Source organism: Bombina bombina, chromosome 4 (genome assembly GCF_027579735.1).
Source record: "Bombina bombina isolate aBomBom1 chromosome 4, aBomBom1.pri, whole genome shotgun sequence".
In the NCBI taxonomy this organism is placed as follows: Eukaryota; Metazoa; Chordata; class Amphibia; order Anura; family Bombinatoridae; genus Bombina; species Bombina bombina.
Genome location: NC_069502.1, coordinates 604,865,848 through 604,937,936, shown reverse-complemented (window position 1 = coordinate 604,937,936; position 72,089 = coordinate 604,865,848).

The following is a 72,089-nucleotide window of genomic DNA, read 5'->3' as shown; positions in this document are numbered from 1 at the left end:
GCCAAGCTATTGCCATGTGCTGTTTTAGATGTGCACTGTGCAGCACTGAACGCAAAGCCCTAACTCGGCATTCAGCCATTTCCACTGCATCAGAAAAGGTCCTACTGGGGTTACCACTGTTAACAGGTCACTGCTCTGGTGGTGGGGATTTTTTCTGGGTAGGGCTGACTGTAGGCGCATGCAGCAGAAAGCTGGAGCGGCAAGGATGTGAGGATTTGAGCATCTGTGCAGCTGCATACACTGCTCTCTTCAGTCTTGAGGCTGTGTGACTCATCTCATACTGTATCCATGCAGCCTTGGACAGACAGCATCCAGTCTGCTGGTCCCCTTAGCCCTGCTCTTTCTGCTGTTGCCCTAAGATCAACTAACTGAAGTTTGTTAGGGGAACAGTGCTTTGTAGAAAGGTGTCAGTGGGAAGAATAAGTGAGTGCACACACACCCCTCCCCATGCAGCATTGTCTAGTGCAGGGTGAGAGGGAACTTGTTCCTAGCAAAGAAGTGACATGTACTGCTGTGGCTGATGTATAGTGTCATGCTGATAGTTCACACATTAATGTAAGGTTTATTTTTATAGTTTTTGTTTTCTCTCTGTCTCAGATTTTACAGCTTTCCATAGTAGTTCTGCTGTTCCAGTCACTAAACTTATATTTGTCTGCACCTCTATGCTTCCTCCTCAGTCTTTACCTTGCTTTGCTCCTGTTGGCTGCCCTAAATCTCTTTAAACCAACTAACCTCACACCAGATTCACATTCAAAAGAATATTAAATTAATCCACAGTGGAGGAATTTATATATTTATTTACTTATTTGTACTGCTTAGGTCCAGTTTCACATATTTCAATTTATTTCATTTTTTAAAAATGATTAGCCCAGCAGTGGATGATCCACTGCTGGGCTAATAATAATAATAATTTTTTTTGATTTAGTTGTTTTTTGGGATGTTGGGGTGGAGAGCAAAATTACATGGGGGGGGGGGGGAGGGCAAGAACATTTTTGCCCAGGGTCCAGTCAATATTAAAGACGGCCCTGAGCCCCCCAGATTGCAAAGTCTGCACTACACTAAGTAGTAACCCACTACCATCTAAACCATTTAACCTAACACCCCCTAAGTTAACCAAAACTAGACTAACCCAACTAACTACCTAAAAAAAAAAAAAAACTAACGCTACTGTTTAAAAAACAAAACACCTTACTATTACCCAAAAAATAAATAATAATTAAAGGGCCAGTCAACACTAAAATTGTTATTGTTTAAAAAGATAGATAATGCCTTTACTACCCATTCCCCAGCTTTGCACAACCAACATTGTTATATTAATATACTTTTATAGAATTAAAATTTCTGCCTGTTTCTAAGACATTATAGACTGCCACTTAATCACATGCTTTTTTATTTGCTTTTTACAACAGGAGACTGCTAGTTCATGTGGGCCATATAGATAACTCACGTCCATTGAGTTATTTAAGAGTCAGCACAACACAGCACTAATTGGCTAAAATGCAAGTCAATAGATAATATATAAAAAGTCATGTGATCAGGGGGCTGTCAGAAGATGCTTAGATACAAGGTAATCACAGAGGTAAAAAGCATATTAATATAACCGTGTTGGTTATGCAAAACTGGGGAATGGGTAATAAAAGGGATTCTCTATATTTTAAAACAATAAATTTTTTTGTGTAGACTGTCCCTTTAAAAAACAAACAAAAAAAAACTAAGATTACAAAAAATAACAAACCCTAACATAACAAAAAACAAACACTAACATTACAACAAATAAATTACCAAAAAAAAGAAAAAAAGAATTATGTCTATTCTACAAAACAAAATATAAAAACCCACCATAAAATAAAAAAAACACTATTTAAAAACTAAACTACAAATGACATAATACTCATATGCTAAATCACTTAAAACTGATGCAGTATAACTGTAAAAAACTGACAGGAAAATATCACCTGAGCATCTCTATGTAAAAAAGGAAAATATTTTACCTCACAATCAGCTCAGCAGAGTAAGTTCTGTGTAAAAAGTTATACTTCAGTTACTGTCCAGCTGGAGGTAAAAAAAAAAGGGATCTTTTCCAGATAAGCCCCGCCAAAAAGTTAACCCCCGCCACCCAAAATGACATATAAATCACCACCAAATTATCATTTATCGCTGTCTTCTGACTGTGAAGTATATCTCGTTAGTAAGACTGTGCAGACCGTACAACTTATCCATAACAGGATGATGGAATACCTCATTAGTATGAGCACGGAGTACACCATCTGTAGCGAGCCCAGCCCTGGGTACATGTCTGACCAGGAGCCCCGCACATCCTGCCTTACATGTGTGTAACAGGAGACTTGCCCGGGTACACACAGCATTCTTTAGCTTTCCGTAACTGATGGAGTACACCATCTGCAGCGAGTTCAGCCCTGGGTACATGTCTGACCAGGAGCCCCGCACATCCTGCCTTACATGTGTGTAACAGGAGACTTGCCCGGGTACACACAGCATTCTTTAGCTTTCCGTTACCGATATATAAATTACAGAGCTCTCGCCGGCGCCAATACCAGGATCGCGACCAGAACAGGCAGCTTCTCAAAGTGATTCTCGCACATAATTCCCGCAATACGTGTCTCCCGGTGTCCGTGCCCCCAGCTGATGGCGGATCAGGGTATCCGTTCCCCCCACCGCGGGTGTATCCGTGTCATGGAAAAGCCTTTTTTTTTTTTTAAACTTTTATTCATCCAAGAAAATATAAAAAGGGACAGTAAACTTGAAATGTTAAAATAAAATGTTTAGTTACAGGTAAAAGATCCTTATGTCCTAACGTAGTGCGTGGGGACAGTAAACTTGAAATGTTAAAATAAAATGTTTAGTTACAGGTAAAAGATCCTTGCGCGTGCACTTTTTAAATTAGTGGCGGGGCTTATCTGGAAAAGATCCAAAAAAAGAAGGAATAAATGAACAGCAGCCAATCAGCATCAGCAGTGCTAAAGGTCATGAACCCTTTTATTCTGATGTCATGAGACTTCACTTAATTCTCATGAGATTTCATAGTAAACTTCCTTAAACTGAATAAGGAAATAAGAGGAGTGTGCACAATGCTTAATCCCTTGCCTGTCCCGGGACAGGCATACTGATTTGCTGCTTAAAGTCCTTTGCAATGGGATGTGAATACTTAGGACATTTTGATTAAAATATCTTTCTTTTTTACATAGAGATTTTCAGCTGATATTTCCCTGTCAGCTTTTTACAGCTATGCTGCATCACTTTCAAGTGTTTTAACATTTGGGTATCATGGCCCTTTAAGAGGGCCTTTTGTAGGGCATTGCCTTTTTGAATGTGAGGTACCCCTTTTTATAGGCATACCCTTGCATTCCTATTGGCTGATTTGCATGTTCAAATTCAAATCAGCCAATAGAAAGAAAGCTGCCTATCCAAATGCCCTTTTCAGGGCACTTTTTTAGATTATGTTTTTTTCATTTTGTTTTTTTGGGCGTGGTTAATGTTAGAGGGGTTTTTTTTTCATAAAAAGAGCTTGATCACTTTAGGGCTCTTTAACCTCTTAAGGACATATGACGGAATTTTTCCGTCATAAAACAATTGAGCAAACTGAAAGCTGTGTCCTTAAAGGGTTAAGGATTTATGTAGTTTAGTTTTAGAATAGGCATAATATTTTAATGTAATGTTAGTGCTTGTTTTTTGTAATGTTAGGTATTTTATTTTTTGAGTAATTTCATTTTTAGTTTTTTTTGTTAATGGTAGTTTTTTTTTTTTATTAACAGAAATAATAGTTTTTTTGTTTTTAAAGATAAGTTTTTGCTGTTTTTTTTAAAGGTGTTAGCTTAGGAGGTTTAGATGTTAGTGGGATACTTTGCTTGGGGGGGGGGGGGCTGGCAGTTTAGGGGTTAATAGTGTAGGTTACTTTGCGACGTGGGGGCTGATGGTTTTGGGGTTATTTATGTACATATAGTATCCCCCAAAAGTGAGTAAACCCCTCACATTTTTGTAAATATTTTATTATATCTTTTCATGTGACAACACTGAAGAAATTACACTTTGCTACAATATAAAGTAGTGAGTGTACAGCCTGTATAACAGTGTAAATTTGCTGTCCCCTCAACATAACAACACACAGCCATTAATGTCTAAACCGTTGGCAACAAAAGTGGAAATGTCTAAATTGGGCCCAAAGTGTCAATATTTTGTGTGGCCATAATTTTCCAGCACTGCCTTAACCCTCTTGGGCATGGAGTTCACCAGAGCTTCACAGGTTGCCACTGGAGTCCTCTTCCACTCCTACATGACGACATCACAGAGCTGGTGGATGTTAGAGACCTTGCGCTCCCCTTCTGTTTGAGGATGCCCCACAGATGGGTTTAGGTCTGGAGACATGCTTAGCCAGTCCATCACCTTTACCCTCAGCTTATTTAGCAAGGCAGTGGTCGTCTTGGAGGTGTGTTTGGGGTCGTTATCATGTTGGATTACTGCCCAGCGGCCCAGTCTCCAAAGGGAGGGGGATCATGCTCTGCTTCAGTATGTCACAGTACATGTTGGCATTCATGATTCCCTCAATGAACTGTAGCTCCCCAGTGCCGACAGCACTCATTCAGGCCCAGACCATGACACTCCCACCACCATGGTTGACTGTAGGCAAGGCACACTTGTCTTTATACTCCTCACCTGGTTGACACCATCTGAACCAAATAAGTTTATCTTGGTCTCATCGGACCACAGGACATGGTTCCAGTAATCCTGCTGGTCTTCATCAAACTGTTTGTGGGCTTTCTTGTGCATCATCTTTAGAAGAGGCTTCCTTCTGGGACGACAGCCATGCAGACCAATTTGATGCAGTGTGTGGTGTATGGTCTGAGCACTGACAGGTTGAAACCCCACCCCTTCAAACTCTGCAGCAATGCTGGCAGCACTCATATGTCTATTTCCCAAAGACAACCTCTGGATATGACACTGAGCACGTGCACTCAACTTCTTTGGTGAACCATGGCAAGGCCTGTTCTGAGTGGAACCTATCCTGTGAAACCGCTGTATGGTCTTGCCCACCGTGCTGCAGCTCAGTTTCAGGTCCCGGCAATCTTCTTATAGCCTAGGCCATCTTTATGTAGAGCAACAATTCTTTTTTTCAGATCCTCAGAATTCTTTTCCATGAGATGCCATGTTAAACTTCCAGTGACCAGTATGAGAGAGTGTGAGAGCGATAACATCAAATTTAACACACCTGCTCCCCATTCACACCCAAGACCTTGTAACACTAACGATTCACATGACACCGGTAACGGAAAATGGCTAATTGGCCCCAATTTGGACATTTCCACTTAGGGGTGTACTCACTTTTGTTGCCAACGGTTTAGACATTAATGTCAGTGTGTTAAGTTATTTTGAGGGGACAGGAAATTTACACTGTTATACAGGCTGTACACTCACTACTTTACATTGTAGCAAAGTGCCATTTCTTCAGTGTTGTCACATGAAAAGATATAATAAAATATTTATAAAAATGTAAGGGGTGTACTCACTTTTGTGGGATACTGTAGGTAGTTTGTGATGTGGGGCGCTGGTGGTTTAGGGGTTAATAGTGTAGTGCAGACTTTGCAGTGGGCTATGCGGCAGTTTAGGGGTTAATACAGTAGGTGTCTTATGGAGATTCGGGTTAGGACTTGGGCCTGCAATAGACCTAAATGCCCTTTAAAGGGCAATGCCCATCCAAATGCCCTTTTCAGGGCAATGGGGAGCTTAGTTTTTTTTAGTTAGTTTTTTATTTGGGGGGTTGGTTGTGTGGGTGGTGGGTTTTACTGCTGGGGGGTTGTTTGTATTTTTATTTACAGGTAAAAGAGCTGATTACTTTGGGGCAATGCCCCGCAAAAGGCCCGTTTAAGGGCTATTTGTAGTTTATTGTAGGCTAGGTTTTTTTTATTTTTTTGGGAGGGGGGGGGCTTTTTTTATTTTCATAGGGTCCTTATATTAGGTGTAATTAGTTTAAAGCTTTGATAATTTCTTTTTTATTTTTTGTAACAGTGTTTATTTTTTTGTGTACCTTAGTGTTTGTTATTTTTTGTAACTTAGTTGTTAGTTTTTTGTAACTTTGTAATTTTTTAGGGTAGATTTAAATTATTTGAGTAGGGTTAGGTGTTTAAATATATAATATAGTTAATTTAATTTGTAGTTTAATGTAATTTTAGTATAATAGTTAGGCTAGATTAATTATTAGTTTAATATAGTTTAATGTAATTTTAGTAGAATAGTTAGGGTAGGTTAATTAATAGTTTAATATAATTTTATTATAATAACAAGGGTAGGTTAATTATTAGTTTAATATAGTTTAATTTAAATCTAAAGGTAAGTTTAAATTTATTATAAGATAGGAATGGGTTAATATTTAATATAAAGTTAGCGGGTTGTTAGGTTTAGGGGTTAATATCTTAATTTAGTTTATGGCGATATGGGGGGGCTGGTGGTTTAGGGGTTAATACATTTATTTAGTTGCGGTGGGCTCCGGGAGCGGCGGGATAGGGGTTAATACTTTTGTGTAGGGGGCGGCAGATTAGGGGTTAATACTTTTATTTAGGTGGAGGCGGGACGGAAGAATAGGGGTTAATAAGTATAATGTAGGTGGCGGCGATGTAGGGGGCGGCAGATTAGGGGTGTTTAGACTCGGGGTACATGTTAGGGTGTTAGGTGTAAACGGAACATTTATTCTCCCATAGGAATCAATGGGATATCGGGCAGCATCGAATATGAGCTTTCGCTGCTTTCAGACTCCCATTGATTCCTATGGCATCCACCACCTCCAGGGCGGCGGATTGAAAGCCAGGTACGCTGGGCCGGAATAGTGGCGAGTGTACCTGCTAGTTATTTGTTAACTAGCAAAAGTAGTCAGATAGTGCCGAATTTGCATTCGGAACATCTGTAGTGACGTAACCATCGATCTGTGTCGGACTGAGACCGGCAGATCGTATGTTACGTCACAAAATTCTACTTTTGCTGGTCTGTAGCCTTTAATAAATAAGGCGAATCAGGCTCGCCGCAACTACGCTGCGGAATTCCAGCGTATTTGCGGTTGACGGCTTGATAAATAGGCCCCATTGTCTCTTAGTGCCTGAGCTGGGGTCATCAGATAGGGAACTGCAAAACAAAGTAGCTTTTACCAACAACATGACAGTAGCTAGCCTTGTCTATTACAGTAACAAGCCCAGATTGGGTCTACTTAATAAGAAAATAAACACAATTTTCACAAAACTTTAAAATCACTAATAAACCACTCATGCTGATGTCTAAAATGGATCAAACAGTTTGATTCTAGCTCAGAACTTCCCAAAATATAGTATTTCTACTTCAGGTCATTCAAATAAAGGTATATAAAATGTTCATTACCATGATGCTAATGACTGCTTTATACACAAACATTAAAGGACAGTGTACTTTAAAATTGTTTTTCCCTTAATGTTTCCAATTACTTTTTTTTTACCAGCTGCAGAGTATAAAATGTATGAGATTTGCTTTTTAAGGTTTATTTGTGTATATGAATTAGCTGATTTTGTGTTTTGAAGCCACAACCTAATAAAATAGGTCGAGCTTGTAGGTATAATCAGATCTCATTACTTTATCATATTGTGTACATATACCTGCTTCTTTATCTTATATCATTCCATAAACCATTTACCAATACTTGGAGAGAACAATGTAAAATGAAAATTTTATTACCTTATCTCTTCTATACCCCACTGGGAGTGTAATTTCTTCTGCTGGTTGTGTTAACACAGTTTGGCCTTAAAGGGACAGTATACACCAATTTTCATATAGCTGCATATAATAGACACTACTATAAAGAATAAGATGCACAGGTACTGATATAAAAAATCAGTATAAAACCGTTTAAAAACTTACTTAGAAGCTTCCAGTTTAGCTCTGTTTAACCCCTTAAGGACCAGGCATTTCAGACAAAAACTTCCCCAATAGACCAGAGCATTTTTAGCATTTTTGCCATAACTACATTTAAACAGAAATAGAGCCTTTTTTATTTTTAACTATCAAAACTATATATTTTTTTTAGAAGACAATCCAAAGTATTGATCTAGTCCCATTTTGGTAGATTTCTTGCCACCATTTCACCGCCAAATGCGATCAAATTAAAAAAAACAAAAAACTTTTTCACAATTTTAGGTTTCTCACTGAAACTATTTACAAACAGCTTGTGCAATCATGGCACAAATGGTTGCAAAAGCTTCTCTGGGATACCCTTTGTTAAAACATAGCACACATATATGCTATGGCATTGCTTTTTCGTAATTAGAAGGCCGCTAAATGTCGCAGCGTAACACACTTGTCTTATGTCCAGCAGTGAAGGGGTTAATTAGGTAGCTTGTAGGGTTAATTTTAGCTTTAGTGTAGAGATCAGTCTCCCACCTGACACATCCCACCCCCTGATCCCTCCCTGACCCCTCTCAAACAGCTCTCTTTCCTTCCCACCCCCCAAAGGTCACCCCCATCTTAAAGGGACAGTTCACCCAAAAACTTTCTCCCCTTTAAATTATTCCCAATGATCCTTTTTACCTGCTAGAGTGTATTAAATTGGTTGCAAGTAGCTCCTTTACTCATATTTCAGCATTTGAAATAGCTGATTTAGCTTGTGGTTTCCCAACCTATACTGAAAGTTTTGATACTGGCGTATATGCTATTGACAAGCCTAAGTAAACACATCCAGCAGAAGAGATTACACCCTCAGTGGGTGCAGGATAGTTAAGTAATAAAATGATAATTTTCCATTGTTCTCTCTATGTATTGAGCTTTGGTGTTCCAGACAAATATAAGATAAGGAAGCAAGTCTGTGTACATGAAAGTGATAACATAATGAGATCTGATATTACCTGAAGCTCAACCCATTGTAATAGGCTGTGGTTTCAAAGCACAAAACCAGCTACTTCAGATACACAAATAAACCCGAAAATGCAATTTCTCAAATATTTTAAACTCTGCAGTTGGTATAACAAGTCATTTAAAATACATTTATGGAAAAACAATTTTACAGTGTACTGTCCCTTTAAGTACTGGCACTGGCAGAAAGTCTGCCAGTATAAAAATGTTTTTTTGTTTTTTTTTAAAATATACATTTTCTGCAGGGTAGTATCCCCCCTTACCTCCCAACCTCCCTGACCCCCCCCCCAAACAGCTCTCTAACCCTCCCCCTCTACCTATTTGCCGCCATCTTAGGTACTGGCAGCTGTCTGCCAGTATCCAGTTTGCTGCAAATTAGGCAATTTTTTTGTAACCCATTTTTCCTGTAGTGTAGCTGCCCCCCCCCCTTAATACCCTACCCCCTCCAAGATCCCTTTCCGTCAACGGATCCCACATAGGATCCCCCTCATTGCCTCAGGTTATTTTTTTCCCATTCCCTGTAGCGTGGCGTAGCGGCCCCGCCCTCTTTCCACCCCCTACAGCAATGGGCCGCCCACCCACCTCCCTCCTTAACCTCCCACCCACCAACGATCGGCACCACCATTGTCTGATGCAGTGAGGGCCACAGAGTGGCCCTCTCTGCAAATCTATTTCTACAGTGCCCCACTCATGGGGCATGCAGAAATAGCTCAATCTCGCTATTTTTAGCGAGATCGTGGCAGAGAGAAGCCCAGGACTGCAGTGACGTACAGGTTACATTGCTGGTCCTTAAGGGCATAACGACCAGCATCGTACAGGGTACGGCGCTGGTCGTTAGGGGGTTAAAAGGTTACTGGAACACCCACTGCAAGTGGGAAATAGCAGACAATCCCCCCTCCTTTGCATATGAAAAGACCCTTTACACAAAGCAAGCTGGGGTAGGTATACGTTGGTATTCTCCTAAAACTTTAGGGCTTGGTTAGGAGTCTGAAAATCAGAGCAATGTTATTTAAAAATAAGCAAAACTATCCATTTTTAAAAAAAAAACAAAAACCCAACAACAACAAAAAAAAAAAAACTGTATGAGTTATTTAAATGGATCATCTACAAAACATTTATGCAAAGAAAAATCTAGTGTATAAATGTCCCTTTAAATTAAGACCAAAAACTTTCAGATTAGGTGGGGATACTACATGCTAAATCAACTATTTCAAATGCCAATATAAGGGTAATGGAAATAATTGTAAACTATTTAATACACTCTAGCAGGTAAAGTGGATCATTGGGGACAAATTAGAGGAAAGACACTTTTTGAGTAAACTGTCCCTTTAACACAGCAAAGGGTGGAGTTAAAAAGCAGCAACTGAGGACAGTGTTTTAGACTTACTAGGACTACTCAGTACTAAGGAGGTTAGGATATGAATATGTATTAAATATGCCAGAGACCTTTATACAGTTATGGTGATCATGTGTGATGGAAGCCAATACAATTACAGTAATAGACAAAAGCAATCATGTGTCTACCATCTCTAAATGCAGATAAAGAATCCTGCTTATAACACAAACTCCCACAGCATATTGTATTCTGTTGCATTTTAAAAGGGACAGTTTACCCCACATTTTTCTCCCTGTTAATTTATTCTCAATTATCCATTTTTCCTGCTGGAGTGTATTAAAGTAGCTCGTTTAACCTTATTTCAGCATTTGAAATAGCTGATTTAACCTGTGGTATCCCCACCTGTACTGAAAGTTTCTGGACTTAATTCCAGGTTATTGACAGACCATGTAAACACAGCCAGCAAAAGAAATTACACTCCTGGTGGGGTGTAGAAGAGATAACTAATAAAATGTTAATTTTTCCATTGTTCTCTCTAAGTATTGAGCTTTGGTTTACAAACAGATATTATTATTATTATCATTTATTTGTAAAGCGCCGCCAAATTACGTAGCGCTAAGATAAGGAAGCAACTGTGTATATACAAAGTGATAAAATAAGGAGGTCTCATTTTACCTGCAATCTCAACCCACTGTAATAGGCTGTGGTCTTAAAGCACAAAACCAGCTATTACATATATATATATATATATATATATATATATATATATATATATATATATATATATATATATATATATATATATATATATATATATATATATATATATATATATATATAAATAAACCTGAAAATGCAATTTCTCATAGATTTTATACTCCGCAGCTGGTACAAGTCATTGTAAATACATAAAGGGAAAATAATTTTACAGTGTACTGCCCCTTTGAGGAACAGAGGACACAACTATATACCGTGTTAAGGGGTGAAACTACAGGGGGGGCAGAGTCCGCAATTGCGACTTGGCCCCTAAGGGTGGGGGCCCAGCTTAAAAAAAAATAATATATATATATATATATATATATATATATATATATATATATATATATATATTTTACAATAAAAAACTCTAACCTGCCACTTCCTTCACTGATATCATGTGAGTGTGACATGATGCCTCACTAGTGTCTCTGACTACAGGGGTTAGTGTTTCTGTTTTACCCATTGGTGTTTATGTGTGTATGTATGTGACTATGTGTGTATGTATGTGACTGTGTGTGTGTGTGTGTGTGTATGTATGTGTATGTATGTGACTGTGTGTGTGTATGTTTGTGGAACCAGCAAATTACAGACCTTGTTACTACAGCAGGGGGGGGGGTGGGCTGGGGATAAACAGTGTCAGTCTATACAGTATACCACTATATAGAGTACGGGGGGGCTGGACCATGTCACAGACTACTGTGGTCACTTTATAAAGTACTGGGGCGGGTAGGGTCAGGCCAGCCATCTCACCAGCAGATTACAGACTGTGTCACTGACTCACTATATACAGTACTGGTGGGTTAAACAGTGTCACTATATACAGTAATGGGGGGGGGTCAGACCATCTCACAGACTGTGGGCACAGGGTACCTCCTTTTGTAGACATGTAATCTGATTCACATTTTTTTCTGTGTTAAATGTAAAAAAATTATATATATATATAAAAAAAAAGATATGTATCAAATTCACTTTCTTTTTGGGGGGTGGGGTGGGGGGGGCCTTCTTAGATTCTTGCACCTGGGCCCTGTGGCTTCTAGTTACGCCTCTGCCCATGTTTAACACAGTGCAGGTTATACACAACGTCAACTGTTGGCAGCTTGGTTCATGTTTTTTGATACTCCTCAAGGTTCTCTTCAAACCAAAAGTAATGTTGTTTGTACAAGATATTTGCAGGTAACATTTCCATCCACTGTAGGGAAAACAAAAGTAATATAGGATTGTTAACCCTTGGATATCAGTGATGGCGGCAATGAACAGCATCATAGCACTGTCTGGCATTCCATGGGTTTATCCAATTATTATATTATAGATATAAATATTATACATAACTATATGTTTAACCCTTTAACTGCTGAGCAATTTTCACCCCTGTTCTAAGCTGTTTTGGAGTTTTTAGATGCTGATTATATTTAACCCTACTGTAGACAATTTTTTAAGTGAAAAACCCACATATTGTATACTGTTTTTCAACAGATCTAGCAGATTTATACTATACCATATTATATATAAATATATATCATGCATGTAGTAAGAACTCTACATCAAAATGTGTGGAAAAAAATGTTTATGTTCATTAAAATTTTAATAAACAAGGTTGTAAACAACTGTGTATGACAAAAGAAGAAGTGGTTATCCTCATATAAATAAGGCCCTTGGGTTATAGTCATATATCTTTGATGTGCACATAGGGGCTCTCATGAGTCGCTACCCAAAAAAAAAAAGGCACATACATTCATGACAGGTAATCACAATACCCACAGTGATAACCTGGCTATTAAAACCTGTATAGGGACTTTATTTTAAATAGGGGCTTCTTCACTTTAAAACAAGGGGTCTTGGGGTTCTCTAGGCCTTTTTGGTGGCCTATTATAAGCGCCTTAAGACCCTCTTATTAAAAAAAAAAAGTATATATATATATATTCATAAAAAAATAAAATAAAAAAAGGTTACAAACAATGGTTCCTGTGTTTTTGTTTAATTGCAAGAAGGGGTTATCCTCATTTAAACTAGTAAATTTGGGTATATATATATATATATATATATATATATATATATATATATATATATATATATATCTATCTATCTATATCAATGTGATGTGCACGTAGGGGCTCCCATAAGCCTCTATTTAAAAATGAATGTACATTTATTCATGCCAGGCATAGACGTTCACAAGTGAAGTGATAGGAAAACAGGTTAATGTGTATATATGTTGCTTATTTTAGCAGATTACATGTTTTCAAGACCTATGAGCATGGGCTATACTTTACTTGTATGTGTAATACATAAACACTTGTTAGCATGGATATTTGCTTGTGCTCACAGGAATCTTTAACCTTTTAATGCTGTTATGCCGTTCTATTTCATCATAATTACACTGGGCTTTAGTGTCGTTACGACAAAATAGAACGTTATAACCGTTGGCTCTCCTAAAGCCAACTGCGCTATGATGATGTGCTCGCTGTCTGGAGGACGTGCCTAGCATCACAGGGACGCCCCCTGACCCGATCCCATCATTGAAATCTCACGATCTGTAGGTGAATCATTCAAATATTGTCAAAACTTAACTCCAAGCCTCCCAATATTTCCTGCTGCACCAATACAAATTCCCTTCCATTTTTATTTCAGTTTGTGCGTTTCATTGTGTGCCAGTATGTGTGAGTGACAGTGTGTGTGTCAATGTGTATGACTGACAGTATGTGTATATGACAATGTATCTAAGTGCATGAAAGTGTATTAAAGTTTAGTGTATAGTGGACTAGTAGTATTTTGGGATAATTTTCAATATATCATTATATAAATATATATATGCAATTCTGCTGTGTTTTATGGTCCTTTAAGCCCTAAAATACCCAAGACTCACCATTTAAATTGGCAATTGCCTGCTCTTTAAAACGGTGTGTCATGTGCATGTAAAGTTAACACACAATTAATAAAAGCTAACAACATATACATTAAAATATATTTACACATAATAGACCTTCAAAAAGGCTTAAAGACCCACCATGACCCCTTGTTATAAAGCCCATAAGCCCCACTTAAAAACAATGCCCCATATAAGTTTTAACTGCCTGGTGATAACGGTGGTAATAGTGATCACCTGGCATCCAGGGGAGGCAAAAAAGTGAAAAATTATATATATATATATATATATATATATATATATATATATATATATATATATATATATATATATATATATATATATATATATATATATATATATATATATATATATATAGTAAATCCTAGAGTAAAACCCGTGTAAAGCGGACATTACCCAAGTGGCTGTGGGTAAAGCACGATTTAAGATCATAAATCCCCTCAGAGTGCGGAGTCACCATATCAAGCATTTAGCATGCACTGTAATTCCCCCATCTTCACTTTATTTTTTGCCTCCGTCCGGGGGGTTCAAGGTTCACTTATATAAAAAGACTGGGCACAATTTGATAAAGGATGCACATTGGAAAGTTTCTTAAAACTGTACACTGTCTTAATCATGAAATTTTAATTTTGACTTTAGTGTCCCTTTAAGGGAGCTGAGTTTGAGGGGTTTGAATACTTAACCCTCCCATCCCTTAAAGGGATAGTAAACCCAAATATTTTCCTTTCATGATTCAGATAAAGCATGAAATTTTAAGCAACTTTCTAATTTACTCCTATTATCAATTTTCTTTTTTCTCTTGCCATCTTGATTTGAGAAAGCAGAATTAAAAGCTTTGGAGCCGGTGTTCTGGTAAGAGGCCGAACTTTTGAAAAGAGCGAACCATGTAACTTCCTGTGAAGTTACATCAGCTGTTTTACACATGTTGGCCCTAATGCGCATCCGTGCCAGCGTCATCACATACCTGGCTGCATACGTCACTGGTAAACTATTTAGACCTGTGAAATTCAGAAGCCTTTCTATAGCACATGCGTGGGATTTTCTATCACAAATGGGGGATTTATGGAAATCGGTTTATTCGTCCCCTCAGCAATATTCGGAACTCAGAAACCCTTTCTATAGCGCATGCGTGGGATTTTGTATCACAAATGGGGGTTTATGGAAAGCTGTTTATTCGTCTCCTCGGCAATATTCGGAAGTCCGCCCCCCCCACTGCAACTACTCCCATTAAGCTGAGTCTCCGTGCGTGCATGAAAAACAGCCACTCGGCTATCACCACTGCTTCTTCTGCTGATCCAATGCAGCTTTTCACAGGCTCCCTTCAATGTCATTGTTTAAACATTTGTTGCAGCAGTAAGCATTGGATCAGCAGAAGCAGCAGTGGTGATAGCCGAGTGGTTGTTTGTCATGCACGCACAGAGACTCAGCTTAATGGGAGTAGTTGCAGTGGGGGGGCGGACTTCCGAATGTTGCCGAGGAGACGAATAAACAGCTTTCCATAAACCCCCATTTGTGATACAAAATCCCACGCATGCGCTATAGAAAGGCTTCTGAATTTCACAGGTCTAAGTAGTTTACCAGTGACGTATGCGGCCAGGTATGTGATGACGCTGGCACGCATGCACATTAGGGCCAAAATGTGTAAAACAGTTGATGTAACGTCACAGGAAGTGACATGGTTCGCTCTTTTCAAAAGTTCGACCTCTTACCAGAACACCGGCCCATTTTAGGTTAAGAACCTGGGTTACACTTGCTGATTGGATGGGTAAATGAAGCTACCAATCAGCAAGCCCTATCTAGGGTACTGAGCCAAAAATAGGCCAGCTCCAAAGCTTTCATTCCTGCTTTTCAAATAAAGATACCAAGAGAACGAAGAAAAAATAATAATAGGATTAAATTAAAAAGTTGCTTAAAATTGCATACTCTATCTGAATATTTGGGTTTACTATCCCTTTAAGCTTCTAACTGTAGCCCAGCACTTCTGAGTCTCTGAAGAGGGCCACTTAGCCACCTCATATGTGGGGGTAAGTGAGGAGGGATGCAATTAGCACTGAAAGTGCCATCCCCCAATTGACAACACTTGGTCATCATCCACACTAAAAACATAGTGTGGATGGCAACCACGTATCATCATCTGCAATTTAAGGGGTTAAATACATAGGTAAAGTCTGCTTCAGAGCAGTGATGCACTTCTCTGAGCTAGCTAAACAGATCAGGGGCCTGGTTCTAAAAAAATGTGCTGGGTCATATGTGAAAAACCTCGCTGACACAGGAAATTCTATATCTACCTATATAAACAAGAAGGCTGTCCCTGCAAGTCCCATAGAAAGTAATAGAGCTCACTAGAAAAGAAAACTTGGCTAAGGAGAGTAAAGTTAGAAGCAAGCATGGGCCGCACTTTAGAAATGAAATCCTATAGCCAATATAAATCAGATTATTCTGCTTGCAGAGTATAGTATTTTACAATCTCAGTGGGAAATGCTTACAGAATACACCAGACATTGAGGAGAAGTTGCAGCTACACCCAGTTCAGCCCACTAGCAGAGGTGGGGAAACTCATTTACAATAGGGAAAATAATACACTTTGAATATTGTATAATAAATATGAATTTAACAGTGTTTCTTTGCATGTGCAAAGTAGTTTTAAATAAAATGTCTACAGTGCACCTTAAATCTCTTCTTTCCTGCAGAATTTCAACATCAATTTATTTATTTTTTTATAAAATTTTATTTTTGAAGAACAATTTCATTCAGATTTTTAATGTGATTAAATACAATTTTTACTGCTTAGTTTTATTTCATTTTTTTTATTTATTTGTTTTATATAGTTTTCAAGTTAGATTTTTTTGTGAGTCCTATTATAATGTATGCATCGTCTTCACATGCTTAAAGGCAAAGAACCCCCCTTTGTGATACACACTGTTATTACAGGAAAATCTGCTTTTTACAATTAGGACATTGGTTTCATAGTACTGGCAAGATTTCTTACAGAATCTCACGAGCCCAAAGAGCTTTTTACAATCAGGCCCTTGATAAGCTAATGACAAGAGGCAGATTTATGTAGCCTCTGGTCACCAGCTAGTTCCCAGCAGTGCATTGATGCTCGCTCCCAAGCCTATCTAGGTATGCTTTTTAAACAAATGCTACCAAGAGAACCACGTAAGTTTTCTTACAGAACCAAACTGAAAAGTATCTTAAAATTACATGATCTGAACAATAAAAGATTCATTTTTACTGTCATGTCCCTTTAAATTTAAAAACATTGCATGTTACATTTCATCACATCACAATGGGGTTGTTGCTTTCAGTACACTACGTTTTTTCTCCAGTCTTGGATAGTTTCAAGATCCGGATAATTAACTCCAAGACTGTGGGGCCTCAAAATGATCCGGCCCTACAGTTAACTTTAGCCTCTTTCCTGCAAAATGGGCAATACTATGCCAGTAAAACCAATAATTAGCACTAAGCTATTTGCCTGAAGCTGTGCAAAGTTTGGAAATCTCTGACACTTTGTAACCACAGGTTTAAAGTCCTGCTGTATATGAATGATTATGTAGTATGAGAAGCAGGAGATATCAAATAAAAAACACGAACATACAGGTCAGGTACATTACATATTGTTAATATAGAATTTTGCAACACAGTTCCCCTTTCTAGAGTTCACAATAGCAATGTTTTAAAAGAAAACTAGAAAACTCTAGATTTCAACAAAACTTTGCAGAGTGATCACATTTGCAGATATAAGTAAAACCACAGAGTCAGTCACCATTTTGCTAGACAATTCTTTATCACGCATGCCCTGCAATTTTCTTATACTGCAGAAAAAAGTTCAACATTAAAAATCCACCACAAAAAAATAAATCTTTCTTTGAAATCTTGTCAGTAAATTATTTGTCAATTTTATCTTGAATATCTTGTCAACTGTGCTGTTATCATATTTTACCTGCCTATAACAAGTGTAGGAAAAGTCAGCCCTTAATTGCCTTTAATAAGCTAAAGCAAACTAACTCATGTATGCTTGATCACAGACTGTTGATCAGAGAATCTGCTATTTTGTGCAAATCTCTAAAAGACTGTCATTTCCTTGTCCTGCCCATTTAAGAATACATCTAGCATAGGTTGGCCTTAGATGGAGAGTGGATATGATAGACTACAACTGATATCACAGAAGTGGTCATAATATGGGACATTATGAAACCATATCAAAATGTAGTTAGCTTAACCCTTTGTCAGTCAGCACAGAAAGTCATACATTTCAGTGTGTCTTAATCAAAATTATTTTAGACAATAAAACTCTGATAAGTGTGATTATAATTAACTGGTACAGCAGGAAAACAGAGATTCAGAATCTGACCTTCATGTTCCATCTGGCCTTTCATTAAGTGTCCACTGAGGTGATCCCTGGCCAAATACAAGTCAATTCAGCTCCTGACAAGATGAATTAAGGAGTGCTGCCACAAATTTACAGCTACCAAGGCCTTTCCTGATTAAATTCTCAAGACCTGAAAGTAATTTCAACAGCACCACTGCTGCTAATTTAACCTAAGATCAGCATCAGTACAAATAAAGGAAGGGACAACACTTTTTCCTTCAAATTATCACAGCTTGATTGTACCTCCTTCTCATCCGGAGGGAATAGAGGGGGAAAATGCTTTTCAGAATACACACACTATTTACAAGAAATATCATAAAATTGTACATATGAAAAAAAAGAAAAGAAAAAATGTATGTTATAAGGAAATGTAATGTACTATAAAAATAAATAAATGTCTTTTAACAGAACCAGCATATTATTTCACAGCTCAAAACAACTAAAGGGTAAACAAATATAACATATAACATGTAAAACATATTCTTTTATAATGCATGAGAGAAATGTTGGGTTTTTACACCAACAAAAAATATTTAGTAGCTGTTATAAAGGTGTACATAGTGTGAAACTTACTATATACGAGTTGCAGTTTGTTAAAGGTTAATTAATAATGTAGAATGGAAGTCTTCTTGCAATATATAAGGAAAATATTAGAGAATGTACTTAAAGGGACACTGAAATCAATTTTTTTCTTTCCTAATTCAGATAGAGCGTGTCATTTTAAGCAACTTTCTAATTTACTCCTATTATCAATTTTTTTTCTTTCTCTTGCTATCTTTATTTGAAAAAGAAGGCACCTAAGCTATTTTTTAGTTCAGAACCATGGATAGCCCTTGTTTATTGGTCGGTTAAATGAATTCACCAATCAGCAAGAACAACCCAGGTTGTTTACCAAAAATGGGCCGGCATCTAAACGTACAGTCTTGCTTTTCAAATAAAGACACCAAGAGAATGAAGAAAATCTGATAATAGGAGTAAATTAGAAAGTTGCTTAAAATTGCATGATCTATCTGAACCCAGAAAGAAAAAAATTGGGTTCAGTGTCCCTTTAACAAAATAGCCTCATCTCTTGTTTAAACAGATTGTGAAATCAAGTTCAAATTCTTAAAGGGACAGTAAAGTCAAAATTAAACTTTTACGATAGAGCATTTGATTTTAAACAACTATCCAATTTACTTCTAATATCAAATTTGCCTGTCTCTTGATATCCTAGAAAAGCTAGGTAGGCTTATAGGAGCTAAGGATGTCTTTAGCATTCTATTTCAGCAGTGTTTGCAACTATTTATAACATTGTTGCAAACACTGCTGTCAGATTGCTAAACACATGTGCGCACTCCTGAGCTCACCTAGAATTACTCTTCAATAAAGTATATCAAGAGAACTAAGCAAATTTCGTAATAGAATTAAACTTGAAAGTTGTTTAAAATGTCATTCTCTACAAAGTTTATTTAAAGGGACATTAAACTGCTGAGCAACTACAATAGTATGATTACTACTTACTATACTATTATTTCCCCTCCTATACCTGCATATCTCTTATTTTAACTCATTACAGAATCCATTTGGTAAAGCTCTGCATTTTGTGCTGGTAGCCGCCATCTTGTAGCTCACGTATAGTTGTATCCTGTGACAGAAGCAATGCAGTTTCACAGGTCTGTGATGTCAACGGCTAATTGACAACTGTACCTTGCACTTCAGTTTAACTCATATAAAAGAGAGCAAAAGTGTTACAGTTTTGCAGTTTTTTGCACCGTTTACATAACACATATAAGCTCCAAGATGGCGGCGCCAAGTGTGAAGATACAGAGCTTTACTAATGCTTATAATGAGTTAAAATAAGAGTACGACTTTGAAGAGAGCTGCAGGTACAGGAGAGAAAACACTAGCATGATGAGTGGTAAGCATTCTGTTTAGTTGTACTTAGACATGTGCGTTTCGAATGCATTTGTAACAAATAAATCAGAATTAGTTTGTATTTATTTGTTACATTCAAATGGCCATGGACTAATCACATATATCAGTATAAAAATTAAATTTAGTGAGATAGAACAGTGAAATAATTCAGTTTGTGGAACCATCTGAATCAACATAACACATACGTAACTTCCGAATTTACGAATTGAATCCGAAACGAATACATCCAAATTTATTCGAATCCAAATTAATCCAAAATAAATACAGTACATTCAAATGTATCCAAATTCAAATCGATTTGAAACAAAATTCTAAAAAATCTGAATCATTTCGAAACGAACCGAAACAATTTTTTCTGCTGTGCACATGTCTAGTTGTACTCAGCTGTTAATGTCTCTTTAAGTTTAATTTTGACTTTACTGTCTTTTTAAACTTGCTAGATGCTGAAGGGAATTCATGAGAAAAACAGCAAATGTTGTTTAGTTTAATACAGAAGAGAAATGTATTAGCAATAATAACAAAAAAATGTTTTAAACAGCAATGTTTATGTGACGAAATGCAATATTTTCCCAGATTTTACTAACAGGAAATGCATTTCACTCATTTTTGGTTGTGAAATGTACTTCAGTATTTTAATGTGAATAAGATGCCTTTGAGCTATATGTGCTCAAAAAAAATGTAGGTTTCTTTACTAATTTTAGAGCGATTTCTAAACTACAGATGTATATGTTGCAATAGACTGGCAATGAATGACTCACACTGCTAAAGGCTTACAGTGCAGACGGGGAAGGAATGGGATATTTTCACCACTCATCGCTGTTCCTCTATTGCACTACACACCAAACTTTTAGAATAACGAGCCATAATGGAATTTTCTTTTTTTTTTTAAAGGGATTCTAAACCCACATTTTTTCTTTCATAATTCAAATAGAGCATGCAATTTTAAGCAACTTTCTAATTTACTCCTATTATGATTTTTTCTTTGTTCTCTTGCTATCTTTATTTGAAAAGCAGGAATTTTAAGCTTAGGAGCCGGCCCATTGTTAGTTCAGCACCCTTTTAGCCACCAACCAGCAAGCGCTACCCAGGTGCTGAACCAAAAATATTTTACTTGTGTTTTGTTATACTTTTATTGTAGCCCTAATACTTTACTTCAAGTTGTGATAACTTGTTTCAGCACATCATATCATTTTCAGCTTGTAATGTGAGTGATATTTAGCGGGCCACAACATCAATTGAAAGTACTGGGCGTGCTAAAGGGATATTGGCCTCGCTAAACATTCTCTGGTTATTTCTTTTTATCATGGACTTGTAATAGCAGATTGCACACTAATCCTAGTGTGGTCCAGCGATATTGATAGCGATATATATATATATATATATATATAGCTAGATTACAAGTAAAGCTGTATTTTGCGCTTCCGCTAGAGTGTTTACTGCGCCAGAAGAAGACTTTTTGCACACGTCGGGTTGCATTTGTATTATGAGTTGAAAGTAAACAGTTATTGCTAACCTGATGAGCGCAAACAGCTTACTTCTAGCGCAATTAAAGTGTTGCGAAAACGATAACCTATTCCCCCATAGAAGTCAATGCGCGCAAACATGATCTCATATTCACATATGCGCATACCTGATTGCATATTATAATGTGTGCATGCCAGATCGCATACTCTAATATGCGCAAATCCAATATGAAAATATGAATATTGCATAAATATGCTTTTACATGGTCTCAAATGGCAAATGTCTCCAATGCACTTCTATATATGCCTTTTTTTCTAATACCTGAGATCTCATATTTTAGCCCTTATAACTTTTTTATGCAAACATTTTTTAAATATTTTTTATTAGATGGTGTTATTATGAGTGTAACTGTACTTTGTAGTGTATTTTTTATGTGTTTTGTGACACGTTTTAGTTTTGCTAAACAGATAACCACAGCTCTAAGTTTGCGGTAATGATTCTAAAGTGAATCGCAATTGCACTTACGTGATCGCGTTCAACTTGTCATATGAGCACAATTTAACCTGCGTGCAAACGATCACAAAAACCCTCATGCAAACATTGTTGATTTGCGCCACATGTAATCCATAAAGGGACAGTCTACAACAGAATTTTTATTGTTTTAAAAGATAGATAATCCAATTATTACCCATACACTAGTTTTGCATAACCAACACAGTTATATAAATACACTTTTTAGTGATAAGTGATTATCTTGTATCTAAGCCTCTGCAAACTGCCCCCTTATTTCAGTTCTTTTGACAGACATCCATTTTAGCCAATTAAAACTGGCTCACTGGAACTTCACGTGCGTGAGCATAGTGTTATCTATATGAAACACATGAACTAACACCCTCTAGTGGTGAAAAACTGTCAAAATGCCCTGAGTGAAGAGGCGGGCTTCAAGGGCTTAGAAATTAGCATATGAACCTCCTAGGTTTAGCTTTCAACTAAGAATACCAAGAAAACAAAGCAAAATTGGTTATAAAAGTAAATTGGAATTGTTTTTTAAAATTACATTCTCTATCTGAATCATGAAAGTTTATTTTGGACTAGACTGTCCCTTAATGTTACTTTTGAGCTTTGGGAGTTTTTCCTTCAGCAAATAAATATGACAGCATTTCGGTGGAATTTGTAGTTCTATTTCTATAAACTTGTTTTATGCAAAATGAATTGCTGCTCTTTCAAATCAATTATATGAATATGCACAAAAACAATGTCCCCTTTTACTCAATATTAACAACTTTAGTATCTGATATAAATTATCAGCTCACTATGGCTAGAACACCCTATCTGTACACGATATGCTATTTAACTGTCTAATTCTAAAAGCTGCAATAACCTCACCTTGTGCAACAGCCAGTCAAAGTGTATTAAGCTCACTTGCGTGCTATGTTTTGTCTGCTCCTGAGAACCTTTATCAACTTAGAAAGTAAAGCATGAGCTGGGAAGACATCACTTAAGCAGGATACCTGGAAGCCATTTCAATCCTTTTACCAGACGCATAAATACAATCTGTTTTTCCCTTCTAAAAATACTAGTGTTTGTGAAGTAGCTGGGAAGAGCTTAGGAAGAGGAGAAATCAGTACAGCAGGTCACCTTTCAGTCACCTACGGCATCATCAGCCTGCTGCCCTGATTCCTTTATTAATACTGAGGAGTTAGAAACAGTAGTCCAGCCATTAAGCACCTCACAGTCTAAGATAAGAAAGCTCTAAGAAGATAATAATCATTGCATTTAGCTGGATTTCAACCATTCAGCTCCTTAATCATTTCTTCTCCGCTACAGGCTACCCAATCAACGATGGGGGGGGTTCTTGCTTGGTTTACTTGAAAAGGAGAAAAAAAAAAAATGCAGCAAGAAAGAAGACTGGAGAAAGAAAAAAAAAAAAGAAAGAGACAGGGATTTGACTGGCAATCTTCACCATGTGAAATGAAAACAGTACTTAATTGCCATTAGGGAAATAGGTTAAATACCAGTCGCGTAAGCTGCTAAATACTGGCAAACAGATTAAGGAAGGAAAGACAGTTGAAGCGCACACACACTTCTACTGCTTGATGTGATGTGTCCTAATTTGTCCTCTGACTGGAAATAGAAAAAGTATCTCATTACAATCTCAAAATAAAAAAAATAAAAAAAGTTACTAACATTTACTTTGTGGACATAAAAATAAAAAAAGCCAGTTAAAAGCTGCATTAAATTAAATAAATCATTTATACTGTATAACTTTAGACTAAGCTAAATTAAACTTTGTATTTATTATATTACCAGTAACTTAAAGGGACAGTTTACCCAAAAGTATGCTCCATTTTTATTTGTTCCAATGATCAATTTTACCTGCAAGTGTATTAAATTGTTAGCAAGTAGCTTCTTTACCTTTAATTCAGCATTTTAAATAGCTGATTTAGCCTGCAATATCCCACCTATACTGAAAGTTTCTTGTAGGCTATTGACAGAGCATGTAAATACAGCCATCAGAACAAAATTACACTCCCGGTGGGGTGTAGATGAGATAACTAATAAACTGATAACTTTCCATTGTTCTCTCTAAGGGATCCACCGCTATGTTGAGTGAATCTGTCCGAATATTCCAAGCTCCTGACATAGCGGCATCGCCGAGAGGCGTTTACTATACACACCATTGGTCAAAGATGCTGACTTAGGCAACACGCAGCATTGCCAACCATATTGGCGATGTATAGCAAAGGGATCCCTTGAATATAACTGCCATGCCTAAACGCTAATCCTAATACCATTAAACTGAAGTACCCCACAATCTAAAACTAACACTAAACTAATAAATATCTAAACCGCCACATACCCACCGCAAGTCGCTAACTATTAACCTCTAAACAGCCACATACCCACCGCATCTATCTATTAACCCCCTTATGCCGCCACGTACCCACCACAAGTCATAACTATTAACCCCCTATGCTGTCACATACCCACCTCAATTCCTATTACCCCCCATTTTGCCACATACCCACCACAATTCTTATCTAGCTCCTATGTCGCTAAATACCCACCTCATCTATCTATGAACCCCCTATGCCGCCACATACCCACCGCAATTCCTATTAACCCCCTATATCGCCACATACCCAATGCAATTCTTAACTATTAACCCCTATGCTGCCACATACCCACTGTATCTATCTATTAACCCCTATGCCACCACATACCCACCGCAAGTCATAACTATTAACCCCCTATGCTACCACATACCCACCGCAAGTCCTAACTATTAACCCCCAATTCTGCCACATACCCACCACAATTCCTAACTATTAACCCCTATGCTGCCACATAACCACCGCAAGTCATAACTATTAACCCCTATGCCCCAACATACCCACTACATCTATCTATTAACTCCCTATGCCACCAAATACCCACCCCAAGTCCTAACTATTAACCCCCTATTCTGCCACATACCCACTGCAATTCCTAACTATTAACCCCCTATGCTGCCACATACCCACCGCAAGTTATAACTATTAACCCCTATGCCCCAACATACCCACCACATCTATCTATTAACCTACTATGCTGCCACATACCCCCCGCAAGTTCTAACTATTAACTCCCTATGCCATCACATACCCACCACAAGTCCTAAATATAAACCTCCTATGCCACAACATACCCACGACAGCTATCTATTAACCCCCTATGCCACCACATACCCACCACAAGTTCTAACTATTAATTTTCTTTGCCGTCACATACTCACGCAAGTCCTAACTACTAACCCCCTATGCCGCCACATACACACCGCAAGTCCTAACTATTAATTCCCTATGCTGCCACATACCCATCATATCTATCTATCCCTATGCTGCCATATACCCACCGCAAGTCCTAACTATTAACCCCTATCCTGCCACATACCTACCGCAAGTCCTATTAACCCCCTATGCTGCTATAAACCACAAAAGCAAACTAACCTAACACCTAACCCCTCTAAACTAAAACCCCTTAGTTTAAATATTTATAAAAAAATCTAACTATAATAATTTTTAAAATCCTAAAATTAAAAAATAAATAAAATAACTCTACTCTAAAATAACCCTACTCTACCTAACGCCACTAAGTTACAAAATTTTAAAAAATAAATCTGTTACCAAAAAAAGCTGTTACCAAAAATAATAAACAACATTATCCAATTTTTTTTTTATAGCTAACACTAAAGTACATGCCCCATAAAAAAAAGGTTACAACCCCCCAAAATAAAAAAAAATCTAACTATAAAAACGTAGCCTAAGAAATAAAATTAAAAATAACAAAGCCTATTCTTAAAAATGAAAAACCCACCCCCCCAAAAAAAAACCCTATCTAACCCCAAAAGTGTTACTCACATCTGATGGGGACTTCTGGGTTTTCAGTGTGTGGCAGAGATCACATGAAGAGGAGGGCTCCCCAAAGAGAGGTGATGAAAAGAAGATGCGGAGCGGAGGTGGTGGAAGAGGCCGCAGAAGTCCGCCACCGCAAAGATGGATGAAGATGTGCCCGGCATCAGATCAAGAGGAACCAGAGACCCCATCAACTGTGAGTAATACTTTTGGAGTTAGTTAGATAGGGTTTTTTTGGGGTGTTTTTTTATTTTGAAGAATAGGCTTTGATATTTTTATTTTAGGCTTGGTTTTTATAATTGCATTTTTTGGGAGGTGAGAGATTACTTTAATGTAGGTGGGGGGTTTTGTAACTTTTTTTAAAAAAGTATGCAAAAGAGCTGAGGGCAATGCCCCCAAAAAAGGCCCTTTTAAGGGCTATTGTAATTTATTTTAGAGTTAGGGTTTATTTTTTTGGGAGGTTATGTTATGTGGCATGTAGTTTAGTGTTAGTTTATTATTTTTGGTAATTTTGTTTTTTTTTGTTTTGTAACTTAGATTTTTTTTAAACTTTTTGTAACTTAGTGGGGTTAGTTTAGAGGGGGGCTTTAGTTTAGAGGGGGTTCGTTTAGAGAGGGGTTAGGTTTTAGTGTGGATCTAGTTTGCTATAGGTGGCAGATTAGGCTTTATTCTCCTAACCACCCCCATACCTGTATGTGGGTTGATTTTGTGATTATTGTTAGTTAGTATTTTGTAGGCCTTTATCTACTAACCACCACCCCCAGTTACCATTTATTAGGCCTTAATCAACTAACCACCCTCATACCTGTATATGATTAGGTTAGGGCAGCTTGGGGGGGGGGGTTAATAGGGCATTTATCTACAATTTTTATGCATTCTTATATATTGTCAGGATTCATTCCAGTTTATGCTCATTATTACCTGCCCCTTTAATTCAATACTGTCATTTCCTATAAAAGGCACCTTCTCTCACTCCATCTTTGTTGGATTAATGTTGATTGTTTCCCGGGAAACCTCTATCACATTCTACTGCCAAGACTTGATTCAATCTCTACCTCAACGCCTTCAGTCAGGGAATCGCTCATTCCGCTGACAGCATTAGCTACAGCCATAACCTGCGCTTCTCTCTATTCACTAGCCTGAATTGTGAAACCTCCTCCGTTGAGCATACTTCCAGGCAGCGTCATCAGCTGCAGCCGAAGCCTTTGCTTCCCACTCACCCTCTTGCCTGCACAGACAACCTCCGCTTCGGACAGCGTATCTTCCAGGCAGAGCTTTCTTAACAAACCTGCTCGCTGTATTCAGGTCGTATAAATTCCATATTGTTATTTGCTCAAGTAGTAAACCGTATCCAATAACTGTGTTACATTACTTGCTCTCTTATTCAATTTGCTACTAACAACATCACGCCTCCTCAAGTGGTAACCTGTATATAACATCAGTAGCAGGTCTTGTTTTGTAACCCATATTGTGCCATTGATTAAACACTGCTGACTTGCTAATGATTCTCTGGTGACACTGTCGGGCAGTCAAGTAGCTGTAGCTATCGTCTGGTAGCAAATCTTAACCGAATACCTTATGTTCTTGAATTCTAACTTTCCAGTTACAAGCTTTGCCACTTTTTATGTACTCAGATTCACCGTTGTGAACTCTGATTAAGCTAGTGGCTATAAAAAGACAGAAGGACAACTACCAACTATAGTGCATAGTTGTTGTCTTTCCTGTCACAATACCTCATACACAGATTTAACTCCAGACCTGACTAAAAAAAATCACGCAACTGATTCTAACAAAATCTAATTTATATTAGAAGTGTGACATATTAATCCAGCCATATATATAAATCAAAAGGAAAAAAAAAATATTTTATACTTCCACTATGGACCCACAAGAAGTGGTAAACCAGGTAGTAGTACTGACACAAAGGGTTGATGCTTTATCCCAGACAATTAGGGACTTGCAAACTGAGAATCAGTCTGTTAAAGGCTGCCTCAGAGATATCTATGCAGCTAGACCCACGCTAGCTGAAACCCACCCTGAACCACAAGTCTCATTGCCAGATAAATTTACAGGTAATAGAGCACAGTTTCAAGCTTTCAAGAATGCCTGCCTGCTTCTTTTTGAGTTAAAACCCAAAACGTATTCCACAGACAGGATTATGGTGTTAACACTCATTTCATATTTAAGAGGAGAGCCACGCTCCTGGGCAGATACATTCTACAAGACCCAAGATCCTATTCTCAATTCCTTAAGCAATTTCCTAATGGCTATGTCAGCAATTTATGATGACCCATTCAAGCAGAACTCCGCAGAAATAACCTTGCAATCTCTAAGGCAAGGAAGACATGCCGTAGAAGACTACATAGCGCAGTTCAGGATACATGGCAAACAGTCTGAATAGACTGAAGTCTCTCTTAAAAACCAGTACAGGTTGGGTTTGTCAGATGAGATCAAGGATGAACTCTCACGTACAGGAATCCCCGAAAATTTGGAAGATTTATTTGCACTACTACCATAGATAGACGATTTAGAGAACCCCGTTTGGAGAGGGCTGGTACTTCCACAAACTACAGAAAACCCCCTATAGCTACACCTATACCCAAGGAATCAGTGACACCAATGGACATCGGCTTTATCAGAGGACAACTCACTATGCAGGAGAAGCTCAGAAGACGTACACAAAAATTTTTCATGTACTGTGCTTCTAGCGACCATGAAGTCAAGAGTTGTCCCATCTTGAAAAAGACAAAGTCTGGTATGATTACAGAATCTGCTCTAGCACTCACAAATACTTATAGCATTAATCCTTATGTTACATCATCTTTTCTTTTAAAGTGGGATCAGTCCAGGATCGAGAGTAAAGCCATAGTTGATACTGGTGCCTGTGGCAATTATATAGATCAAGAGTTTGTTTCAAAATAATAAAATACCTACTGTCATGAAACATCTTCCTGTTTCAGTCAATCTTATTGATGGTAAACCTATTTCCTCAGGACCAATTACACAACAGACCATACCCCTACTTTTTAGTACACATACTGGACATAGAGAAATATTATCTTTTGACTTATTGACCTCACCTATGTTCCCTTTAATTTTAGGTATGTCTTGGCTTACACTTCACCAACCAACATTTAATTGGCATGACAGGACTATACAACTTGATTCTCATTACTGCTCTAAAACATGTTACCCCCTAAAAAATATCATGTTAGTTTCCAATCCTCAACTTCCTAACGATTACAATGACTTTTTTGATGTGTTCAGTAAAAAAGAAGCTGAGACCCTACCTCCACACAGGCCTTATGATTGCCCCATAGACCTACTTCCGGGTGCTACTATACCTTATGGCCATGTTTATCCCCTCTCAAAACCTGAATTAGAACATCTAAAAAAGTATATACAGGAGAACCTTACCAAAGACTTTATAAGACTGTCAACATCCCCAGCTGGGGCAGGTATATTTTTTGTAAATAACAAAGATAACTCTTTAAGACCTATAACAGATTACCGAGAACTTAATAAGAGGACTAAAAAAAATCGTTACCCATTACCCCTCATTCCTGAATTAATCGAGAGGTTATGTGGTGCTGTTGTCTTCACTAAATTGGACCTCAGAGGAGCGTACAACCTCGTAAGAATTAGAGCTGGTGACGAATGGCTGACAGCTTTTCGTACTCGTTACAGATTATTTGAATATACTGTTATGCCCTTCGGTCTCTGTAACGCACCGGCCACATTCCAAGCTTTCATAAATTATATTTTCAGGGATATCCTAGATGTTTTCATTGTAGTATACTTAGACGATATGCTAATTTTCTCTAAGTCACAGGAACAACACATAACTCACATCAGAACTGTATTAGCTAGAATACGTAACCATAGACTGTACGCTAAATTGGAAAAGTGCACCTTTAATGCTAAAGAGGTATCTTTCCTAGGTTACCGCATAACACAAAAAGGTATCATGATGGAAGATACAAAAATTCATGCAGTTAAGCATTGGCCTACTCAAAGAAACTCAAAGGAAGTTCAGAGATTCCTTGGTTTCGCTAATTTTTATCGCAAATTCATACATAACTTTGCAGCTTGAGCCAAACCTTTGACTGACTTAACTAAACACAACAAAACATTTCGTTGGACACCAGACACGCAATTGGTTTTCGAAAAACTCAAATCAACCTTTACTACAGTACCAGTATTACGTTTCCCAGAAACAAACTTGCAGTTCATACTAGAGGTAGATGTATCAGATTTTGCCATTGGCGCGGTACTATCACAAAAACATTCAGTGAATAATGTCATGCACCCAGTGGCATTCTATTCCAGGGTCATGTCCCAAGCTGAGAGAAATTACCCGTGGTTGAAAAAGAACTTCTCACTATCAAGAGTTCGTTCGAACAGTGGCAACATTTACTTAAAGGAGCTTCACAACCTATTATAGTAATAACAGATCATAAGAATCTCCAATACCAACAGCAAAATAGAACATTGTCAGCACGACAATTACGATGGAGTCTTTATTTCTCTCATTTTGATTTCATAATTACTTACCGTCCTGGTAAAAGGAATGGGAAGGCTGATGCTCTTTCAAGAAAGGATTCTAAACCATCACAACCTTCCACAATTATTTCCAAGGACAACATTTTGTGTATCTTGTTCCATCCAATCAAAGACATTAAAAACTACCAAGATCAGGATCTTTCCAAACCATTACATCTTCTTCAACAGTTACAAGATGGGTTATTTTATTATAACATTAAGCTTTATATCCCTGAAGTCATGCGATCTGAAGTAGTAAAATTGTCCCATGACTGCCCACTAGCCGGACATTTGGGATATCAGAAAACCTTACACCTGCTCCAGCATTTTTTTTGGTGGCCATCAATGACCTGTTACATCAAGGAATATGTGGCTAATTGTTCAGTTTGTTCCACATCAAAGCCTTACCCAGTACCAAAAGCCCCATGGAGGGATGTTTCCCTGGACTTCATCGTTGAACTTCCACGATCGTCTTCATTTACAACTATTCCAGTAGTAGTGGATATGTTCTCTAAAATGGCACATTTTCTGCCAATATCAGCAATTCCCAATGCTCAACAGACTGCAGAGATTTTCATTAAAGAAATTGTCCGTTTATATGGATTACCTACTTCAGTCCTCAGCGATAGAGGCTCACAATTCACCTCTAAATTCTGGAGGCAACTTTGTAAAGCTTTACACATCACACAGAAATTGACCACCTCCTACCACCGACAGACCAACGGACAAACAGAGAGGACGAATCAATGGATAGAACAGTTTTTACGATGCTACTGTTCGCATCAACAGCATGATTGGGTCACATATCTACCATTAGCTGATTTTGCTTATAACAATGCAAAAAACTCTACTACCAATCAGACCCCGTTTTTTATTAACTACGGTTTACATTCTAGTATGAACTTCTATCCGTGAGTTGAGGTTACCTGTCCAAAGGTTAATGATATTATCAATGACATAACTTTAAATTTCTCTGTTATCCACAATAATATCAAACACGCTCAATCATCACACAAGACATGCTATGATCTAAGACATAGACCTCAACCATCTTACAGCATAGGTCAAAAAGTCTGCTTGTCAACCAAGAACTTAAGACTGCAGACTCCATCTAGGAAGCTTAGTAAACTGTTCATAGGGCCATTGCTTATAATTGCTTTGCCGAATCCTGTAACTGTTACCTTGAAACTGCCGGATGCATATATACTACATCCTACTTTCCATGTCTCTTGAATAAGCCTTGTCGAACACCAGATTTGAACCCAATAATGGCTCCGGTTGCCTCTTTGACTGACATCCAGTATGAGGTCCACAGTATTAAGGACTCCCGCAGACGCTCCAGTGTACTCGAATATTTGGCTCATTGGAAGGGCTATGATCATACAGAAGACTCCTGGGTGCCAGTTTCCAACCTCAATGCCCCCAGATTGGTCTCGTTATTCCATAGACAGAATCCTGACAGACTGTCTCCTTAGAACCTCCCTGCGGTTCCTTTTTGGGGGGACTATGTCAGGATTAATTCCAGTTTATGCTCATTATTACCTGTCCCTTTAATTCAATACCGTCATTTCCTATAAAAGGCACCTTCTCTCACTCCACCTTTGCTGGACTAATGTTGATTGTTTCCCAGAAAACCTCTATCAAAGTCTACTGCCAAGACTTGATTCAATCTCTACCTAAACGCCTTCAGTCAGGGAATCGCTCATTCCGCTGACGTCATCAGCTACAGCCGTAACCTGCGCTTCTCTCTCTTCACTAGCCTGAATTGTGAAACTTCCTCGCTCTGTTGAGCATACTTCCAGGCATCGTCATCAGCTGCAGCCGAAGCCTTTGCTTCCCACTCAGCCTCTTGCCTGCACAGAGAACCTCCGCTCCGGACAGCATATCTTCCAGGCAGAGCTTTCTGAACAAACCTGCGCGCTGTATTCAGGTCGTATAAATTCCATACTGTTATTTGCTCAAGTAGTAAACCGTATCCAATAACTGTGTTACATTACTTGCTCTCTTATTCAATTTGCTACTAACAACATCACGCCTCCTCAAGTGGTAACCTGTATATAACATCAGTAGCAGGTCTTGTTTTGTAACCCATATTGTGCCCTTGATTAAACACTGCTGACTTGCTAATGATTCTCTGGTGACACTGTCGGGCAGTCAAGTAGCTGTAGCTATCTTCTGGTAGCAAATCTTATCTGAATACCTTGTGTTCTTGAATTCTAACTTTCCAGTTACAAGCTTTGCTACTTTTTATGTACTTAGATTCACCGGTGTGAACTCTGATTAAACTAGTGGCTATAAAAAGACAGAAGGACAACTACCAACTATAGTGTATAATTGTTGTCTTTCCTGTCACAATACCTCATACACAGATTTAACTCCAGACCTGACTAAAAAAAAAAAATCACGCAACTGATTCTGACACTATCTAATTTATATTAGAAGTGTGAAATATATAATGAATATTCTTTTAACTATTGTATATAAATTAATATGTATTTATTTTTTCTTGATGTGTTTTTTTATTTTAAATATAAATATATCTTTTACATTTATATTCATGTTACAAAAAGCATTAGTGTTACAATTGTTTTATTGCATAACAGGTATGCAGTTATGTGATACTATAATTATAAATCAACTGTATTTTATTAAATAAATATCTATTTTTTTTTTTATTATTTTTTTTAAATATTTTTATTGAGGTATAATTTTGCGGCATACAAACATCAACAGCATTACATTCTTTATGGAGAAATTGTTACACAGTAGAAAACCATACTTAATTCAGAGAAAAACAATACGTGTTATATATCATATCTAGCAATCAAAATAGCACAGATATCTGCCAAATATACTATATGTCTTCAGATAAAATAAAAGGCCACTTTTGGACCTTATAGTACTATAGTGATGGCCATTCCAAAGACAACCCTGAACAGTAAAGGACCACTCTTGGATCCCAAATTCCCAACCTCTATTTTCTTGTTTTTATTTTTGAAAATATTAATATTAACGTTATAACTGGGTATAAAGGGAAAAGGGAATATATCAGTTACCTCTAGAAAAAAACACATCTAGAGATAATTAGGGGTTTCAGATGGGGGTCTGTGCCCCTAAGCTTATCTTGCAAGCACTATAGTGGGGGGTGGAAGGAGCCTGGTATGAAAGACTTATAACAAACATGCAGTACTGTGTACTCAGTTATATTACATGTATCAAACCTACTATCTATATATCAAACCAGGGGAAAATGGAGCAAGGTACTATGAACCAGTATTGGACTATCATGGTTTAGCATAAATACATACTGGAGTGCAAAGGTCTTGGGGCTTATTGGTACAGATTATGCGGTAAGAAACTTAATATCTTAGGGTTGGGAATTGTGTCTTTAAGTAGGGGTTGGATCTTAAAATATAACTCTATACATCTACAAAAGAATGACTAAAACATCCCTGTACACTGAGAATACTGCCTGAGGGTGCAAAGCATCTTAACTATGATATAGATAGGACTACTAGTTAAATATATCCTATCACAGTCGCTGACAGGGTTAACTAGAGGAGTAACTGAATATATGGGACAAAAGATAGTACACAGACACAGTTAACAGATAAACGTATGTTAATATGCAGTCTCACTAGTCTCAAAACTGATTAGGAGCAGGTATCAGGTAATTAAACCCCCTAATGAATATAAACAAATTCTCTTTTAATATATTTAGGGGACAAGTTATCTGAAATTTTTCTCGAAGTGTCTGTGTTCTAGATATATTAGGTACTTAAGCAAAAATAGCACAATACAGCTAGGAGAAACTATATCTATGAACAGCAACATATATCACAACAGAGTCCCATACCAATTGTACTCCCATGATAGTTCAATCCAGACTGTCCAAGGCAAAGTACAAACTGCTGTAGATTACAGCACAAAGAGAGTCATGCGAACATGTAAAGCCCTGTAACAGTCCGGCAGTGTAGCATAGGCACATCACCCTATTCCAGATCGCCAGAATCGCATCAGATGACTAGCTTTCGCACCGCTCTCCAAAGCAAGTCTCAGGATGACACCTGGGGGAGCTGCTTCACAAAGCATACCATATAGCTGAAGCAAAACAGGAACTTTCACTAGAACTGTGAGTTAGTCTGTCGCAGTCTTTACCACCCATGTGGCTTGTAAGTCAAGTAGTTTCCAGCACCTCACCCCAGCATCATCGTCTCCCCTGTCATATGTTATAACCGGTATCGCTCTTATGCCTGCATTAGTCCAACAAGACTCCGGCTTCTCCGATAGGCACAAATCCCCTTTTTCCTGCACCAGCGGGTAGCCAACGCCAGGCCATATTTGCTGCTCACACAATGAAATGTCCAATTTACCCTCAGACACATGTGAAAGGGTCGTCTGTCTAGCAGCAGCCGCAAAATCTTCAGCGGGTACAATAGATGCCTCTTTCAATGCCTGCTCTATGGCAGCTTGGAACGCATCTAAAAGGCTGCCCAGTCTGGATTCAATCCACGCTGAATTCGCCGTAGAGATCATCAGTAGTTTCTCTAGCAGTTTGTAAAAGCACCCATGAAATAGTATTGCATAACTCACAAATAGATAGGATGTAAGGTTCACTTTAGCTTAAAAATCTATTGAGACTGAATAGTCAGTGTAATAGGAGGGGTAGATGAAGGTCCAGGCCCTTCCTAGGCCTCCGCTGCGCACTTCATCAATTCAGCTCTGCTACTCCGTAGTAGAAGTAAGAAAGCTGTTCAGGACAATCTGCAAGTATAGATATGGTCTATGACACACAAAAAAAGCACTCAAATTGTAGATTGAAGGAGCAATAAACAGCAGATTTATAAACTCCTAGTTACAGCTGTGGCTGATAGCAGCCATCTTAGTCGGTAGTTGGACACGCCCCCCCATAAATATCTATTTAAAAAAATATATTTTTATTTAAAATAATAAATGCATCAAGCAAGAATATCTACCTTTAAATGTATATATCCAATACTTAAACTTATATTCATTATACATAACCATGCATTTTATTTCAAACATTGTAGATATAATGTAGTCAGGCCTTGCATTGATATTCAATATTTAAACAGTTATACATGTATACTGCACAATGGTTTAACTATTGCACATAAATTAAAAAGTGTTACTTAAAGTTTGTTGTGTTTATTAGTGATAACATGGATATGTAAGTTAATATTTATTTATGTTATAGTAGTCAGTATCATTAAATTATATATTTACATAACAGACATGCAGTTTTGTATATCTATAATATTAATGATACTGTCTTTAATTAGAAATAATAAAACACAACAAGTAACAATAATGACATTCTAATTTATATGCAAATATTTAAACATTATGCATTGAACATAAAATTGCATCATTTAAATATTTAATATTTATGTTTAGGCCCTTGGTTTCCACAGTTCATTTTAGGTTATGGCAGATTAGGGGTCAATGTTTAAATTATATGCTTTGTCATGTACAATGCATATTACTTAAATTATTGTAGATATCTTAAAAGAGGTTATTTTAAACATAAACATATGTGTGTTTGAAATAATAGCAAGCACCTATTAAATCCCCTTTAAGATATCTACAATACTTTAATCTACATTCTACATGACAATCCATATTTTGTCACAGAGATGAGGTAAACGCCGGAGGACCGAGCTCTGTCATTATAATATGTTTATAATTTAAAAAGTGTAATATAGATTCTCTCTTATAACTCTTTTATGACCAATTTTGCAGAGACTGAATGCAATTTCTCATGATCTGCTTTTCCTTAGCAATGTGCAATGTCTAAACAATATAGGAGAGGAAATATTGTGACATAGTGCCTTCAGGTGTAATGCAGAGAATAAGCTCAATAAAGATGCCATGCGAATACCACACTTGCTAGTTCCTTTGCCTACAATTATTTAGATTTAGCAAGTTACCTAGACTAGAATATCAGCATTCAGAACTTGGGAAAGCAAATCACAAGTGGGCCTGTTTGACTTAGCTTGAGAGCCTGTCACTCAAAAAGGTAAAAAGAAAGTACCGCCTCACCCCATACCAGAATTGATACGGAAACATAGAGACAGCTGCACAAGAGGAGATGATTAAAGGGACAGTATACACCAAATTTCATATAACTGCATGTAATACACATTACTTTAAAGAAGAATATCCACAGATACTGATCTAAAAATCCAGCATAAAACCTTACTTAGAAGCTCCCAGTTTAGCACTGTTGATAAGTTTAGGCAGAGACACCCAGTGAAATGGGCTGGGAAAACAGGAACAGCAGACACTCCCCCTCCCTGCATATGGAAAGACAAATTATAAAAAACAGCAGCCACAGGAATCTGTAGACATCACTATACATCTAAAACGTCTGGGCTTAGTTAGGAGTCTGAAAATCAACACAATGTTATTAAAAAAAATAGGCAAAACTATACGTGGTTACAAAAACACTTCCAGATTGGCAATATAAATGGATTATCTACAAAACATTTATGTAAAGAAAAATCTGGTGTACAATGTCCCTTTAACACAGTGAATGAAGAGGTGTAAGTATGTTTCACTTGCTATAGATCCTTGTTACAAAGGACGTTGAAAAGTACCAAACACTTACTGATCTGCATGAGTTCCCCGGTATACACTGAATACATACATACAAAAGTCATTAATGGAGATTATTTGATAATGGACTTTACATTTACTTAAACTGAACATGGGATGGCCAGTCCCCTGGCTGGTTACCTCGTTCACCCACACCTTGTTAAACAAAGTTCTCTCTCCCCATCAAAGAGGCTCAGATCTTGTGCGCTAGCTGCTGTGAAAATACACAAATGAAACTGTAGATGCGTTAATATCAAATAAGATAGCTCCACTATTCCGGAAATGTAAAATTAGGCTTTTTTCTCTCTCTTTAAAGGACCATTATAGTGATAAAATTACATGTGCTGCTGGTCCCAAATGGAAACTTCTGCTGATCAAATCAGCACAATGCTAGTCACACATCTGGATTGTGCGACTAGTGCTGCTGATTGGATCAGCTGCAGTTTCTGCTTTGGACCAGCAGTGCTCTACAGCAGTGTTTTTCAACCAGTGTGCCGTGGCACACTAGTGTGCCGTGAGAGATCCTCAGGTGTGCCACGGCAGACTGACAACAGTGTGACATATTTTTTAAACTTTGCTTGTTTTTTACTCCCAGTGCAGGGGTAGTTTGTAGGAGGCATGGCATAACAGCACAATACATACAGTATGTGTGTGTTTGTGTGTATGTGTATATATATATATATATATATATATATATGCTGTATTAGGCTACAATGTGTGATTTTTTTTACATTTTGGGATGGTGGTGTGCCACAGGATTTTTTAATGTAAAAAAGTGTGCCACAGCAAAAAAAAAGGTTAAAAATCACTGCTCTACAGGTCCTGGGTGGTACTTTAAAAGCACATTAAAGGGACATTAAACACTGAATATATGCTAGATAGAATGATGCATTCAAAGAAAAGATTAGTTTAAGAATAACATGTAGATGTATTTTTTTAAAGTTTTATTAGCTGTTTAAATATTGACAAAATAAGTGTAAAGTTTTAGTGTCTATACAGGGAGTGCAGAATTATTAGGCAAATGAGTATTTTGACCACATCATCCTCTTTATGCATGTTGTCTTACTCCAAGCTGTATAGGCTCGAAAGCCTACTACTAATTAAGCATATTAGGTGATGTGCATCTCTGTAATGAGAAGGGGTGTGGTCTAATGACATCAACACCCTATATCAGGTGTGCATAATTATTAGGCAACTTCCTTTCCTTTGGCAAAATGGGTCAAAAAAAGGACTTGAGGCTCAGAAAAGTAAAAAATAGTGAGATATCTTGCAGAGGGATGCAGCACTCTTAAAATTGCAAAGCTTCTGAAGCGTGATCATCGAACAATCAAGGGTTTCATTCAAAATAGTCAACAGGGTCGCAAGAAGCATGTGGAAAAACCAAGGCGCAAAATAACTGCCCATGAACTGAGAAAAGTCAAGCATGCAGCTGCCAAGATGCCACTTGCCACCAGTTTGGCCATATTTCAGAGCTGCAACATCACTGGAGTGCCCAAAAGCACAAGGTGTGCAATACTCAGAGACATGGCCAAGGTAAGAAAGGCTGAAAGACGACCACCACTGAACAAGACCCACAAGCTGAAACGTCAAGACTGGGCCAAGAAATATCTCAAGACTGATTTTTCTAAGGTTTTATGGGCTGATGAAATGAGAGTGAGACTTGATGGGCCAGATGGATGGGCCCGTGGCTGGATTGGTAAAGGGCAGAGAGCTCCAGTCTGACTCAGACGCCAGCAAGGTGGAGGTGGAGTACTGGTTTGGGCTGGTATCATCAAAGATGAGCTTGTGGGGCCTTTTCTGGTTGAGGATGGAGTCAAGCTCAACTCCCAGTCCTACTGCCAGTTTCTGGAAGACACCTTCTTCAAGCAGTGGTACAGGAAGAAGTCTGCATCCTTCAAGAAAAACATGATTTTCATGCAGGACAATGCTCCATCACACGCGTCCAAGTACTCCACAGCGTGGCTGGCAAGAAAGGGTATAAAAGAAGAAAATCTAATGACATGGCCTCCTTGTTCACCTGATCTGAACCCCATTGAGAACCTGTGGTCCATCATCAAATGTGAGATTTACAAGGAGGGAAAACAGTACACCTCTCTGAACAGTGTCTGGGAGGCTGTGGTTGCTGCTGCACGCAATGTTGATGGTGAACAGATCAAAACACTGACAGAATCCATGGATGGCAGGCTTTTGAGTGTCCTTGCAAAGAAAGGTGGCTATATTGGTCACTGATTTGTTTTTGTTTTGTTTTTGAATGTCAGAAATGTATATTTGTGAATGTTGAGATGTTATATTGGTTTCACTGGTAAAAATAAATAATTGAAATGGGTATATATTTGTTTTTTGTTAAGTTGCCTAATAATTATGCACAGTAATAGTCACCTGCACACACAGATATCCCCCTAAAATAGCTATAACTAAAAACAAACTAAAAACTACTTCCAAAACTATTCAGCTTTGATATTAATGAGTTTTTTGGGTTCATTGAGAACATGGCTGTTGTTCAATAATAAAATTAATCCTCAAAAATACAACTTGCCTAATAATTCTGCACTCCCTGTAAAACAATGGGAGCTGCCATATTGCAACTTAGGTTACCTTCTCTGCTGTGGCCAATTAGGGACAGTTATAAATAGGTCACTAGAGTATAACATATAACAGTGTTCTGCACTTCCATTTCTATCAGGAACTGAAAAGCTCACTATTTCATAATGGAATTACAGGAAAAAGGGACAAAATAAATAATGAAAGCATATTGCAGAGTTTTCTATATTTTTATATGATTTACCATTGTATGTTACAATCTTAAAGTATTTAATTTCCCTTTAAATACTTAGGGCTTAATTACAAGTGGAGTGCTAATCTATTGTGCGCCCATAAACGGGCAAATTCGTACGTTTACGGTCCCCACAATCAATAACTAGCCATTACAAGTGGCTGGTCAATGCTGCCACAAGCTCCCGGTAGCAATTAGCGCTTCAAAAATTAGCCAGAGGTCAGACCTCTAGTTAATTTTTAAAATATACCCTAATGGCCCCCAAAATAAAGTGTGAGGTCCCTTTTTTGTAAAAAAAAAAAAGAATAAATTGTAGCATCTTTTAAAAAAAACAAAGCAGTTTTTATGGGTAAAGTGTGCAGGTTTTAGAGGGAAAAAAAAACGGCACTGAAACGTGCCTTTACATAGTGGTCTATGGGGACTGTGTGTTTTATTATATATTTTCATGTGATAACACTGAAGAAATGACACTTTGCTACAATGTAAAGTAGTGAGTGTACAGCCTGTATAACAGTGTCAGTTTGCTGTCCCCTCAAAATAACTCAACACAGCCATTGATGTCTAAACCGTTGGCAACAAAAGTGAGTACACGGTCACCCCTAAGTGGAAATGTCCAAATTGGGCACAATTAGCCTTTTCCCCTCCCCGGTGTCATGTGATTCGTTAATGTTACAAGGTGTCAGATGTGAATGGGGAGCAGGTGTGTTAAATTTGGTGTTATCGCTCTCACACTCTCTCATACTAGTCACTGGAAGTTCAACATGGCACCTCATGGCAAAGAACTCTCTGAGGATCTGAAAAAAAGAATTGTTGCTCTACATAAAGATGGCCTAGGCTATAAGAAGATTGCCAAGACCCTGAAACTGAGCTGCAGCACGGTGGGCAAGACCATACAGCGGTTTCATAGGACAGGTTCCACTCAGAACAGACCTCGCCATGGTTGAGTGCATGTGCTAAGCATCATATCCAGAGGTTGTCTTTGGGAAATAGATGTATGAGTGCTGCCAGCATTGCTGCAGAGGTTGAAGGGGTGGGGGGTCAGCCTGTCAGTGCTCAGACCATATGCCGCACACTGCATCAAATTGATCTGCATGGATGTCGTCCCAGAAGGAAGCCTCTGCTAAAGATGATTGCTCAAGAAAGCCTACAAACAGTTTGCTGAAGACAAGCAGACTAAGGACATGGATTAATGGAACCATGTCCTGTGGTCCGATGAGACCAAGATAAACTTATTTGGTTCAGATGGTGTCAAGCGTGTATGGCAGGAGTACAAAGACAAGTTTGTGTTGCCTATAATCAAGCATGGTGGTGGGAGTGTCATGGTTTGGGCCTTCATGAGTGCTGCCAGCGCTGGGGAGCTACAATTCATTGAGGGAACCATGAATGCCAACATGTACTGTGAGATACTGAAAGCATGATCCCCTCCCTTTGGAGACTGGGCCGCAGGGCAGTATTCCAACATGATAACGACCCTAAACACACCTCCAAGACGACCACTGCCTTGCTAAAGTAGCTGAGGGTAAAGGTGATGCAAGGTCTCTAATATCCACCAGCTCCGTGATGTCGCCGCGGAAGAGGACTCCAGTAGCAACCTGTGAAGATCTGGTGAACTCCATGCCCAAGAGGGTTAAGGCAGTGCTGGAAAATAATGGTGGCCATACAAAATATTTACACTTTGGGTCCAATTTGGACATTTCACTTAGGGGTGTACTCACTTTTGCTGCCAATGGTTTAGACATTAATGGCTGTGTGTTGAGTTATTTTGAGTGGACAGCAAATTTACACTGTTATACAGGCTGTACACTCACTACATTACATTGTAGCAAAGTGTCATTTCTTCAGTGTTGTCACATGAAAACATATAATAAAATATTTACAAAAATGTGAGGGGTGTACGCACTTTTGTGAGATACTGTATTTGCTTTTATATATTTATTATATGTATATATTCATATACATATATATTTACACTTTGCTGCCCATTGCTGCGCATTTTACCTCCTTTGCTGCGCTAGGTTCTCAGCCGTGTCTCACAGCATGAGAACAAGGCTCTCATTGGAGCCTATCGAAGCACAAAGCTTCCCTGATATGCGAAAGCCTAACTTCAAATACCAGCGCACGTGAAGCCCAAATATCTTGCTCGCAAAAGAGCAATTTTGCGCTCCACTTGTAATTTTCCCCTGAATAAATCAATGCTTGAATTATGTATTCAGTGCAAAAGATTAGCGTGAAAATAATTTAGTACATGTATTTTTAAAAATTATATTAGTTTAAAAATTGAAAAAATAAGGGTAAATGTCTATAAAGCAGTGGGCTCCGTCATGTTGTAACTTAGGTTACCTTTTCTGCTGAGGCCAATTATAAATGGTAATAAATGGCTTACTAGAGTGTGCAACCAATGACTGTGTGGTATATAGCTGTGTCAGCACTTCCATGTTTAACATGAATTGGAAAGCCCACAATATTCAGAATCAAATTACAGGAAAAGAGAACAAAATAAATAATAAAAGTATATTGCAAAGTTGTTTTACTACATGTAATTAAACAGTTTATATTAATATCTTGAGGTGTTTAATGTCCCTTTAACGCTGTGTTTAACACATTTTTGAGGGCTTTTTATCCCTGTTTGGTAAACTATAGTGATAATTTCTATTCCTGCTTATGTGTATGTTATGTTAAAAAAATAAAAGTTTAACTACAACATAACTTGAATACAATTTAGTTTTATAGACAATTGTTTGGAAAACAAGGAAGCTGCCTTACTAGTCTTAAGTATGCAGTGCATATTGCTATCAGCTCACCAGACCTCTAATTTGTATTGAATTCCCTCTTTGAAGTTACTTTGCTCTCCTATTAGAGTGCTGGGGGTGTCATGCAAACATAACACAAGCTGGTCAGAAAAGCAAGTGTCCTGTTTAGTCATCAAGAGTCATTTTATGTTGGCTGTAATTTACAGTCTTAATTAATGCTCACAAGGAGATGAGAGTGTATTTGCTGCTGGTTTCCCCTATATCTCTTTGAAACACATTACTATAGAATACCTTCCTCAGAAGCTAAGCAGGATTCCCTAGCAGAGGTGAACGCTAATACCTCTTTTCCTTTAAAGTCTTCATAATAAATCTGCTGCCACTCAGTTTGTACTAGGGTGGACATTAAAGGACCTCCCACTCCTTTTCCTCTCCAGCACTTCCCCAATTTGAAGCAGTCAATGTTGAGGAGAGACAGCAGGCCTAGTAAATCAATTTAATGAGTGCTGATTCACTTGCAGAAGTCCTGTGAAAAACAAATAGTGCAGATGGGTGGTGATGAGCAAACAGCTCCACAGGGAAGCACTATTGTGTTGCTACTGTTTAAAGCATTATTATAAGTTCTTACAGCAGGGAGTAGAATTTTATGTAGCTAATATTTAATGCACTTTTAATATGGAAACTGAACTGCATTCTCCTCAGTTTGATTATTTTAACTGTTTGTAAGAATTTACTCAGATAAAGTTACAAATATGCTGCATAATCATGTCTGTCTTGCATCATTAAAATACTGAATACCTATTTTATTAAGCAAAACATAAATGCCAATCATACATTTAGAGTACCTCACTATTGAATAAAACACATTTTTGATAACAGTGTATTACCCATATGTATGTATGTATACACACACATATATATTAGGGCCTTGCAATTTATCGCAAGATGCAATTAATCGTGATATGAGGCTACGCAATATCTAAATCGCAAAACAAACAAAAAAACAAACAAACAAAAAACTGTCTGAAAAAGCTTCTGTCCTGTCAGTCACACAAACACTCAGGTCTGGCCTAGCAGCAGCACTGATCAATCCTCAGGGGAGTTGCTTCAGTCCTGAGGTGTGCACAGACAAGGAAATTGGCAAACTGGTGGCACGCTTTACTCTGGCCTATTCAGTCTGCAGTACAAATTGCAAAGGGAATATTTTATCAATTTTTTTTATTTTTTACCCCCATATTGCACAGCCCTAATATATATGATTGAGCTGGAAGAAGCCCCAAGCCCTAGGAGTGAAACACACATAGCAGTGGCTGTGCAGCATAACGTCAAAGATACAGTTCAGGCAGTTAGCACTGTTTTAGTTGTACAGTACATGTGATACAAAGCCTGTTGCTACTTTTTCAGCCCAGCCCCTCAGGGGTTAAAAAAGATTGTTCCTAGACACAAGTACCTTTCTTTTTTTCTGCCCGAATAAACTCTGTACCCCATCCTTTCAAAAAAGCACCCCTTTCAGGACATTCTTCAAGCCTCCAGAATTTATTTTATTGTACCCGCAATACCACTACCAATCCTGGTTATGCTACTTTGTGAGCACCTGGTAAACACAAAAAGGTTTGTCGGTCCTGCACCATGTGACCGGAATGCACAAAATCAGAAAGTGCACCTGTGTGTGAGCGTAAAAATGATACTAAACACTTGGGGGTGCTACTTCTTGAAGCCCAACACCTTGTCGGGACCCCTAGTCAAACCCCGCTACGGTCAGTTTACCTACTAGATACCAGAGTCGGTAAAGTCAGTGATGCAAAAGGAGATAGCTAAGATGGTAGCCCTAGGAGTTATTCAGCCCTCCACCAGCCCCTGGGCCTTTCCAATAGTCCTAGTTCCTAAAAATGATGGGACCACGCGGTTCTGTGTTGATTATCAGAAGCTCAATAAGAAGCTGGTGACTGACGCATACCACATGCTTGGAGTAGATTAACTTTTGGGCCAACTGTCTAGCGGGCGCTATGTGTCCACCCTATACTTGTGCAAGTGGTACTGGTGAATACCTCTTGCACAAGGAGCGGTGCCCAAGTCTGCCTTCATGACCCATTCAGGCCTTTAATAATTTTAGGTAATGCCTTTTGGAATGAAGAATGCTCTTGCCACCTTCCAAAGAGTGGTGGATCAAATTCTAGATGAAATGTGCCTATCTGGATGATGTGGCTATTTTAAAGCCAGACCTGGGAAGACCATCTGCGGCACCTGGGGAAGTGTTAGACGGCATCTCTGTGGCTGGCATGACTCTCTGGCTGGATAATTGTCACTTTGGGATGGCGGAGGTTCAATATGTAGTACACTAAGTTGGGGGTTGGAAACAGCATCCTGAACCAGATACAATAGAGGCCATAGTCCCCAGACTAAAACCCAAATACTTGCATTCCTATGGACAACTGGATACTATAGAAAATTTGCTCCCCGATGTAGGACCAGATTACGAGTGGATCGATGTCTTAATGTGCTCCTGTAAATTGTTAAATTTGCCTGTTTACGGGTGCACGTTAAATAACAAGCCATTACAAGGGATGGTTAATGTGACCGCGAGCTTGTGGTTTCACTTTGTGCTAAGCGCAATTAACCAGAGGTCAGACCTCTGGTTAAAAATAAAAAGTTAAGCTAAATTGAAGTACAGGTGGTCATTCCCCTTTCGACTTATCTGTACATATCATGACACTTCATACTCCTGCACTAACTTAGAAGAAGGTATAAAAATGATGAAGCAAATGAAAATACCAATGGAAGAGACGGCCTTACCATTACCTCAAAGAGCCCCCAAGAAAAGAACACAGCCAATCTGGGATAAAGAAACAAGACCACAAACTCCAAGGAAACGATCTCAGCTAACCGAAGATGTAGATCCAGGTTAAATAAGATTAGAGAACTCGGCTGATCATTGCTTGTAGAACTCCCCTCTGATAGGATACATCAGATTGAGGGAAGATTTATGCTGTTATATCTAAGCTATGCCTTTTAGGATATTAGCGACTCAAAGAAATATTGAAGTGTAATTCAAAGTTAAGGTTGTGTTTAAAATTGTTAAGAGAAAAAGTGAGAATCCACTAACCCGTTGGTTTGTTACAGCTACATAGAGTTATTTAGTACAGTTATGAATATAATAGTGGCTAAATTAGCAACAACTTCTATTACAATCATGAGGCTCCACATCTATTAGGGAGGGGAGCTAAATCACTTTACCACTGTTATTTGAATACAAGGTCATTAAAATGTTTTGATTCAGGTTATATCTACCGAATTGTTCAGATTAAGATTTACTTGTTTAGTTAATTACATGAATGCATTATATAAGGTTGTGCACCCCCGGTGCGAGAGTACGAAACTAGATTAATGTTGGTTATGTATCACTTACAGATACGATTTATTGTCTTTTTTCCTATCTTCACTTTTAATTATTTTCTTTTCTCTTTCCGTTTCTCCTCTGCCATGGTCACTGGTGGGTTATCTCGGCCTGAGACCCCTGACAGACTCACAAAGGTTGGGATCCATTCTAATATGGGTAAGAACAAAATCGGCACTAGCAGAGGAATACAGTTAAGTACGCTATATCTCATAAATCCACAAATACATCAAACATGTCTTTTAAAATAATATCACACAATGTGAGGGGTCTTCACTCACATATAAAGAGGAAAAAAGCTATAGCAGAGTACAAGTCACTAAACGCGCATGTGATTATGCTTCAAGAAACACACTTTACTAGGGTAACCACCCCAAAATATTGGGATGCAGCTTTCCCAACTCAATACCATGCGGTTGGAGCTAAAAAGAAAGGAGGGGTTTCTATCTTAATAAGAGACAATCTGGGCTTTCAGGAGGAAGAAGTTATCAGAGACCCAGGAGGGAGATTTCTCATCTTAAAGGGTAAAATTCAGGGTAGCCCAATAATATTAGGTAACATTTATGCTCCAAACGAGGAACAGGGAAGGTTTATAGCGAAGATTAGTAAAATACTAACCACCTGGAAGAAATACAAGATTGTTCTTGGGGGGGATTTTAACCTCACAATCAATGACCAACTTGATAGGTCCCCTGCGCCACATAAATCCTCCTCCAAACTTTTAAGCAACTTAATTTTAGACCATAACTTGATAGATGTGTGGCGTATCTGCAATCGTTCAATGAAAGGTTTTACCTATTACTCAGCCGCACATCAATCATACTCTAGGATTGATTATATCTTTATTAGCCAGATTCTATGCCCTCTGTTAGTAAATACAAACATATCACAAACATCATGGTCAGATCACTCCATTGTTGAGATTTCCCTAGGGGGGTTCTTTGACCCCTCAAGACAGAGAAACTGGACACTAGATATGCACTTATTAAAAGACGAAGTTATCTCCCAAAAATTGATCAGATCTATCAAGGAATATTGGCAAATAAATAAAAATTCAACAGAAAATCCATTATATGCATGGGGGGCTTTTAAATCATACCTTAGGGGTGTACTTATTAGAGAGAAGGCCCTTATAATCAACAAGAGAAAAGAGGCCCTTCGGCAAAAAAAATTAGAATTAGATAAACTTCAGAAGACTCACATACATAACAGAACAGAAGCCGGTGCTAGAGCAATCATAGCTAAAAAAGCTGAAATAGACACTATATTGAATGAGGAGGCCTTATCATCCCTGAGAATAATTGAAGCGCAATATTTCATATACGCTAATAAGCCTGATCGAATGTTAGCTAGGAAAATTAGGAATATAACGCGTATTTCCTCTGTTTCCCAACTGCAAACTCCAGAGGGTCATCTCCTTAACGATCCCCCACAAATAGCTAATGCCTTTGCTGATTTTTACCAATCCTTATATAATCTTCCGATCGATAAGTCTAAAAACAGGGTCACACAAATTCAGACTTTTCTAATGGAAAGTAATATTCCCCAGCTAGACGAAGAACGCGCAGGTCAATTAGATGCCCCAATTTCTCCTAGGGAAGTTATAATTGCAATCAAACAAATTAAAAGTAATAAAGCCCCAGGCCCAGATGGGTATTCGGGGGGATTCTATAAGAAGTTTTCTGTAGATTTAGTTCCACATTTAGTTGAATCCTTTAATTACATACTCCAAGGAGGTTTTGTTCCACCAGAGCTTCTATCAGCAAGAATCTGTGTGGTGCCTAAACCAGGTAGGGACAAATTTCATTGTAAAAACTATAGGCCTATATCATTAATAAACTTAGATCTCAAGCTTTTTACTAAAATACTAGCCAATAGGTTAAACCCAGTGCTGACCAGTTTAGTCAACCCTGATCAGGTAGGATTTATAAGAGGGAGGGAGGCGCCCGATAATGTTAGGAAGATAATCGACTTAATTGACTATGCAAATAAAGAAAGAACTCCTTCTCTGTTCCTATCGCTGGACGCAGAGAAGGCGTTCGATAGGATCTTTTGGGACTATATGTTCCTGACATTGCAGCAGTTTGGGATAAAGGGAAAATTCTTAAAGGCAATTCAGGCATTGTATACGACCCCGTCAGCTTTTATCAGACTCTCAGGTTACCAATCCAAATCAATCAGGACCCGAAATGGAACGAGACAGGGGTGCCCCCTTTCCCCGTTACTTTTTGCCCTCTGTATAGAGCCGTTAGCAGCGACTATTAGAAATCAGAATGACATCACAGGAATTCAATTAGGCGACACGGTACACAAACTCGCATTATTCGCTGATGATGTGATATTAACTATCACTAAACCTATGTTATCCCTACCCCCGCTTTACAAATTATTATCAGATTTTGGGATACTATCCGGATATAAAATAAACAATGACAAATGCGAGGCACTAGAAACCCACCTCCCAGAAGCAACAAAAAAACTACTTGAGATCAATTTTGACTTTAAATGGGCCTCCTCTAACATTACATACCTAGGCATCGCCATATCAAATAACCTGGATAACATATATAAACTAAACTATAAAAAAATGTTTACGCATCTTAAAAGGGAAATTAAAACTTGGTCAACTTATAAAGTATCTTTTTATGGTAAAATAGTAATTACAAAAATGATAATATTACCAAAGCTGCTCTATCTGTTTAGAGCGTTACCTATTACCGTTCCCCAAGAGGACATATTTGATATGCAGAGGAATATGTTAAGGTTTGTTTGGGTTAATAAAAAGGCTAGAATCAATAGGAAAGCATTGCTTCAAGGTAGAGACCGAGGAGGATTAGGAGTGCCAGACCTACAAAAGTACTTTTGGGCTGCCAGATTAGCACAAACTTCGCTCTGGAATACTGGAGGGAACGACATAAAGTGGGTAAAATTAGAAAGTGACATGTTACGATTATACCCAATTTATCAGATTCTGTGGACACCTAAGCGAGACAGACCATTGAATTGGTCCAATTACCTCTCCATAGCACATTCTATTAGATTATGGGATACTCTACAGGGAAGATACAAATTACATACAGCTAGCTCTATGGCAACACAGTTAAATTTGCCATCTGTTCAGATTCCAAAAGCAATAAGCAACATATGGGCTAACAAAGGACTATACCGTATAGCTGATACTATGACAAACTCCACTTTCATATCTTATGAGGAATATAATTCTATCCAACCGATATTGCCGGGCTCTTGGCTCCACTATATGCAGCTGAAATCTAGAATTAAGGAAATAGGTAGGCCACCTTCACACACAGTACACACCCCCTTTGAAAAGATATGCACATCTGCAACTAGAACTAAGGGAGCTATATCGATTTTATATAACTTATTAAACAATAATAGCACAGAAGACAAACTAAATTTTATGGTAAAATGGGAAGAGGAGGGACAGTTTGTAAAAGAGCCTCTAGAATGGTCTGAAATCCTAAAAAAAGGTCAGGCATGTTCTATCAGTGCCAATCTGAAAGAAAATTACATTAAAGTAGCATATAGGTGGTACCTACATCCCAGCAGAATACAGTGGACAGACAAAACCCCTAAGTCTTGCTATAGAGGCTGCGGAGACGTTGGTTCTTACACACATATGTGGTGGTCCTGCGTGGACAAACCAACAATCTTCACAAACCAACAATCTTCTAACTGAAATACTAAATAGACAAATCACACTAAGTAGGGAACAGGCTTTGCTGCACTTTCCGATTGAGGGCCTTACCAAAGCTAAATCAAAGTTGGTAGGAATGGTCTGCACAGCTGTCAAGACCTCAATAGCAAGGTTCTGGAAGTCTTCAGTGCCTAGCTTCAATATCATAATAAATAAACTTAAATATTATTATCAAATGGCAGACATTTCCTCTACCCTACTTAATACCAGAACAGAGTTCCTCCAGATATGGGAGGACTGGATAGTTTGGACAGACACTCAACGAATGAAGAACAGACGTAGCATACAGGTAATGGAGGGAACAACAGGAAGAATAGATACCCACTAGTGACACAGGCTCTCGACCTTTTACTTCCCCCTTCTTTAATTGGGAGATTCTCTTCTACTCTTCTCTCTACTTTTTCTTATTCCTTTTTACTTTCTTTCTAATATCTAATAATGAAAGTTTGCAAACAAGAGAAAAAGTATTGCATCTTTTATTTTTTATTTCCTTAAATAGCTTTATTTGAGGTAATTTTTCGTACTTGATGAACAATACTATGACAATAACATGATGCACTAGGTACGAAATGGTGGACCTATATGAGGGAAATGGCCCACCATGACATTACTGCATTCTCTGTATAATAAGAATTGTCATGTCACATTTATATATATGCTATATTTGTCATGGAACTTGTTATCTTTTTCTCAATAAAAATTATTTCGTTAAAAATAAAAAGTTGCCCCAATTTACCCCAAAATAAAGAAGACAGTACATTAACATGTAAAATAAATATAGGCATTTTTTTTTAAACTTCATGAAGCAGTTATAAGGGGTTAAAGTGCCTTTACATAGAGGTCAATGGGGCACTGTGTTTTCTCTATAAATATATATGTATATGTTATAATTATTTATTGCTGCCCAACGCTGTGTGATTTGCCCCCTGTGCAGCACTAGGTGGTTTGCTGTGGCTGTTGGAAGCGCTCTGGCAAGAGCTCCGTCCTGGGTGCACCAGATTACAGCAAATGCTTTCTTGTTCAAACAGCCTCTATGTAGGGACTGGGAGCAGTGCTGAGCCAAGAACACTTGGTAGCCTTTCTCGACGCTTATGCTGCTATGGAAAAGGAGTGTCTGGCCCTGGTGTGGGCACTAATAAAAGTGCATCCGTACCTTTATGAATGATGGTTCACAGTTATCAATGATCATAATTTCCTTGTCCTGGTTGAACCGAGTGACTGTGGATAATTGCAGACTGCTGCGCTGGAGCCTACCGCTTCAACCTTACAATTTTAACAAAAACCCTGAGGCTTGACCATTAAACTGTGTTACTCTCTACAGCACTAAGCCTTGTCTGGTGTTTGTATGGGAGGGAAAGAGCTTCTTCACTACAGAGCCTAAATGCACATGAAACTCAAATGTTTGCTTTCATGATTCAGAGAATACAATTTTAAACAACTTTCCAATTTACTTCCATTATCTAATTTGCTTCATTCTCTTAGTATCTTTTAATAAACAAACAGCAATACACATGGGTGAACCAATAACATGAGGCATATATTTACAGCCACCATTCAGCAGCTCCTAATAATAACTAGGTATGATTTTCAACAAAGAGAATGAAACAAATTATATAATAGAAGTAAATTGGAAAGTTGTTTAAAATTGCAAGCTTTCTAAATCATGAAAAAAATGTTTTGTGCTTCATGTCCCTTTAATCACTGCAAATAGGGCTATTGGTCGAGTAGCCTGGTCCCTGGAGCCCTCTAAATGGAGAACAGCACAGCTGGATGGATCTGACCCCCACCTCAGGGTGCAATCCACTAGGCCCAGTTACACTACACTATTCCATTCAGTGTCCATGTGGGATGTTTCTTCCATTATAGATAGAGGGGAGCATTGATGATGAAAGCCTCCGGTATCGGAGAATCAGAGCAGCAACTGGGAGCAACAGGATCCTTAAATACCACATACAGATGACCTGAGAGAGTTCAAAGCCTCAAGCACGCTGTGGATATTATTCTTACATGGCGTAAGGCAATCTCTGCATTGCCTGAGTAAGGTCTAGTTTCCATTGAGGTGGTAAAGCTTGGAAACTGGTGATAAAAACATTTATCTCTATTAAAGTCTATGGAAAATTTTTATATTACCACCAGTTTCCAAACTTTACCACCTCAGTGGAAACTATGCCTAAGTAAGTACGTTGTGGGAAGCTGTTCCCTGTAAAAGCGATTTGTATGGTAAAGGCGAGCACATTTAATAGATCCATAACATTACTCTAAGGGGCCGATTTATCAAGGGCCAAATGGCCCCTGATGCCCCTGTTTCTGCACGAGCCTTAAGGCTCCTTGGAAACAGCAGTTATGAAGCAGCGGTTTTAAAACCTCTGCTCCTTAACTGGTCCGCTGCCTCTGAGGCTGCAGAAATCAATCCGCCAAATCCTATACGATTGGGTTGATTGACACCCCCTGCTAGCGGCCTTTTGGCCACAAATCTGCAGGGGCAGCATTGCACAAGCAGCTCACCAAAACTGCTTGTGCAATGATAAATGCCGACAGCATATGCTGTCGGTCGGCATTCAGTGATGTCTGGCGGACATGATACGCTACAGCCATTGGCAAATCGGCCCCTAAGACAGTTTTTTTTGTCAATTTTAATACTGTAATCCCTAAGAGCTAATTGAAGAATATTCATTAAATAAGGGGACCCCCTAAATATACAAGAAATGTTATTCTCTGGGAGCTCCCTAGTTTAGTATGGGACTGAGTTGTTTATAATGTTTTAAGGACAATGTAATTATTTTGGTCATTTTGTAACTGTACTGGCATGTGTACTGTAACTGAAAAGGAGTGGCAATATTTTTGCAACTGTATATAAATAAATTTGATACATTGTGTTATAAAGGAAGTTTATTTTTCCTACTTCACTGATACACACCTTGTTTGGTAATTATATATTTTTAAAGCTCTAGTTCTGGAAAGGATTGGCTTTATTGGAGGAAATTTCACCTCAATGTTTATGTTTTTTTTTTTATTATTTTAATTTAAATACTTTTTAATCTCCAGAGCACATCCCTGTCTGATTGAATTAGTGTGTATACAGAGAGGATGTGACCATGTAAATTAATTTCCTCTTGTGCTGATATTTATATATTTTGATGAAATATATTTAAGTGAAAAACTTCTTCTTAATACAAAGTAGGGGAGGACTGGACCAGGGTAACAATTGCCACCTAGGACTCTTTACCTTATGAAATCTGGGCCAGCAGAGATACAGAGCTGGTGCAGAGCTTGGCTAACAATTATTTGTTTTCTTTTTTTAGTGAGCCCCAACTGCAGCGGGATCAGTTGCTACTGTATTCACCAGCACCACTGCAGCTTTACAGCCTGGCTATGTACTCACCCATTTTCTGAGGGCCAGCTCTTGGCAGAGGCTGTGAGAAAATTAGACACAGGCCAATGCTCTGACTGCCCTACACTTGGGAACTACTATTCAATACATGCTGAAGTATGTACTGAGGTTGTGGGACTAGGGGGAGTGAAAGATTTTGGCATGCTCCATAAAGGTTGCTGTTCTTTTACAATGTTGAATTATCTTTAAACTTTTTTGGGTATGTATTTGTGTATGTATCTATATATTTATACATACCAGCTGTCTGTGAGTGCTGGTGAGCCCCCAGGGCTGTGAGATTTGCAGGGTTATAGGTTGTGTGCCCAGACCGGTTTGAGGGTGCAGTCCATCTCCATGTTTTTTATTTGTCTAGGGAAATTACAAAAGGCCTGTGTCACCCTTGTTTGTATCTCAGTGTGTTTGGTTGAAGGCATGAAGCATTGTGTGGCTTTATATTAAGGACTTAGAGTGGAAGAGTTGCTTACGTGCTTCTGGGCTTATTACCATTTGGCCAAATGCTGTAACTAACCCTTCTACTTTGCTTTTAGTCTTGCTGTGTGTCAGACCTTTTATGTGTTGTGTTAATAATTTGGTTTTGTAATTTTCTGTATAGACTTTGCACTCAGGTTTGTCTGGGGTTAACTTCCTGAAAGCTTGAGAATGCGGTCCATTTCTGTATATATAGCACACCTCGATTCAAGGTAAAACTGGTGACAATTTTAATCAAAACATTAAAAGTTGTGCTTGCACTTACTAGAAGTCAAAGTATGTAGGCATAGAACAAAGTATCAAAGTGTCTCCGTGTTACAGTCCCTCCCTCTGAGTTGAAATTACGTCAGAGTCCTGTCAGGGCTTGCGGTCCAATCAAGACTCTTCCTTAGCTCACTCCTCTTCTTCTCCTCTACGCGTTTCATCCGCCCTCTTAGCGGACTTTCTCAAGAGATCAGTCAGAGGGTGGGACTGTAACACAGAGACACTTTGATACTTTGTTCAATGCCTACATGCCTTGACTTCTAGTAAGTGCAAGCACAACTTTTAATGTTTTGATTAAAATTGTCACCAGTTTTACCTTGAATTGAGGTGCGCTGTCTCTGTTTTGCCGATCCCCTTTTGCAGTTATTTCTAACAATTTGAGGATGCCAGCAACACATCCGTGCTATTAAGGCAGCACCTGGATCACAGCTTCCACTGTCTTTTCGAGGATTTTAGCTGTGTGTACAGGATCAAACACTGACAAACTACATTTTGACGCTGTTTCTATAAGACAGAGAGAGAAAGAGAGAGAGACTGAATATATATATATATAATTGTTGTTTTAAATAAATATAGACTATTAATTGCATTTTAGAACACAAAATAAAAGATACAGGCAGAGAAGATTGTGACTTACTTACAGGGACAAATTACTTTATTTAGTCTATGACAAAATGTTTATTGTTTAAAAATACAGATAATTTCTTTGTTACCCATTTCCCGGGTTTGCATGTATCTAAGCCTCTGTAGACTGTCCCTTTATCTCAGTACTATTTACAGACTTGCATTTTATCCAACTAGTGCTGACTCATGAATAAACTCCACAGGAGTGAGCACAATGTTATCTATAAGGTACATTTGAACTAGCACTGCCTTGCTGTGAAAAGCTATAAGTAGTGGCTTAGAGACAAGCAGAAATGTAGAGGAGGTTTAAAGGTTATCAAATATATTAATATAACAATGTTGGTTGTGCAAAGCTCGGGAATAGATAATAAAGGTGTTATATATATTTTTAAAAGTGAAAACTTTAGGAGTAGACTGTCCCTTTGAATACAGTATAACTGCATATCCAACACATGCATACTAAGAAGATGATGGGCAATAAAAACATAGAAGACTATTTATCAAGCCATCAACTATGCTGCATTCGCCGGCACCAATACACTCGCCTAACATAACCTAACATCGCGGCCGCGGACCTGAATACACTCTCCATATTTATAAAAAAAGCTGTCAAAAAGCCGTGCACCAAGTACGGGGCGATGAGCAGCGGACTGTTGTTAACTAACAGTTATCGATCTCGCTGCTATTCGGCTTTTTCCCAACTTTATTTATACCCTGTCACTAAACACCGCCACTATACTAAAATGTTTAACCCCTATTCCGCTGCTTCCGGACCCCGCCGCAACTAAATAAAGTTATTAACCCCTATCATGCCGCTCCCGTAGCTCACCACAACTAAATAAAATTATTAACCCCCATCCTGCTGCTCCCGGAGCCCACCGCAACTAAAGAAAGTTATAAACCCCTATCCCGCTGCTCCCGGAGCCCTCCGCAACGAAATAAATGTATTAACCCCTAAACCCCTGGCCTCCCACATCACTACCACTTACTAAACCTATTAACCCCTAAACTGTCAGCCCCCCACATCACCATAAACTAAATTAAGATATTAACCCCTAAACCTAACAACCCGCTAACTTTACATTAAATATTAACTCATCCCTATCTTATAATAAATTTAAACTTACCTTTAGAATTAAAATAAACTATATTAAACTACTAATTAAAGGGGCAGTATACTATAAAATAGTTTTTCCCTTAATGTGTTTCCAATTACTTTTTTTTACCAGAGTATAAAATGTATGAGATTTGCTTTCTTAAGGCTTATTTGAGTATATGAATTAGCTGATTTTGTGTTTTGAAGCCACAACCTAATAAAAAGGGGTGATCTTGTAGGTATAATCAGATCTCATTACTTTATCACATTGTGTACATATACCTGCTTCTTTATCTTATATCTGTCCATAAACCAATCACCAATACTTGGAGAGAAGAATGGAAAATTAACATTTTATTGCCTTATCTCTTCTATAACCCACTGGGAGTATAATTTCTTCTACTGGTTGTGTTAACACAGCTTGGCCTCAAGGCCAAAAAAATTCAGGATGGGTGGGGATACCACAGGCTAAATAAAATATTTTAAATGCTAATATAAGGCTAATGGAAATGCTTGTAAACAATTGAATACACTCCAGCAGGTAAAGTGGATAATTGGAAACAAATTAAAGAGGAGACATTTTTTGAGTAAACTGTCCCTTTAACCTACACTAGTGATGTCGCGAACCTAAAAATTTGGGTTCGCGAATAGGGAACGCGAACTTCCCCAAAAGTTTGCGAACCGGCGAACCGGGCGAACCGCCATTGACTTCAATGGACAGGCAAATTTTAAAACCCACAGGGACTCTTTCTGGCCACAATAGTGATGGAAAAGTTTTTTCATGGGGACTAACACCTGGATTGTGGCATGCCGGAGGGGGATCCATGGCAAAACTCCCATGGAAAATTACATAGTTGATGCAGAGTCTGGTTTTAAGCCATAAAGGGCATAAATCACCTAACATTCCTAAATTGTTTGGAATAACGTGCTTTAAAACATCAGGTATGATGTTGTATTGATCAGGTAGTGTAAGGGTTATGCCTGCTTCACAGTGACAGACCAAACTCCCACAGCGGGTACAACATCATCCCAGTTGGTAAATGCCCTGACTACAAAAAAGCCTCTGGCAATAATGGTTGCGCATCACTCATTTCTTCCAACTGATGTGTAAATAACTCCTCTGACAGATCGAGTGAAGCGGCTGGGGTGCTAGTGTTGGTGGTGGTGACAGGTGGGCGAGTGGTAACTTGAGAGGTGCCCGAAGCTAAGCTGGAGGAGGATGGTGCGTCAAGGTTCCGAGCGGAAGCTGTAGAAGATTGGGTGTCCTGTGTTAGCCAGTCAACTATGTCCTCAGAAATGTTTGAGACGGGGTACGTGGCCTCTGAACACTGGGCATTATTCTAGGGCCAAAGGGAATCACAGCACCATGAACACGACGGCCCCTGTGGGTGGGTGGCCTGCCTCTGCCTGTCATTTTATTTTCGATTGGTGGTACTATGCGTGCAAGCTACTGTGAAAACAGATATGAGTAGCACTGTGCACTGGCAGAAGTTGGCAGAGTAGACGCTGTAGGCCTGACACACACGCTTGCAGACAACTAACTGCTATTCAATCTATTACAGTCAAAATTGTATTTTTTTTTTAAATGTACACTACTGTTACACCAGATATGAGTTGCACTGGTGTGACATTGTGCCCTGGCAGGCACTGAAACGCACATGTGTGAAGGAAACTGACTGCTATTATTTACCACAGTCAAAAAAGTGTTTTTTTTTTTAAATCTACACTACTGTTACACCAGATATGAGTTGCACTGGGGTGACACTGTGCCCTGGCAGGCAGGCACTGAAACGCACACGTGTGAAGGAAACTGACTGCTATTATTTAACACAGTCAAAAAAGTGTTTTTTTTGTTTAAATATACACTACTGTTACACCAGATATGAGTTGCACTGGGGTGACACTGTGCCCTGGCAGGCAGGCCCTGAAACGCAAACGTGTGAAGGAAACTGACTGCTATTATTTAACACAGTCAAAAAAGTGTTTTTTTTTTTAAATCTACGCTACTGTTACACCAGATATGAGTTGCACTGGGGTGACACTGTGCCCTGGCAGGCACTGAAACGCACACGTGTGAAGGAAACTAACTGCTATTATTTAACACAGTCAAAAAAGTGTTTTTTTTTTTAAATCTACACTACTGTTACACCAGATATGAGTTGCACTGGGGTGACACTGTGCCCTGGCAGGCACTGAAACGCACACGTGTGAAGGAAACTAACTGCTATTATTTAACACAGTCAAAAAAGTGTTTTTTTTTTTAAATCTACACTACTGTTACACCAGATATGAGTTGCACTGGGGTGACACTGTGCCCTGGCAGGCAGGCGCTGAAACGCACATGTGTGAAGGAAACTGACTGCTATTATTTAACACAGTCAAAAAAGTTTTTTTTTTTTTTAAATCTACACTACTGTTACACCAGATATGAGTTGCACTGGGGTGACACTGTGCCCTGGCAGGCAGGCCCTGAAACGCAAACGTGTGAAGGAAACTGACTGCTATTATTTAACACAGTCAAAAAAGTGTTTTTTTTTTTAAATCTACACTACTGTTACACCAGATATGAGTTGCACTGGGGTGACACTGTGCCCTGGCAGGCAGGCCCTGAAACGCACACGTGTGAAGGAAACTGACTGCTATTATTTCCACAGTCAAAAAAGTGTTTTTTTTTTTAAATCTACACTACTGTTACACCAGATATGAGTGGTGGCACTGGGCAAGTGGGCACTGTATACGCTGTAAGTCTGACACACACGCTGGCAGGCAGGCAACTGCAATTAGATTATACAGGAAAAAAAAAAAAAGCAGACTGATGTTCTAGCCCTAAAAAGGGCTTTTTGGGGTGCTGTCCTTACAGCAGAGATCAGATGAGTCCTTCAGGACTGTAGTGGACACTGAATACACTAGCCTAGCTATCAATTTCCCTATTAAATCAGCAGCAGCTACACTGTCCCTCCTCTCACTAAGAATGCAGCTTCCAAATGAATCTAAAATGGATGCTGTCCAGGAGGTGGGCGGGTCTGGGAGGGAGTGTCTGCCGCTGATTGGCTGTAATGTGTCTGCTGACTGTGAGGTAAAGGGTCAAAGTTTACTCAATGATGAAGAATAGGGGGCGGATCGAACATTGCATATGTTCGCCCGCCGCGGCGAACACGAACATGCTATGTTCGCCGGGAACTATTCACCAGCGAACTATTCGCGACATCACTAACCTACACTAACTATTGTACTAACGTTACATTAAACTATATTAAACTATTCATTTACCTACCCTAACTATTATACTAAAATTACATTAAATTACATTAAACTATATTAAACATTTACCTACCCTATTATACTAAAATTACATTAAACTAACAATTAAATTAGCTATATTACATATTTAAACACCTAACCCTACTCAAATTATTTAAATCTACAATAAATAATTACTAAGTTACAAAAAAATAACAACTAAGTTACACTAAATAAAAATCACTAAGTTACACAAAGTAAAAAACACTAAGTTACACAAAATAAAAAATAAATGATCAAATATTAAAACTAATTACACTAATATAATAGCCCTATGAAAATAAAAAGCCCCACCAAAATGAAAAAAAAAACCTTAGCCTACAATAAACTACCAATGGCCCTTAAAAGGGCCTTTTGCGGGGCATTGCCCCAATGAAATCAGGAATGTAAGGGACACCATCTTGGATGACATCATTTAAAGGGAAACTTCATTCTTCATAAGACGTCGTAAGAAGAGGATGCTCCGAGCCGGATGGATGAAGATAGAAGATGCCATCTGGATGAAGACTTCTGCCGGCTTGGATGAAGACTTCGGCCCGCTTGGATGAAGACTTCTGCCTGCTTCGCTGAGGACTTCTGTCGCTTCGTTGAGGATGGATGTCCGGTCTTCAAAAACTTTAAGTGGATCTTCGGGGGTTAGTGTTAGGTTTTTTTAAGGGTTTATTGGGTGGGTTTTAATTTTAGATTAGGGGTTTGGGCTGAAAAAGAGCTAAATGCCCTTTTAAGGGCACTGCCCATCCAAATGCCCTTTTCAGGGCAATGGGGAGCTTAGGTTTTTTAGATAGGTTTTTATTTGGGGGGTTGGTTGTGTGGGTGGTGACTTTTACTGTTGGGGGGTATTTATATTTTTATTTACAGGTAAAAGAGCTGATTTCTTTGGGGCAATGCCCCGCAAAAGGCCCTTTTAAGGGCCATTGGTAGTTTATTGTAGGCTAGGTTTTTTTTATTTGGGGGGGGGGGGGCTTTTATTTTCATAGGGCTATTAATTAGGTGTAATTAGTTTAAATATTTGATAATTTATTTTTTATTTTGTGTAACTTATTGTTTTTTATTTTGTGTAACTTAGTAATTCTTTATTGTAGATTTAAATAATTTGAGTAGGGTTATTTGTTTAAATATGTAATATAGTTAATTTAATTGTTAGTTTAATGTAATTTTAGTATAATAGGGTAGGTTAATGAATAGTTTAATATAGTTTAATGTAATTTAATGTAATTTTAGTATAATAGTTAGGGTAGGTTAATTAATAGTTTAATATAGTTTATTTTAATTCTAAAGGTAAGTTTAAATGTATTATAAGATAGGGATGAGTTAATATTTAATGTAAAGTTAGCATGTTGTCAGGTTTAGGGGTTAATAGCTATATTTAGTTTATGGCAATGTGGGGGGCTGGCGGTTTAGGGGTTAATAGGTTTAGTAAGTGGTAGTGATGTGAGAGGTCAGAGGTTTTGGGGTTAATACATTTATTTAGTTGCGGAGGGCTCCGGGAGCGGCGGGATAGGGGTTTATAACTTTATTTAGTTGCAGCGGGGTCCGGGAGCGGCAATATAACTTTATTTAGTTGCGGTGGGCTCGGGGAGCGGCGGTATAGGGGTTAATAACTTTATGTAGGTGGCGGTGATGTTGGGGCGGCAGATTAGGGGTGTTTAGACTCGGGGGTTATGTTAGGGTGTTAGGTGTAAACGTTACTTGTTTTCTACCATAGAAATCAATGGGATATCTGGCAGCATCGAACATAAGCTTTTGCGGCTTTCAGACTCCCATTGATTCTTATGGCATCTGCGGCCTCCAGGGTGGCGGATTGAAAACCAGGTACACTGTGCCGGAATAGTGGCGAGCGTACCTGTTAGAAGTTTGATAACTTGCAAAAGTTGTCAGATAGTGCCGAATTTGTATTCGGAACATCTGTAATGACGTAAGCATCGATCTGTGTCGGACTGAGACCGGCGGATCGTATGTTATGTCACAAATTTCAACTTTTGCCGGTCTGTAGGCTTTGATAAATGGGGTGAATCAAGCTCGCCACAATTACACTGCGGAAATCCAGCGTATTTGCGGTTGTTGGCTTGATAAATAGGCCTCATATTCTGGATTTAAAATGAGCAATAGATTCCTTTCTGACAAATTTCAAAGTTAGTAAAATATTCTTTCCCACTGCATCATTTGATAGCCACATATCACACACGCATTTATGTATACACTGTAAATTCTTTCACATGCTCAATAGGACACACATGCTCAAAGTGTGCATATGAAAAGGCTGTGCACATTTTGATAATGAAAGTGAATTAGAAATGTGTGCAACATTGTGTGCTCTATCTGAATCATGAAAGTTTAATTTTGAATTTAATGTTCCTTTAATACTTTTATTTTTTAAAACATATTAATGAAAATGTCTGTATTTTGGTACCATTTTAGATTGTGGAATTTTCATATTTGTGTGGGTATGTGCATATATATATATACTGTATATATATATATATATATATATATATATATATATATATATATATTGTATATTTATATATATGCATATGGTCTTTACATATAAAATACGTGTGATGCTGTAGTATGTAAAAAAATCAGATTCTTATTTTCAAAATAGATAATTCAGGAAACCAAACTGAGTAGTCTATAACAAATTTTCCTTAAGTGACAGTGTGTAGACCATAGAGCTACATACCTCTGCCAAAAGGAATAGCTACATTAAGAATAAATTTGGCCAGACCCATATGGTGAAGGTCAGTAGTGTCATCTCCTTAAAAACACAAATACAAGCAAAAGCAGTAAGAACAAACTTTCTTTGCAACTTCATGTTAAGTGGTTACAAGTGTGCACAATCTCTGTGAAAAAAAGGTTGATAAAAAGAAAAAAACAGCACTCTTAGAAATACGTACAAGATCTATGATCACTGTAAGGTTTTATAGTCAAGAACTTTGAAGTTTGAGGATTGAAACCACTAAAGGCTAAAGCCATTTCAACTATAAATCTTCTCTCCTAGCCTTGTAAACTGCAAGTGGTCTCCCTTGATAAATCAGTTACCGATTTTAACTGGACTTTCATATATTTCCAATTACAATGTTTACCAAAATACCATATACAGATAAAGGAATTTAGTCAACATAAAGCAGCATTTTGAATATTTATCTAGTATTAAAAAAATAATAATACTAGTTATAAATCCTCATTTGAACAGTTCATAATGATTTAGAATATGTTTTAAAAAGAATTTCTACAAATCATAATGAAAGTATTTTTCAGAGATAAAAAATAATAAAACAAAATCCCTGGTAACAAATGTAACTCATACATTAATGTTAGTTGTGTTTATGTAGTTTGCACTTTATTTGGCATTTTAGCAGGTGCACACAACTAAGAGGGGTTATTTTTATAGATGGATCAGTATGCTGCAGTATGTGAATTTACAACTTTACAGCAATTCCAAAAGTCATTGTTATTACCGGATCTCCTTACAGAAAAAAAAAACCTGTTCGGGCTCTACATGTGCTCTTTAAAGTCAAAAGGCCACAGAGAATCCTAGTAAATGCTCTGCCTTACACTGCCTGGAATACTCACTGATGGCTGCAGGTCTCTGATCTTATTTCTTTATTCTACACAGGACTGGCATGCAACAATTTGCTCAAAAATACCAATCGACGTCTGACGCAAACTGAGTGTCAGAGAAGAAAAGGTCATAGAGTCACTGTAGTTATTTGTAATGATATTCATGATAAAATATCACAAATAGGAGAATAAGCTGAATATACAAAATGGCAAAACAGTATTGTAAAATAATAACAATATTTGTCCTAGATTATAACTCATTGTACAGGTAGGTTAATTTCATCCAACAGGAAGAGAGACAATACAGAATAAAAAAATTGTACCCCATTCCCCTGAAGAGAAAAAAAAAAGAACAAAAGAGAAAAAATAAAGTCCATACATTTTTAAATAAACCATTTAAAAAAACTTTAATATCACATTGCCAATTATTATCATTTTAACAGGAGATAACTCAGAAATAGCGCAGGTAATGTTTTCTTTTGTTGTTTGGTATGTAGCTTAAGAGATTTTGAGGACTTTTCAAACATTTTTGCTTTTAGATATCCTAGTAATGTTGCAAAGTAGGGAGATGTGCTTAAATTATTTGTTTAAATTAGTATTGTGGGGAAATAAATGTTCTGTACCCATAGAACACATAATTTTTAGCAAATAACTACATTAAAGGGGCACTAAAGTCAAAATTAAACTTTCATGATTCAAATAGAGCAGGCAATTTCAAATAACTTTCCAATTTCCTCCATTAACATAATGTGCACAGTCTTTTTATATTTACACTTTTTTGAGTCACCAGCTCCTATTGATCATGTACAAGAATTCACAGATTAATCGTATATGTATTTGTGATTGGCTGATGGCTGTCACATGATACAGGAGGAGTGAAAATAGAGATAATTTTGAAATTTGTCAGAAAAAAATCTACTACTCATTTGAAGTTCAGACTAAGGGGCCGATTTATCATCGGTCTGTCCGACATGATCCGCTCAGTGGATCATGTCCGACAGACATTGCTGAATGCAGACAGCATACAGTGTTGGCATTTAGCATTGCACAAGCAGTTCTTGTAAACTGCTTATGCAATGCCGCCCCCTGCAGATTTGCGGCCAATCGCCCACTAACAGGGGGTGTCAATCGACCCTATTGTATTCAATTGTGCTCATTGCTGTCCACCACTCAGAGGCAGCGGACCAGTTAAGTCCTAAGACCGGTGCTTCTTAACTGCTGTTTCCGGCGAGCCTGAAGGCTTGTGTGGAAACAGGGGCATCAGGGGCCGTTCAGCCCTTGATAATTCGGCTCCTAAGTTCTTTTGCATCATGCATTTGTTGATTATGCAGATCTACTGTATTTACTGGTCCTTTATAGGCATAATGGGCTAGGCTCTTTCTTCTACTGCCACTACCTCTTGATTACATAGTTTTTCTCTAGCAAATACTGCAGTATTGACAAGATCAGTATAGGTGTCATTTTCAGCAGGCAAGCTCCGCTATTTCAAATGATTTATATATATATATATATATATATAAATGAGAATCTGTTTGTTTTTAAGAATGCACTCCTAGAGCATCACAAGTATTTTATTTGTAAAGACCATATGACTGGTTCCTCAGTTTCTACTAAATTTCATGAAGAAATGAAAACCCCTGTCACAGTGCACTATATGCAGGAGTTTGAGACAGATTATATAATTCATTCCTTATCCACTATATTCATGTTTTTTTGTTTTATTTTGCTATATGACTGCTTGTATTTAGAGATTACCATTACTTTACTAGAGGAATGTTAAATCAACTATTTTAATGGTGTTACATAAGTAGCACATACAATTTTCTCGCATTTACAGCAATTATAAAACAGATACTAATGCATGCAAAAATTCCAGAAATTTGACAACTACATCTATAATGGCACCCATTACCAATATTGTCTAAAAGCTGCAATACAGTTCTGAAGAAATATAATTTACAAATACCATCCCTTGTAGTGATCAGAAGTTATGACACATGAACTTTTGGATGCTTCTATGAACTTTTTAGTGATGTAATACCTATTGAATGTCCTTTTGCATGTCAGTTAGCTATTAAAGATGTATCATAAGGCATGATGCTTAGTCATAAAAAGCTCAATATGGTTAACAAAAAGTCTCCTAGAAAGTAATGTTACTTTAAAGAATGTGCTTATACAGGTTGCCCATGCCTAACAGAAGTAATGGTAGGACAATCTTGTTATAGCTTCAGAGCACAAAATAACCTCCCAAGATGTTAGAATACACACTAGGTTCGTCCAATCTAAAGCCCAGGAGCAAATCGATATCTCTTCTTGACCTTTAATGAAGCCATCCTCCCATCAGTTTTTTACTGTTCCCAATCTCCAAAACACAGTGGGCTAGATTATGAGTGGAGCGCAATATTGCGTTTACGCAAGCATGACATTTGCGTTACACTCTGTAATACCAGCGCACAAAAAGTCCTGTTATGTGTCCTCTTGATATTTTACTCACTCTGGTTTTAAAGGGACAGTAAAGTCAAAATCAGTTAGAGCAGATTTTAAACAACTTTCCAATTTACTTCTATTATCAAATTTACTTTGTCCTTTTGGTATCCTTCATTGAAAGTTAGGCTCTAGAGTGGCAATGCAATTGCAGCATACAATTGCTGCTCCTGAGCCCAGATAAGTATCTTTTCAAAAAAGGATTCCAAGAGAACAAAGAAAATCGATAAATTCGAAAGTTGTTTAAAATTCCATGCTCTGTCTGAGCCATTCAACTTTAAAAGTTGAACTTTACTGTCCCTTTAAATGTTGACATGTTACTATCAGTATTTCATTAGTGAAACAAAGATGTTCTGTTTGCTAGTGGCACTAAAAAAGACAACAAGATGAAAGTTAGACACATGACTACCTTTTGCCATGCAGTTTGCCACTAGGATATTAATTTCACCCACAAATAGTTTAAAACACCTGGTACTTCAAACCACATTATATGCATATATATTACACTGTCCTTTTAATCTACTGACCCCTTACTGCTACAGCCGACTCTCCAATACCACAGCACGGCCTGGAGGGGGTCAATCCTCAGTAGATGTTACTAAACTAACATCGATCTTTAGAAATGGCATAGGCTTCTGTAGCTGACCTTCAAAGTTCAAAAGCAGCAGCCAAACTGCTGTACCATTTATCATTGTGGAATGACTAGACATTTACACTGGCTGAGGATGACAGAAGACTTTTATGAACTTTACAACATTGCCTTCTGACTATTCCATGTTTGTCCAAGACTAATCTTGGAAGACTTCTTAAAACAGTACATTTAAGCCAAGGGGTGGACATGAGGTAACCTACTGTGAAGGGAGGTCAAGTATGCAGGGAGTCTGCATATACATAAAGAGCAACGCCTGTTGTTTATTACACCTTCCTTTTTTTAAGCTGCTCATAGCAAAAAGCAGTGCTGCTGTGTGTATTTAAAAGGTATCAAGCGCAGCACTGCAGAAATGGCACCCACAAAAGTGTCATTACAGATGTCACAAGTTTGTTGTGGTGGTAATTTGCAACCTACGTTAAAGGGGTATGAAACCCAAAACATGCATTTTGTGTTTCAGACAGAACATGCAATTTACAAAAAATAATTCTAGTTTACTTCTATTATCAAATTTTAATCGTTCCCATCCTATTCTTTGTTGAAGAGATTCCTTAGTAGGTGTCTGGAGCACTAAATGGCAGAAATAGTGCTGCCATTTAGTGCTCTTACAAATAGATAACATTTCTGCAGCCATATAGTTCTCCAGCTATGTGCACACTCCTGAGCTTATGTCCCTGCTTTCCAACAAAAGATACCAAGAGAAGGAAGAAAATTCAATAATAGAAGTAAATTAGAAAGTTGTTTCAAACAGCATGGTCTTTCTGAATAATGCAAGAAAACATTTGGGTTTCATGTCCTTTTTAATACAGAGATCACAAGCAGCAAACATATCGATTCCTACTGAAAGTGCTTCATAAGTTAGAAGCTTTTATAATATTTTAAAATGCGCTTTGTAATATTAAAACCATCATTTAAAATATTGTTTAAAATGTTGTAAGAATTTATGCTACACATCTGATCAACAATTTATCTATTAACAAAAAGATCAGATGAAGTAGAATGAATGAGTTGAATAAGAATTACATTTCCTTTACGTATTTCAATAAAAATCTGTTTCATATATTAATTATGCAGTCACTGCTATACCTAAATTATTATTTTATCTTATTTTTTTTTTAAAAAAGTTGGAACAATCTGTTATTAATAAGGTTGCTCTTGATTGTTTCACTGTGGGGTTATCTTCCTGGTTTTTGATCATTTTTATGCCCTAGAGAACTCTGACCTTTATCTGTTAAGGGCTAGATTATAAGTGGAGCGCTTATTTATCGCTTATTTATTTGCGTGCGCTGGTATTACTGAGTGGAGCACAAATATCTTGCTTGCATAAGTGCAATATTGCGCTTCACTCGTAATCTGGCCCAAATTTTTTTTTATTGACTCTGGAGACCTTTTTTTGGGGACATCCAATTCCAATACATGTTCTAATAAATTCCTTATTTTCCTAAAAATATATAATTATTGTTAACAATCATGATAATGTGTTGTATTACAGATCTTTTTTTTTTTTTTATGGATGTTCCTGTGCTGAAAAACAAAAAAACAAAACACACACTAAAATACTTTTCTTCAGGAACTGTCCCTATCAGTCAGTGAACAATATCTACATATTGCACTACTGTTTGCATATAACACATTGGGGAACACAGTGTCCATTCCAGAGATGCAATGCACCACTAGGAGCTAGCTGCTGATTGGTGGCTACACAAACATTATTTGTATATATATATATATATATATATATATATATATATACACACACAGGTATACCTCACTTTACAGCACTTTTACCTTACAGTGCTTCTCTAATACAGTGCTAAAGTGAAGCTGAGGTTCAAACTCCAAGGATTTTGAAACAGTGCTGTACTCATTGTGAGATTGCGAGAAAAGTGACTGGCACCATTTTGTTATGCTTAGTTCAATCTGCATACAGCATTACAGTGCAATCTGTGTCATATATATATATATATGTGTGTGTGTGTGTGTGTGTTGTCATTGGTTCACCAGTAGTGCATTACTGCTCTGGAGCTGGCACAGTTATATACAAGCAATAGAGCAACTATAAAATGCTCCAAAAAAAATTCATTTTACAGTTCTGTGAGCATTTAATTTATTTATTTTTAAGCATAAAATATAATGCATGAGTTTAAAGGGACAGTTAAGTCCAAAAAAAACTTTCATGTTTCAAATAGGGCATGTAATTTCAACAACTTTCCAATTTACTTTTATGACCAATTTTGCTTTGTTCTCTTGGTATTCTTAGCTGAAAGCTAAACCTAGGAGGTTCATATGCTAATTTATTAGATCTTGAAGGCCGCCTCTAATCTAAATGCATTTTGATAGTTTTTCACCACTAGAGGGCATTAGTTCACGTGTTTCATATAGATAACATTGAGCTAATGCACGTGTATTTACCATGGAGACAGCTCTGATTGGCTAAACTGCAAGTTTGTCAAAAGAACTGAAATAAGGGGGAAAAATGGAGAAATCTTACTCCATGTTTATCTCGCCATAAAAGGCAGCCGTAGCAAGTCTTGCACTGAGTATGGGAGCACCGTAACTCCCGAAAATGCCTGCAAAAATAAACTAACACCTAACACATGCGCAATGTCTATCAACCGCAATCCCCCACCGCAATAACTAATAAAGTGTATTAACCCCTATATCCGCCATCAAACCCACACCGCAAGTAATAACTAAATTATTAACCCCTAAATCCGCCAACCCCAACATCGCAAACTACCTATTAAAACGATTAACCCTTAATCCACCATTAACCCACAACGCAATAAACCTATTAAAGTATTAAACCTTAATCTGCCATTAACCCACAACGCAATAAACCTATTAAAGTATTAACCCCTAAACCGCCAAAACCCACAACGCAATAAACCTAGTAAAGTATTAACCCCTAAACCGCCAAAGCCCACAACCGAATAAACCTAACCCTTAACCTAACCCCCCTAACATAACACCCCCTAAATGAACCCAAATTACCTAATTTACAAAATACTAAAGTTACTATTAAATTAAAAAAACCTAACACTACTAAGTATAAATTAAAGGGACAATCTAATCAAAATTCTGGAGTAGACTGTCCCTTTAAGCTACAATTAGAGAAAATAAAAAAATCTAAGATTACAGAAAATAATAAAGAAAATTACCAAATTTTACAAAAATTATACCTAATCCCTATGAAAATAAAAAAGCCCCCCAAAATAAAAACACCCCCTAATCTAATAAACTACCAGTATCCCTTAAAAGGGCTTTTGCAGGGCATTGCCCCAAGATAATCAGCTCTTTTTCAAGAAAATACACAACCCCCCCTAACAGTAAACCCCCCCCCAAACCCCCTGTTAGGGGTAATATGAACCTGACTGCAGCCATCTTGTTCCCCGCAGCCATCTTGTGATAATAACATCCATTTTGTAATGAATAGACTTTATTATAGCAGTTATTATGTAGTGAGAACTATGCATATGTTAGTAAGAATTGTATTAGTATTACTGGCCTTGCAAATGTTCCTGGCAAGGCGCCTGGAAGTCTGTTATCTAGGTAAGATGGCCAAACGACCTTGCTTTAGGCTGAAATATGCGCACAGATATATTTTTGCTACTGTCATAAGAAACACTCCTTCATACTCCTCTTTTTCTCATGTATTTTTGTAAGCTTCTGTTGTTCATGAAATATGGTACGAGATGACGCGGTCCTAACGTGTCATTCCCTTAACCCTGTATGTTACTATAAGAAAGGCTTGCACTGTGCAATAAACAGAATTGGCTTTCGATCATAATGCTGCGTGGTCTGAGTCATTCTAAGGGGCCCTTATCAGGTAATCTACATATGCCTCAGGTGGTACACTAGGCCCCAGGCTTTGGCCTGCACTGACACTTACCCCCTGAAGGGGACACCTAACAGTTTTGGCGTCAGGACAGTGGGATTCGCAGGGAGTAACTATGAGTGCTTTTACCATGCTTTCTTTCTGTGAATTTGAACCTAAATTTAGTCTGGTAATAGGTGTTGATGATAATGATATAAGGTTAAAGGGGTTCCTGTGGTTGAAGCACAGGTTTGCGGAGGTTAAAGTCCTGCCGGCAGTTGTGATACCCCTCCAGACAGGTAATCAGTCCTGTGCTGGGACACGACAGGTATTGTGAGTCCTGTCGGTGATAAGCGCGCAAGTAATATATGTATGCCAGTCGACGGGAGGTTCTTTTAAGATAAGGTCCCCCGGGCAACTTGGCAGTGAAGTGAGTAAGTCTCACGTGTGTTGAAGTTTCCCATATTCATTCCCATAATAGAGTTTTGCTACCCACCTGAAGCTCATGTTGATATCTGATGCTTGCTTTGCTTTGTTTGTGTTTTTTTTTTTATGCTGTGCGTAGAAAATATTAAGTGGCTGTGCATGTTATTATTGTATTGAGAAAGGGGAACTGCTCATAGATAAGAATGCACAGAGAAAATTACATGTATAAGGTAAAAGAAAAGAAGAGTTAATAGTTTCTGCAAAAGACAGAAATATTTTTTTAAAAACACGGTCAGTAAGTACTGCTGTTTGATAAATAGAGAAATCTCTGTGTTAAAGAATGTAGCAGGCAAAGAAGGGGGGCCACCACTGAGCGCGCACATAGCTCAGAAAAAAAAAAAAAAAGAGAGAAAAGAAATCCTGTCTCCGTTTGTAAGATTTTTTTGTTTGCTTGCAGTAACAAAACTGAAATTTTGTATATTGAGATGCATAATGTGTGATGGTCTGTAGGTTCTCACTGTGGTATGCGTCTAACAGATTTACTTTGGACCAGGAACAGAATGTATTATTTGAAAATGATTGTCTCAAACCCTGCAAAAGTGGCCATTTTGTGGGGTTTCGGAAAAAAAGAAAAAATGCATTGTGGAAATGGTGAAAAGTTAATCTAGTGTTTTTTTATATATATATATGTATGTCGTACGCTAGAAATTAGATGTTTTTATGAGAAAGGAAAAAGGGAGTGAATCTCTGGTATGCGAGATGGAATGAATTTGTGTCTGTATCGTAAGAATGTTTCCTTATGTTTCTCTGTTGGGAAATCAGACGTTTTAAGAAGATATTTTGTAATGTTATTTTATGTAACTGTATTTCAAAGTCACCAGCATGTTTTAAGTATGTGGTATTCATATGCAGTTTTAGTTTTAAGTGATAATTGTGTGGCGGCATGTAAAGATATGATATTGTTTTTGCAAGTGAAGTAACGGCTTTGAAAGTGGCTTTGAAAGTGCGATGGTGTGTGTGATTTTTTGTCACGCTCTGGTAAATATGAAATTGTTTCTGGTATGATTAATGGGTTAACGTATGTTGTATTTGTAAGGTCTGTGCACGGCGTGGGTGCACACAATGAAATATATTTATAGGCTGTAATTGAAAGTTTTTCTAAAAGGGCGTCCGTTTTTGTTGCAAGTAAATTAATCTGCAGGTCATGCTACAGTACAGAGGTGAAATTGGTGTGGTAAATCATACAAGCAGCCTAAATTATGGTTAGGATATACATATGTAATTTGCGTGATGAATGGTTAGTCCTTAAAGGGACGGTTCACTGTAACAAGGTGTTGCTATTAATGTATTGTCCATGACTTGTTATACAAGCGGCATATTATCTTATATTTGTCTGGAAAATCAGAGCTCAGTGCGTAGACGGAGCAATAGAAAATTGTCATTTTATTAGTTAAAGAACCAGTGCAATAACCCTGTATTAGTAGTTTGCTAAATATATTTTTAGAGACCTTTCTTTGTATATATTTATTTTAAAGTTGCTGTTCAGATAGCAGATATTTTTTTGCAGCATAACTTAATTCTCTCTGTAATGCAAACTGAAGTGATAAGTTGTCTACAATTTTAGTGTAGGGATCCGTGAGACTAGCGGACAGAAAAGAAAAAAAAAAAAAACGAGAAAAAAACAGAGGAGTGAAAATATTTAAAGGGATACAGGAAAACTGGTATAACATCTGAGAATTTAAGGGAATATTTACATAAAAGACGATGAGGTTTACTGTAAGCCTAACACTAGTATATTTCACTGTGTTAGCAGTTTTAATTAAAGATTATTTTTAATTTGGTTAAAATGTCCCTTTAACTAGCCTGCATCCCACTGTGAGTGCGTTCTTATGCTGCTTATGCTTGTTTAGGCTATTTAATGAACGTCAGTATGCATTTTTTATTGTAAGGATCATTGGGAATAATTTAAAGGGGAAATTGTATTAGTATTCTTTTTCAGAAAGCTTATTTTTTTGGTGTTATATACGGTTGTTATATTTGGCTGGACAACTGCAGAATGGTGAATATCAATTATATACAATGTTAAATCCAATAATTTTGTTGTGGTATAACTAATTAGCATTTATCAGGTTTAATTGTACATTTTATATTTTTAAGCAGTAAACAGTGTTTCTCCTTTAAGTAAAAATGAAACTTTGAGCTTGCTTTACTATC